General features: G+C 35.7%; 1 protein-coding gene and 1 long non-coding RNA gene across 4 annotated transcripts; one reads left to right on the top strand and one right to left on the bottom strand.

Moving 5' to 3' along the window:
* Positions 1-31,861: 31,861 nt before the first annotated feature.
* Positions 31,862-58,339, bottom strand: LOC131875499 (disease resistance protein RUN1-like). 3 transcript variants are annotated; one of them, XM_059220006.1, is made up of 4 exons: positions 58,202-58,339; positions 50,071-51,987; positions 49,669-49,752; positions 31,862-32,250 (listed from the first exon to the last, which is right to left on the bottom strand). In XM_059220006.1, exons 1-2 carry the CDS (start codon positions 58,210-58,212, stop codon positions 50,181-50,183), a joined length of 1,818 nt encoding a protein of 605 aa, XP_059075989.1. In that variant the 5' UTR covers positions 58,213-58,339; the 3' UTR covers positions 31,862-32,250; positions 49,669-49,752; positions 50,071-50,180. The 3 variants fall into 3 exon arrangements, with proteins under 3 accessions (XP_059075989.1, XP_059075988.1, XP_059075987.1); XM_059220005.1 differs by lacking the exon at positions 31,862-32,250 and adding an exon at positions 44,379-44,762; XM_059220004.1 differs by lacking the exon at positions 31,862-32,250 and having other exon boundaries at positions 49,588-49,752.
* A 3,206-nt stretch (positions 58,340-61,545) lies between these two features.
* On the top strand, positions 61,546-62,214 carry LOC131079068 (uncharacterized). Its single transcript, XR_009113909.2, has 3 exons — positions 61,546-61,622; positions 61,714-61,809; positions 62,055-62,214. It is a non-coding gene; the product is annotated as an uncharacterized LOC131079068 (long non-coding RNA).
* Positions 62,215-72,089: the final 9,875 nt, after the last annotated feature.

Below are 72,089 nucleotides of genomic sequence, written 5' to 3'. Positions count from 1 at the left end.
AAATAGAGAAACAAGGCCTAACATTCACAACACTTTCAAGAGTAAAAGCAATTGAATACCTACATATACAACCAGGCTTCACCTACCAAAGGTACTCCCGATTGAAAGGTGCAACATCAATAGTACTACAAAAGGCAGAGGAAGCCCACTTGTTGTAGCTCTCCCACAACACAGAGCAAACATACCTACAGAACAAACACAATCAAGTATGCAAATCACATCTTCATTATGTTTTCATGTTTTGTATATCTTCTATTCAATGCATCACCACAAAACAATATTTCTACTTTTCAGGATCAACAACACAATTAATGTCTATGGAAGTGATGAGGCCTTTTACATGGCCCAGCTCTGCAACAAAAAGGTACACACCTAACACCCACTTCCTATTCAACTATTTTGTACCTTTCAACAAATTTTTCCCCTCCTATTTGCCAAAAATTATTTCTCATACATTCTTATTTATCATAGTTTCCAATACACTTTCAGTTTGCAACGCACCTGTTCACTTTTACACATATAATGGTTTGTGACGTTATTTACTCACCGCGTCACTGTTTACAATTGGTAAGTATTATACTATTTATCATTACCTACCTTTTCTCATTAACATTCCTTTACAATTAATATTCACTAATGATGTACTAATACAAGATTCTTCCTTTAATTGTGTTCTTTAACTGCACCTCTTCCATTTCATAGGTATTATACTTTATGAAGGTTAGCTTTCAAAAAGAATAACATCCAATACACCAAGCTCATTAATTAGAAGGTATGTAACACTCTTCAGATATTATGTGCTCTACTTCCAGGTTTCTTGCTTTGTTTATGTTCTTTAACTATTTGTAGATTTCAGCACTTTCAGTCTGCAACAGATCTCTTCACTTTTACATATTGATTTCTGATGATGTTTCCTCACTGTGCCACTCTTTATAATTAGTAAGTATTATACTATTTATCATTACCTGCCTTTTCAAAATTAACAATCCTTTACACTATCAAGTTCTTTTGATTGAATAATTGAAATTTCACTAAAGAATAACATCATATGAATATAACAATTACAAATTGTAACCACTTGTTCAATGCATTTAATTTTCAATAATGATGTACTAATATAAGGTTCTCACTTTGTTTATGTTCTTTAATAGTTTGTGGACCTCACCACTTTCACTCTGCAATCTCAAGAATTTCAACGAATGTAATAGTCTTCAAATTTTCTGCACTGTACTTCTAGGTTCCTTCCTTTGTTTATGTTCTTTAATTGTTTGTACATTTGACCAATTTCAGTCTGCAAGGTACCTGTTCACTTTTACGCATATAATGATTTCTGATAATATTTGCTCACTGTGTCTCTCTTTACAATTGATAAGTATTGTACTATTTATCATTACCTACCTTTTCCCATTAACATTCCTTTACACCTTCAAGTTATTTTCATTCAATAATTAAGCTTTTAGTAAAGAATAGCATCAAATGCAGCAAGGTCATTGATGTAACAGTATGTAAACCTTACTTGTTCAATATATTGATTTTCCAACGCCTGCTTGTAGGCTTCTTACTTTGTTTAGGTTGTTCAACTATCCATGGACATGTTAACTTTTACACGTATTATGCTTCAATTCAACATTAACTGCCTTCTCTCTTTAACACCCCTTCACGCTTTCAGGTTCTCTTCACTGAACAATTCAGCTTTCCATAAAGAACATCAGGTAAATCTTTTCAAATTACAAAATACTCTTAGGTAGATAACTACTGTAGACGTATAAAAATGACCATATTCCTAAATGAATATTTTATGTTCATTTCTCTATTTAATTAAATCCAATTTAATTAAATTACCCGATTTCCTCTATTTAATTAAGTAAATTGCTCAATTAAATTCACTATACCCATTTAATGAATAAATCATTTTATTCAATTAAATCCCTTCTATCCACTTTTAATTAAATTCAAATAGTTATCCTAAATTAAATAAATCTAATTTATTTAATTTCCCCAAATTGCAACCAAATTGAATTAAATTAACTTTATTTCAATTAAATCCTATTATTCCTCCATCCACTTGCATTTTCCTACATCTCACACTTGCTTCCTAAACCCCTTCCTAATTTCTTCTAGACCCTTCTAATCACTTCTAAATTAGCCTAACCCATCTTCTAAACTTTGTCACATCCCTAAGCAAGGGGAGGTCGCTTCTCAAAACCTTAAAGTCTTTGATAACCATTAAAGGCTTCAAGTCTTACCACATAATTTTCCAAAGTCTCCCAAACCATTAATGGTTAATTCAACCCTCTTACATGGTTAGAGACTTTTTGCCTAACTTAACCTTCATCCAACCCAAGGGTCTCATCAAGCCTTTAATTCTTTGACCATGATTATTTCTTAATCATTTGCACAAGAGTTTATCCTTGGATTAACTCTTAATCCAATGGGTAAGTCTAACTTAAGCTTGACCCTTACCCTCTAGATAACCATAAAGTCTTCTCAGGCATTTAATGTCTCCAACCCCTTTTCTCAACCAGTCTTATGTTGACATTTGTCACCATTTCGTTGGTGCCAATTGCAAACATGGATTCCCAACTTTCAAACTCAACTCTTGATTAAACCTTTCAATCTTGACCATCCATTGCCCTATTTTTGCTATAAATAGAGCTCTCATTCCTCCATTTTAAGAATCCAAGTTTGTAGTATCATACTTATGCTCAAATACATTCAAGCTCTCATACCATTTTATGCTCATCGTTTTAGCCTCTCTTTTAGATAGAAATTAATCTAAATATGTATGTTTAGAGTACTTTCTTTATCATTAGCTTAAATCATTAACTAATATAGTATGCTAGGATAGTTTGTTTACTAACCTTGTCATCTTATAGTTAGTTTATTGCATTTCTAGAATCATGCATAGCTTAGGACGCATCTCATATTAAAACCAACAAAAGCATCCCTTGTTCTTGCATTTGCCATCCCTAAACCATTTTTCTCAGTGATCTGATAGCAAAAGCATTGGTTTGAGGGACCGTGTAAGATAGAGAACCATGGGACCAACCTTGGGAAGCTGAGTGATACTTCATTACTCCATAGTTTGCACCAAGAAGTCCTGTGAGTGTGTGAGCAAAGCTCCATAGAGGTCCATTTTTCACATATTGAGTTCTATTGACCCGCTTTTCCTACATACATTTCTGGTGCCCACCGTGCGGCCCTACCCCATATATCTAATTGGTTTTGAAATATTTTTTTTTTGTAGGCACGCGGGAAAAATGAATTAGCGCGTTGAGTTAACTGTTTAACACATCCAGTTAACAGCCTATCGCATTCAGTTTACTGTTCAGTGTGTGGAGTCCATAATCTAGCACGTAACGTACATCTATCAGCGCATTTGATTACTAATTTTCCTGTAGGTCTTGGTGCGAGAGAAAAATAGAGCAGCGCTTTCGACGCACAGAGTAGCACATCCCGAAAATAGTGTAGCGCATTGAAACCTTCTTTTAGCACATAGTTGTTATATTGTAGCGCATACAGTTTGTTCTATAGCGCATCACAGATAGAAAAGAAAAAAAAAAAAACTAATTTGTAACAGAAACTAAAATTTAGACTTGTGGAAGTCCACGGAATTCGCCTTTTTGCTAACAAATTGACTAGTTTTTTGTAGGTTACTGACAGTTGACTGGAGGTTTTGAATCCATTTTATTTAGGCTAGAGTTAAAGTAGTTTAAATTTTTACTAACTTTTCTAAGTTAGGCAAAAGTTCAAATTTCTTTCTTTTCTTGTCTAAATAAAATTGAACTCACTTTTATTTTGGGCAAGTAAAACGAACAACAAATCAAAATCTTTTCTTGCTTTCCTAGGAGAAAATTTCTCAATTTGGGCTCTAAAAAGAACAACACAAAATTTTCTTTCTCGCAAAAATAAAGCTTAAAAAGAACCTCACCATCCTTTGGTGCATAAAAGGATCCACTTTTATTTTGCAAACGAAAGAACCTCACCTCAAAATTTTTGTTACAATTAAAGAGGGAAGTGATTCCCCTTTTGTTTATTGATTTTTATTTGTTGACCAAAACGAACCTTTTGCTTTGTTGACTCAGTTACTTCTTTAGATTAAATAATCATTCCTTTGAAGAAGTAAAATTAACACCATGCTTTTTCTTGGAGCAACATCTCCCAGTAGAGGTTAGAAAATCACTGAATTGAAGGTTTAAAAAGAATTTGTGATTGCCTTGAATCGAAAGAGAAAGGTATATGCTCTCCCCTTAACTAGGTGATTCAAAAAATCAGACCTCTCTTAAAAAGCTTTCTTTCCTTCAAAGCATTTTACATCCTTTAGTAGGCCTGCCTTCTCGAGGAGTTGAAATCAACTCTTAAAGCCATTTATGGCCGATGTGAAGGGAATGACCTAAGTGGGGAACGAATTTGATGCCAAGTATTCCAACCCACTATAATCAAAAGTGGAAAGTGATGAAAGTCCTTTTCAATGGTTGTGCGCAGCGATTAGCCTTCCCCCAATATCTTTACGATACGTAAAGCCTTTGTTCTAAAGGTTGGAAAGCCTCCTGAGGGAGTTTATCACTGACGGCCAAATAGGAAGCCTGATTACAAACCATAGAAATAGAAGCTTTGAACTGAGTCAGTAACCAAACATTTATAACATCATAGTGTAAGGGTGGGGAAGAATCCGCCCCCAAGACTCACCATATATCTCCCAAGATAACTACTCAACTGTGAAGCAATTCACTTTGACTTAATTTCTGGCAAAAGGCAAAAAAAGGGTGCCCTCTAGGGGGTGACACGGCTGTTTGAGCTGACAGAGTATCAAGACTAGTGGGCTATGATGTTATTTATGACCTTTGAATAAAGAGTCTTTCTGAAGTGTATTATTCGTATCCAAACTTGTTAAAACATTGGGGATTTGAACACATCCTCACAGAACATACACTTTTTGTTAGATTAGGCAAAATGGTTGTACTTTTTGTGCCATGCTTGCATTTACTACTTCAGAAAATCATCCATCAAACCTGAAAATTTCACAACAAAAATCCAAAATTTACAAAAACCAACCAAAGAAAACAAATCAGGGCAGTTTAGCGCATAAGAGCAACTTCTTAGCACATGAGGTACTTTTGTTAGTGCATTCAAACACTAATTTAGCACGTCTGTTCCAGATAGTAGCATTTTATCCCAAAATCAAACCAGTGTTAAAAATTTAGCGCATCAGAGAAACAGTCTAGCACGTGGAAGCATCAACTTAGCGCGTAGCAACAAAATATTAGCGCATCAAATTCACAAGTTAGCGTGTCACAAACCCAAGATAGCACATGACTTTTTAAACAGGTAGAAAACAATTTTTTTGAATAGTCAAATCTTTAGCGCATGTCTGGGGGCAGCCTAATGCATGTGGTCATTCTTTTAGCGCATGGAGTAATTTTGGTATCGCATTTCATCCCTGTTTTAGCGCGTGACCAAAAACATATAGACAAAGGGAAAAACAGTGAAGAATTTTAAAATTTTTGAAAACATTTTCAAAAGCCTCTCATTATCAGCAAAATTTTTCATCAAAGCGAAGTAGCGAAAACAAACCATTAAAACTATTTCTTGAGCTAAATTTATGTCAAAACAAACGTTGTAAAAATCCTAAATTGATCACACGATAAAACATATATATCTTATCATAATCCAGAAACCTCATCATCAGTATCAACAGAATCGTTTACCATCTTACGCATTTCATCTCAAAAACACTTGTTTAAAATTTTCAAGTTGTCAAATCAAGTCTCCATATCGGGAGGCTTTTATCCATATCATTTGACACGCTTTGTCGTGAAGGGGCATCTAAACCTTCACTTTGATAGAGTAAGACTTGAAATTTTCCAAACAAGATCAACTGAATCCAAACAAATCAAAGGAAACCATTGATCACTCATGCATAACAAATTCTCTTATTCTGAGAAGAAAGAACCTTTATCGTAACATCACGTTGAAGAAACAACAACCTAGTTTTTCCAAATTCATCAAGAGAAATAAGTTTTTATACATCAATCGTCAACTCTTCAAATCTCATTGAGTATTCCTTCATCACGTCAAACGTTATATCCAAAACAAATCCAACGAATTTGACAAAGAGCCTTTAAAAATAAGAGCCTACTGTCAAAAGTCTGCTTTTAATCAAATCATAAATCACGAAGGAAAGATCAATCCGGCATTCTTTCCCGATGAGTGTATCACTTATAACACACCTTGACCAGAATCACCCACCCCCGAGCAACATATTAACGAAGATTTTGTCCCCTTCGTCACTGAAAGTTTCTACTAAAATGCCTGTTACTCGCTCTCAAAGAAACCAACAAAGCGAGACACATGTAGAGTCTAGTATGAATCGAAGGTTGTCAAATCCTTTTGAAGTTCCACACTTAGAAGAGACTGAAATTTCTGAAGCACTTCTTCAGAAATGTCAGGAAAACCCTTCATTCCAAAAGCTTGTAGAAAGGCTTATGGAAAATGACAAAGAAAAATATTTGCTCATGCTCACAAGGAAAGGCGTTAAACTTCCCGAAGATTTAGACACAAACATCTTTAGAACCAGATCTCAACAATATGCATATCAAGAACAACAAAGAGAAGAAGGAACTCGTAACCTTGAACAACACATACCTAAGCAACACATTCCAGAACAACATATACTAGAAATGCATATACCCGAGCTAGAAACTCCAGAGCAAAATATACCATTTAACACACCTTTTCAGCTGAGAACTAATACAAGGGAAGAAATTTTCCCTCGACAAGACAATGTACCTTTGGCTACCCTTACTCAACAAATACAAATGTTACAAAGACAAATACATGACATGCAACAAGGAACAATAGTACGGTACTCTTTAAACGAAATCTGTCCTTATCCATTTGATAGAAGATTGAACATGATCCCTTTTCCTCCAAACTCAGACATACCTAAATTTGACAAATATGATGAAAAAGGTGATCCCCATGATCATGTCAGAGAATTCTATACCATGAGTCTTGAGTTTTCTCATGATGACACTTATCTGATGAGATTATTCCCAAGAAGCTTGGGAGGGCAAACAATGGAATGGTTATCCAAAATTATGCCACCTGTCAAATCATTTGATGAATTGGTTAACAAGTTCATAACACAATACTCCTATAATATTCAACATGCTATAACCATGCTAGACGTCTGCAACACCAAACAAAAGAACAATGAAACATTTATGATATTCCTTCAACACTGGTGACGTATGGTATCACGATATCCTTGAGATATTCTCGAAAAGGAAAAAATGGAAATCTTCATCGACAACTTGAATGATGAAATGAGTTACAGACTGAAACTCCAATGCATACCATCTTTCGCTAAATTGATTGAAAATGACATTCAAGTAGAGGAAGCATGTGTCAAAAAGGGAACACTCAAATTCTACAAGCAAGGAACAAACTCATCAAACTATAATAACCAGAACAACACCAACCTATACAAATCTCAATTTTGGACTCAAAACAAAAATGAAGGCAACAATGAATCACATGATCCCAAATCTAATCAACCAGTGCTTGCATTATCTGGAAATCCTCCAAATACGAAAAATCCTAAAAGTGCTAATCCAAATACTAGCACATATGCACCAAACATCAATCAAGGACAACTTAACGCAAATAACACCAACGATACTCAAGGCAAAAGCATGAATCCAGGACCTAACAACAATTCCCGCGACAACACGAACAATTTCCAAAAGCGTGTTTTCACACCACTGGGACAATCACTAGAATCAGCATTCAGAGAACTTTTGGCAAACAAGATTCTTTCTTTGCCTCCAATCAACAACTATGAACCCCAAATCAAACCACCTTGGTGGAATGACTCACACTATTGTGATTACCATTGTAACAAGGGTCATCGGACGAACGATTGCATGAGATTACATGGTGCAAGATATGATTGACCAAGGTGACTTAACGGTAGATGGTCTCAAAACAAATGGTGATCATGGAGCCTTTAAAAATCCTCTTCCAAATTATAACAAAGAAGGAGCTTCAACCTCGAACGATACACGCGGAGCTCGTATCAACCATATCTACAACAATACCATAAATCACATATCAGCTGAAGATCATCAAGTAAATGTCATCACCATCCGAGATCAGCGTGATCATGAATCTATCAATGTAACAACCCAAACTCAGAAATATGTCTTCAAAGGACATATGTCACCTGCAACTACTACACCAAAAATCCAATATGACTTGGTTAGCCAACTACGTAAAACTCCAACTTAGATATTTATACTAGAATTGCTGAAACTATCACCGAAGCACAAAGACATATTAGAACAAGCGCTATTGGAAACCAATGTACCTCAAAATCTGGATACAGACAGATTTCAAGCCATGGTCACCCATATGATAGGACCTCATAACCTCACCTTCTCAGAGCATGACAATGCTTCCTTGAGCCATCCGCATAACACTCCTCTCCATATCGAAGTCATTGTTTGCAAACACCGAATAAAAAGAGTCTTAATAGATGGAGGAGCTGGACTTAATATATGTACTTTAAAACTTATCCATGCATTAGGCTTCTCAGAAGAGTCTATTGATCCCTATAAGAAGATTACCATAAAGGTATATGATGATGAGGAAAGGTCCTCTAAACGAACTGTGATGTTACCCATTCAAGTGGGACTAGTGCAAAAGGATACTATGTGTCAAGTCTTAGACATAGATCTCACCTACAATATTTTGTTAGGGCGACCCTGGATACATGAAATGCAAGCAGTGCCTTCTACATATCACCAGTGTGTCAAATTTCCTTATGATGGACAAGAAATCTCCATATCTGCTGATCACAATCCATTTCAACATTGCAACGCAATGGGGGCAGCCCAAGACAGTTTGGTTCCTCATAATAGATAAAAGCAACGATCTTCAACATCAGATCTACAAACAGTAAAGCCCAACTCATTATCTGGAGATTTCAAACAGAAAATGCAAATCAAAGACCAAGGTATGGGAGAATACTCTTTGGAGCCCCTATGTTTGGCCAAATTACTGACATCACCCAGATCTCATGGATTGCCTACTACATCAATGCATCTGGTAACTCAGCCCATCACCAAATTTGATGGTACCTTCATCCAATTGGGCACTCTAGCACATGAATCAGAAGACAAGGATATTCTTAGCTGGTTATACAAAGATGAGGAAGAAGATAACAGAGCAGCTGCTCTAGACATTGTTCTACCAAGACACCTATATGGAAAAGGATACTTAATCATGTAGCAAATGGGATATGACGGTAAAGGACCTATTGGGAAATGCAAAGAAGGAGTCACTAAACCTATAGATCTTCCTTCATAGCCTAGTAGAGACAAAACAGGATCAGGTTGTGAGCTCACTTTCCTATTAAAAAAGCCGCCCCGTGTAACTACAAAACCTCAATGGAAAGTAAAGAAGAAGTACAAAGAAGAATCTTGGTAGGAAGCACTCTTTGAATCAGCAGAAACAATCCACAAGGCACGGGAATGTCAAGACCAGAAGTTACATTAGGAAAAACTTCTAAGCCACAAAAGGGCCATATCTGTAGCAGTAGCTCATGTTCAGAATCCACTATTTCAAGAACCAATAAAATCATCTTTGGATACCATTATTTCTCCCCAAGGAGGCATAGTCTATGAACAAATACAAAAAGTAGAAGCAAGATCTGACACAGAATCAACAAAAACTATCAAAATGGTATCCATCATCAAAGATTTGTTTTCACCATACAACATACCAGTTTACAACACTGATAGAATCTGGGATGATGCCTCTAAGACTGATTCCAATGAATATGAATGGGGTAGCTACTCAAATGCTACTACAGATATCCCTAATGATACTGATTCCATATCCCTTTCTCAAGAAGAACATAACGCAGAAGATAGACCTCTTGAATTTGGACCACAGAATATCTATGATGCCAAGGAAAGTGAATAGAAACATTATGAACAAGTCTATATGGAAGATAATACCATCTAAGACCACGACAAAATCCTAGACTTCTTTAAAACCAAGAACAATCACGATGAACACTTCGTCTTGACACTTACAGTAGCAAAACTTGATCCACCTAACGATTCTTTACCGATTGTCTTTCCTGATCTCATCGACTGGGATGAACCTGAAATCCATGATATACCAATTTTCCAAGATGATGAATCTATTATCCATTACCTATGTACCATAAATCCCGAAATAGGCTCTACCAGTAAATAAAGTAACAATGTCTACCAATCAGGGAGTGCCAAGTCTCTCAGTTGCAAAAATAAACCAAATAAAAGATCTGATGCTAAAAACCAGTCAATGGCAGCTCTAGATCACAAAAAAGTAAAAATAAAGGACGCATCTGAGGGTGAAAACCTTTTTAAGGCACCTAATGATGGGAGACTTGACACTCTTCCTGAACACTTTCATGAGAAATCACCCATATTGATTGATCCCACTCAATCAATCAACATTGGTACCACAGAAACAGTCAAAAACATACACCTTGCAGAATCTCTGACAGAGGAGGAAAGATCAGCATTCATCATTTTCTTTAAAGAACAGCAAATTAACTTTGCTTGGTCATATGCCGATATGCTCGGAGTTGATCCACACTTGATCATGCATCACTTGTCCATTTCTTTAGGAGTTAAACCAGTCAAGAAAAAGCTACGAAAGATGAATCCACAGGTAGCACTCATGGTCAAAACTGAACTAAAGAAACTATTAGATGTTGGATTCATCCGACCCATTGACTATGCAGAATGGATTTCCAACATCGTTCCAGTATCAAAACTAGATGGTAGTATCAGAATATGCACTGACTTCAGAGATGTCAACAAAGCTTGTCCAAAAGATGACTTTCCTCTACCCAGTATCGACATAATTGTAGACCTCACAGCAGGACATGTAATGCTCTCACTAATGGACAGTTTCTCAGGCTATAATCAAATCAAAATAGCCCCAGAAGATCAAGATAAAATAGCGTTCACCTGTCCTTGGGGAACGTATTGTTGGAATGTTATGCCTTTTGGCTTAAAGAATCCAAAGGCCACTTATCAAAGAGCAATGACAACAATCTTTCATGACATGATGCACACATTTATGGAAGATTACGTGGATGATTTACTAGCTAAATCCTTCACCAAAGTAGAACATCTCAGCATCCTAACAAAGATCTTTGATCGATTGGAGAAATTCCAAGTCAGGCTTAACCCTAAGAAGTGTGTCTTCGGGGTTACATCAGGCAAGTTACTAGGCTACATATTCTCAGCTAAAGGTATCGAAGTAGATCCAGCAAAGGTACAAGCCATTATGGAAATGCCACCACCAAAGAATATCAGTCAACTCAGATCTCTACAAGGACGACTTCAATCAATCAGGCAATTCATCGCTTAGCTAGCAGATAAAAGTCTACCATTTAACCATTTACTACACAAAAATGTACCATTCAGATGGGAAACCAAGTGTGTAGAATCTTTTTACCAAATCAAACAGTACCTAATGAATCCACCAGTTCTAGTACCCCCAGTCGTAGGAAAGCCACTTATCCTATATATCTCAACAACAGATATATCACTGGGAGCACTATTGGCACAAGAAGATCAACAAGGGAAAGAACGAGCCATATACTATATCAGTAGGAGATTGAATGGCTATGAACTCAACTATACATTCATTCAAAAGGCTTGCCTAATAGTGGTCTTTGCATCTCAGAAGTTCTAACATTATATGCTAGCACACACAATTAAGCTAGTGGCAAAAATTGATCCTCTCAAATATCTACTCAGCAAGGCAGCTCTTATAGGCAGATTGGATAAATGGGTCATGATTCTCAGTGAATTAAACATCCAATACGCAAAAAGATGAGCCATCAAAGGACAAGCAATTGCAGATCAACTGGCTGAAGCACCACTACTAGGCAAACAAACTATGGAGATTGAATTTCCAGACAGGGACGTTCTTGCTCTTTCTACCAAACAATAGACTCTATACTTTGACGGATCCTATACACAACATGGTTCAGGTGCTGGCATTCTATTCATCACTCCTGAAGGACACACTATACCAAGATCATATAGGCTTATGCTCCCATGCACAAATAATGTGGCTGAATATGAGGCATTGGTTATAGGCATCAAAATGGCCGTAGAGTGGAAAATCACAGAGTTAAAGGTCTATGGAGACTCACAACTAGTCGTCAATCAAATCAACAATGAATATCAGACAAAGGATGACAAGCTACTACCCTACAAGCGAATGGTGGATGACTTCAAATAGTATTTTGTGCACATCACCTTTGAGCAAATACCAAGGTTGAACAACAAAGCAGCCGATGCAATGGCTACTGTCGCTTCACTACTACAAATTCCAGAGCAACAGAGTCGTTATGAGTTTCTGGTAGAGCAACTGTTCTCCCCCACCTATGACCACTCTGAATCTCATGTTATCTATGCCTTGACTGGTTCAGATTCTCCATTATATGGACCAATATACGAATACCTCAAGAACAATATCTTACCAATTGACCAATCCTGTAACCAAAAATGTAACTTTATCTGGCAAGCTACCCGTTATACCCTTACCACTGATACTTTGCATCGTTGAGGTCTAGATGGTACTCTTCTTCGTTGCCTTGATTGTAATGATTCTGATTCCACTTTACACGAGCTTCACGAAGGTATTTGTGGCACACATTCAAGTGGTACTACTCTTGCTGAAAAGCTTCTAAGGATGGGATACTACTGGCCTACAATGGAGAAATACTCATATCACTTCGCCAAGAAATGTCCTAAATGCCAGATCCATGGTAATCTGATACATGCACTAGCATAGGAACTGCAGCCATTTACAACATCCTGGCCCTTTTGTCAGTTGGGACTAGACTTGGTCGGCAAAATTCATCCTTCATCTTCAAATGGATACAAGTTCATTATAGCTGCAATAGAATACTTTACCAAGTGGATAGAAGTAATCCCCATGACCACAATAACTGGGAAACAAATTGCCTCTTTTATCCTAAATTATCTAATTTGTAGATATGGTATCCCAAGTTCAATCATCACAGATAATAGACAGCCTTTCAAAAACCAAGATGTACAAGAACTATGTGAAAAATTCAAAATCCAACATCGGTTCTCTACACCATACTACCCACAGGGAAATGGTCAAGCAGAAGCATCTAACAAGACAATACTGAAAATCTTGAAGAAAATAGTGAATGATGCCGGCAAAGATTGGCATGTACAACTTAATCCAGCACTTTGGGCATACAGAACCAGCATCTGCATGCCTACAGGAGCAACACCATACTCATTGGTATATGGATCAGAGGCCATTTTACCCCTGGAAGTAGAAATCCCATCTCTCCAAGTCTCTTTGAAAGGTTTAATCCCAAATGAAGAGTATCGAGTCAACCGACTGCAAGAACTCAAACTATTAGATGAAAGACGTCAACATGCTTACACTCATCTCAAAGCATATCAACAATGCATGTGCGAGAGCTATAATCATAAGGTCATCCCTCACCACTTCAAATTTGGTGACCTAGTCCTCAAAGAAAATCCAAGAAATCAGCAAGATTGAGAAAACAAAGGAAAATTTGAACCTAACTGGTTGGGTCCCTATGTCATCATATCAGTCTATGGATCAGGTGCCTATCAGCTAACAACTTCAGAAGGAGATATGCTCGATGAACCAACTAATAGCATCCATCTAAAGAAGTACCACACTTAAGTAGCCTAGTGCACGGAAAAAGCCAAAACAAGCAAAAAAAAATAAATCAAAAAATCTAGAAAAAGCAAAAAAAAAACAAAGTACAATAAAAGCAATGGGTGAAAACCTAGCAATAGGCACTATTGTGAGAGGACGGCTCCTCTATCTATCAATACCATTTTATCCATATCCATCACACACTATCGGCCATCACCCGACACTTAGCACATATCCATTCAGGACATACTTAGCATAGTCACTATCCTGGTTTATCCATATATATCCTCTTACCACATTCCACTATGGATTGGAAATCATTATACGTATTCACATCAAGAGGCACACTCAACTAGGGGCAATAAATTGTCAAAAACTTGCAAACATTCAAGACATCAAAACTATTTGCAAAACTCAGCAACATTACATCCAACAAACAAAACTACACTTCATCGCTAAAACAAAACGATGAATCATAGAAATACCAAGGATGGATGATTTTCTGAAGTACTAAATGCTACATTATCACATAAAAAATCTTGACTATTTTTGCATTTTGAACTTTTTAAAATTATTGGATTCTCTTCCTTTTCTCACTAAATGCTTCAAAGCTAGAGATCATGGGGAACTTCCAATATTTTCTTAGTCTTTTGTCTAGGAGGCGATCACTTGTACTATGTGAATACTTGCCTCAAGACGTGATACATCGAATATCACTGAAGGCCTGATTCCACTTCACGCATACAAATGATTTAATCTTGTTTGTTTACGCAATCCGCACTCAGGTCGTCCTGTTTCAATTATACCTTGATGCTTGTGCTATCTTGCAAAATCAAACATCATGTAAATTTTTCTCAGGTCATTATGGTTCAATTATACCATTGTGCTTGTATACATTTTCAACATATCCTAAACAAATCAATGCTTAATGATGATACCTACAAAGAAAGTGAACAATATATGGTTATATCGGATGGCAAATACAGAATGAGGATGCTACCAAAAACATAGTTGCATATCATTTTACAATTAGTTGCATATCATTTTAACATAGTTGCATATCATTTTACAATTAGTTGCATATCATTTCACAATTAGTTGCATATCATTATCATACATCTCATTTTTTTAATACATCTCACAAACATATCAAAAGCATACATCCTGCATCATACATTATATATTTAAGCATTGCATCATCATAACATAAAGAAAAGAACACATAAGCACATACGTCCATATAACACACCACATGATCAAAGATAATGATGTCGTATATATATATATATCTCCAAAAATGATCAAAATGTACAAAATCTATCATCTCTGTGTCCAGTACAAAGAATACAATGATAAAAAATACAACAGAGACCACGTCTCTCAAGTATGGCTATCCCCTGATGCAGATGGTCTGGCTCTAGATGTCCCCACCCCTGGATCTCTAGGGGGATCTTGTCTCGATGGCCCTGTCACAACTCGGCTCTTAGACCATGACCCAATATCTCGAGATCAACTAGATCTCAACTGTGTGAAGCTCTGTACTCGACGATCCCTAGGTACCGCAGCCTCATAATGCCGACGGTAGTACTCCACCTCCTGGGCTCTCAAAGATAGCTCTCTTAGGGTGTCTCTCATTGGACCACCCATTGCTACTCTCTGCACGCTCACTGCAAGCTCCTTCGCTCGCCCCCTCCGCTCTATCTTTGTATCCCGCTTTATGGTCAACTGCGCAATCTATCGCTGATATGTCAAAACCTATGCCTGTAGCTGCTATACAGTCACCTGCAGGGTCCGAATCTATGCATCCTCAACATGAGTGGGGATCTGAACCCGTAGCGGTACCTGCGTAGGGACATCCCCTCTCACTTTGCTTGTCCTCGGTGCTCGAGGTGGGAGCACATCCGTCCTCCTCCTCTAGGTTGGCCGTATCACCTCGTCCATCCCCCCCACTGCAGCTAGAACCTCCCTCACCCTCCCCTCTCCACCTACTCCAATAGCCAATCCACCTCTCCCCCTATCCATCACAGCCCGTCTGACTGCTCTCTCCAAACCTCTATCTCCTCTCCTCCCTCAATCTCCCCTCCTCCCCCAATCTCCTCTCCCTTGTCGACCTCCTCCACCATCTCCATCATCCTCATTATCTCCACCTCCCTCCTCATCATCATCATCAAATGCCGGTCGTATCTCCTCGAGATCTAATATCCTAGCCACTGCCTGCACGACAAACAATCTCGCGAACTCATCTGTCATGCCTGCATCCAAAATCTCTAGGGCATAATCCCATATCTAGCCCGCTAAACTAACAAACTCCTCCACAGCCACCGTGCTATCAATGGTCGGGCCCCAATCTGATACGTCCTGCCTCCGTCATGCATATAAGCAAGCCCCTTGAGGTATACCCTGCTGTCGACCAAACTGTCTCAAAACTCTGGTCACCATGAATCTCTCAATAACAAATGGGGTCCTCCCAATCAAATATCTCATCATAAATACGTAGGGCATCTCCAGCCCATCCTTCGCCCACACCTCACACCCTGTATACGGTCGCCATGTGATTGTATCGATGTCATCCAAAACTCTCCTCCAATGCTCTAGTTTGCCCAGCTTCCGTTGGACAACTAGACCCCTATACCCATATGCATATGCACATCCAACGGGCCTATCTTTATCTGCTATTGGCCTAGCGGCTGGAATGTGCTCCTAGCACCATACCTGTAAGAACGTCATGACAGCTGACAAACTACCGTAACCTAGGTATACCACCTCGTGCAAGTCCCTGTACAGATGAGCTAGCATAGCTGATCCCCACGCGAACCTGCAACCCTGTGTAACCATGTCCTCTAAAACCAGCCCCCATCCCACAAAGAATCCTTTTGACCTGCGATCAGGACAAAGGAATCCACCGATAAACCCTGCCAGTACTGATGGAAGTAGTGCATAATCCAGGTCTAGGAACTCTTGCCATGGGATCTCATATCCACATACTGTCTCATCATGAAAAATACGGCGAAATGCCTCTATGCCACCCTCCTCCGACTGCTCATATGGTAGTAGTGCACCTACTACTGGTATGCGTAGAATCCTATAACAATCCTCTGGTGTGACTGTCATCTCACCTGTGGCAAAGTGGAAGGTGTTCATGTCGCTATGCCACCTCTCTACGAGCGCTGTAAGTAGCCCCTGGTTCACAGTGAATTGAGGCATATCCAACAGAGACATCAACCCACATCTCTCAATGATATCCAGGTCGGCCTGTGTCAACCGCAGTATCAATGTCCAAGGCCTCAGAAATCGCTCCCGTGACTTAACCACGCCCAATCGCTCCTGTCAACTAGCAAAACAAGTCCAATATCAGTTTTCCACATCAAAACAACGGTATCCAAATCAAAATTACATCAACAACATGAAACAAATTGCTCATCTACATCAAGTTCAAAATCCTATCATTTCATATCAGCTTGTAAAACAACTCAAGTTATCAAAAACCATATCAAAACTTGTAACACAACTCAAGTCTCCAAATCACATAAACTTGTAAAACAACTCAAGTTTCCCACCTATATCAGCTTGAAAAACAACTCAAGTTTCCAACCCATATCAGCTTGTAACACAAATCAGGCTTCACACATTGAACTTGAAACAAAGTGCAAAAATAAATCATACTTTGATAAAACCAACACATTAATATCTATGCATAACTTGAAATATCGAAATCAAACCAAGTTATATCCACACTCATATTGGACAAATCAATAAAAACCATGACAACAAGACACAACAATTTCACAATTCCCCCCATCGCACAATTTTTTTCCTGATGTGCTAAAACAGATTGCCTACACGCTAAAATACGCCCATGCGCTATGACCAAGTTATATCCACACTCATATTGGACAAATCAATAAAAACCATAACAACAAGACACAACAATTTCACAATTCCCCCCATCGCACAAATTTTTTCCTGATGTGCTAATCTGTTTACCCTATGCGCTAGAATACTTCTACGCGCTATCCTTTTTCCCCAATGCGCCACCAAACCTACCCCATGCGCTAAACCCTATTTATGCGCTAACCTATATCTTGCTGATGCTACCTATTTGACCCTATGTGCTAGATCTACCCTACGCGCTAAAACCTCGTACCCATGCCTGTGACCCCTATGTGCTAGGTCTTACTCATGCGCTATCGAGTTAACCCGATGCACTACCCTACATTCGGCATGCGCTATTTTCCCTCCCTGCGCTAGCCTAGACCTTCTATGCGCTACACTATTTTGTTTCGGACGCAGCCCTAAAATTCAAGCTTCATGCGCTACCTAAATCTTTGTATGCGCTAAATTGCAACTTTGACATGCTAAAACACTAAAACTGAATTTCAAAAATAAAAAAATGACCAAAAATGACCAAATCAAAAATCAAAAAAGGGTCAAAAGTGTTGACTTACTAGTGGTCTATATGCGGTAGGTCTCCGGTACCTCCGAACGTGCTCAAAACGATGCTTGGAATACGGAATAGGCATTTTGACTTCTCTCCAAATTCTCCTTCTCCAAAGTCAACAATGCACAAATGAATCAAATCAAAGCACTTTTCCCTTTTTATAGGAGGAAAATGAAATTAGGGTTAGGGAACCGGGTATGTAATTTGCTCGCAGTCTCCCTTATACCCTAAAATCTATAAATTATCGGGAGATGAATCAATTTAAACATTTCACATAGACAAAATCATACACACCAAACAAAAATCACCAAATCAAAATCAAAATTTTCAAAATATTGATTCATCTCCCGAGGGGGCATCACGCATCAAATCAAATCTGGGACACGACTTGCAAATCATAAGAGCAATACAAATATTTCATTTGATCATAAATCACGATAACGTATCATTTTCTTTGAAATAACATGTGCACACATGTCACTTCAAAGAGGGGCAAAATGTAGACGTATAAAAATGACCATATTCCTAAATGAATATTTTATGTTCATTTCTCTATTTAATTAAATCCAATTTAATTAAATTACCCGCGTTCCTCTATTTAATTAAGTAAATTACTCAATTAAATTCACTATACCCATTTAATGAATAAATCATTTTATTCAATTAAATCCCTTCTATCCACTTTTAATTAAATTCAAATAGTTATCCTAAATTAAATAAATCTAATTTATTTAATTTCCCCAAATTGCAACCAAATTGAATTAAATTAACTTTCTTTCAATTAAATCCTATTATTCCTCCATCCACTTGCATTTTCCTACATCTCACACTTGCTTCCTAAACCCCTTCCTAATTTATTCTAGACCCTTCCAATCACTTCTAAATTAGCCTAACCCATCTTCTAAACTTTGTCACATCCCTAAGCAAGGGGAGGTCACTTCTCAAAACCTTAAAGTCTTTGATAACCATTAAAGGCTTCAAGTCTTCAACCACTTAATTTTCCAAAGTCTCCCAAACCATTAATGGTTAATTCCACCCTCTTACATGGTTAGAGACTTTTTGCCTAACTTAACCTTCATCCAACCCAAGGGTCTCATCAAGCCTTTAATGCTTTGACCATGATTATTTCTTAATCATTTGCACAAGAGTTTATCCTTGGATTAACTCTTAATCCAATGGGTAAGTCTAACTTAAGCTTGACCCTTACCCTCTAGATAACCATAAGGTCTTCTTAGGCATTTAATGTCTCCAACCCCTTTTCTCAACCAATCTTATGTTGACATTTTCCACCATTTCATTGGTGCCAATTGCAAACATGGATTCCCAACTTTCAAACTCAACCCTTGATTAAACCTTTCAATCTTGACCATCAATTGCCCTATTTTTGCTATAAATAGAGCTCTCATTCCTCCATTTTAAGAATCCAAGTTTGTAGTATCATACTTATGCTCAAATACATTCAAGCTTTCATACCATTTTATGCTCATCATTTTAGCCTCTCTTTTAGATAGAAATTAATCTAAATATGTATGTTTAGAGTACTTTCTTTATCATTAGCTTAAATCATTAACTAATATAGTATGCTAGGATAGTTTGTTTACTAACCTTGTCATCTTATAGTTAGTTTATTACATTTTTAGAATCATGCATAGCTTAGGATGCATCTCATATTAAAACCAACAAAAGCATCCCTCATTCTTGCATTTGCCATCCCTAAACCATTTTGCTCAGTGATCTGACAGCAAAAACATTGGTTTAAGGGACCGTGTAAGATAGAGAACCATGGGACCAACCTTGGGAAGCTGAGTGATACTTCATTACTCCATAGCTTGCACCAAGAAGTCCTGTGAGTGTGTGAGAAAAGCTCCATAGAGCTCCATTTTTCACATATTGAGTTCTATCGACCCGCTTTTCCCGCATACAACTACAATTCAGCTTTCCATAAAAATTAACTTCCTTTCACTTCTTAAACCAAATTTAATTATTATTTTTATAAAGTTCTATGCAGAAAAGCTCTCTCACAACAAACAAATACTCACATGAATCACATAGGAGATTCCAATTCTGCAATTACACATCCATCAGGTATTATATTACTAAAAAGTACTAACTTTCAAATTTTCAAGATTTTCAAAGTATTTAACTTCACCAAATTTACATGTTATCCAAATCTAACTTATATAAATGAAACAATGATGCAGGTCTTTCATCATATACATCACATGGAATTCAACAAAAGGCTATATAACATGCTGCTCTTACCAGCATGGGGGATAGAGGGTGGATAACAACAATACTCTGGGTCCAACAAAAAAAATTGGTTGGGAATAATATAGCCTACAAAAAAAAAAGGAAAAAAATATTCATGACATTTTCTTCAAGTACATCATGCTGCATACACCAGCATGGGGGATGGTGGGTGGAAAATTTTCAAGTTTGGGAACAACCATTGGTTGGGTTATGTACATGAAAATTGTCTTACTATACAATTAACTCTTTGACTTTAATAAAATTTTATTATTCAGTTATACAATATGATATACTTCTCAATATCAAAATTGTAATACATCTACTAACATATTGCCTTAACAATCAAACCTATCGGCCTCCTATTGCAGGCACTCCCCTACAACTGCTAGTTTAACAAGTTTAGTTAGTTTTGTATTCTTATCAATAAAATCAATATGCACTTGTTTTGGCTCTGCTTCTCAGATTTGACTAGAACGTCTTTTCGTCCTCCCCCGAAACCACCTAACGGTCACATCAAACAAGAACGTTTGGTCGGCGTACAAGCAAAGTTAAATAAAATAGGAGGAAGCTTCGTTATAGGTATATGTTATGATAGGATTCCACATAAGGGGGACTTCCCTCAAATGTTTATGTTTGACAATCATGCGTTTGGGAAAAAATTGAAAGGTGGCTCCATCGATGGTAAGGGAGTTGCATATAAAAGTCGGTTTGAAAGTTAATTGAAAATTACTTGTCTAACATGTCTGTGACAGTGCTAAATTTTCTGACATAGGAGTTTGATCTTCATCAAAAGAAACGTCAGCATAGCTTCACGAGTTTGAAAATTTTGTTTTTGTTTTCTTATAAATATTAGCACTTGCATTTCAATAAGGTGCAAGGTTATCTATATACTCTGGTATTAGGTTATAAATATATATATATATATATATATTTTTTGAAGATGCAATCATGTGTTATAATATGTCATGTATCTTCAAGATTTATAGAAGAAAAGCAATAAGATGGTTAGATGTGTAGAATAGGTGTCACATTTTGAAAGAAAATTTGTAGCTTGAGCAAATAGCTAAAATGCATAATTATTTAAAAGGGAAATTAGATAGATTTTTAAGAACTAATTTTATTTTTTTAAAGTTTGATTAGTGTAACGATTTGTGAGTGTTTAGAGGAGTGTTTTGGAGAAGAGAAATTTACAACAATGAAACTAATGATATGTGGGAAATTGGAAGAGATTTGAGGTAAAGGATTGAGTGTTGCATACCTTTGATTCTTATATCTATAGAGTTGTTGCAATTGAGCTTCCTCTTTTATCCTTATAATTGTCTATGGATTGTTTTGCATTTTGGAGTATCTCTTGAACAAGAACATTGGATAAATGTGAGGATCATTTAATGACTTAACTCTGGATATGGTCATAAATGTTAGTCCCTTCCTTTCTACTTTTCCAATGTCAATCGTTGCTTTTTGTAATGTTAGGCCTTGGGATTTGTGTATGGTAATAGCCCAAGCCATTGTGAGTAGTATCTACCTTTGGTTGCCTAGTGATACAAGTATTATTGGTACACTTGTGGGGTCACGTTTGTTCCGCGGTGGCCCATTGTAGTTATCGGTCCTTGTTATAACATACATTGGAACATCTAGCGATTTGGATACAGGGGCATAAACGATTTCAACAACTTCACCAAGAGCTCCATTTACCAATCCTGCTTGTGTCCATATATTGCTTGTGAGCATGATGTGTTGCCCTTTACAAAGCATGGGGGCTTCACTGGTTAGGCAATATTATATCATGTGCATTCATATTGGGGGGTTTAATATCCTAAAAATGATTGTACAATATATGGTCTATCAGTGAAAATAGAGGGTTTTTTAATTCGGTCTATCGAAAAATGCAATATTTGGCGAAAATAGGGGGATTTTAACTCAGCGTATGTATTGGGAGGGGGTGACAAAAAAGGAGTTTAGGGCAATATTTTTTGAAAATAGGGTGATTCTTTAGTATGCCATGAACACACGTGCTATAATCTAGGTTCACTAAGTGAAGCCCCCGTGTTACAAAGAAAAACCTATATTTCAAGTTGTTCATCATTAGCTACATTATTTGCCCCGGTCCTAGTGCTTATCACAATACTAATTTTAATCAAATGGTTCATTTTTTTTAACATTCTTCTCTTGTGCAACCTAACTAAATCTCTAATAGAAAATAGGTGCATTGAATTGTCAAATTGTTCTTTTTCACTTGATGTAAGATGCTTCTTTTTCCATGTCATTAAAAATTGCCAATATTCTCATGTCGCTTCTACATCTTGTATGTTTTGCAACATTTGACAACATTGTCTTTGTTCTAGAGTCTCACCTTGTTGTCAAAATTTTGTTTGTAAGGAGACAACGATTATAAATTTGTCCCACAATATTTTTGCATTTGACTATGATGTATAAATAGGCCTATCCCTCATAGGTGGGAGTTGTGTGAGGTCACCAATTAGTAATTGCAGACACTCCACAAAAGAAGAGATGTTGTCCATGTGGGAAGGCCTCATCTAGTCTTGTGTCTATTTTTAGTAGTAACTTTGGCCCTATGAAGCTCATCTCATCAATCAGTGTCTATCTTATGTGTTTCATCTCTTCTTGAAATGTTGTTAATGCTTGTCCCTATAGTGGGCGCATTTCTTTGATAGAAATACAAAGTGTTGAATGTATGGTTGATGCATGTATGTTAAGTGCAACAACTCCTTTAAGAGCTATTGTTAGTAGCTGACCTTTTTGTTGTAGGCTCTTACTTGCAAGTGCTCTTTTTATGTTAGCAATAAACTAGGATTTCCCTATACTTTCTATTCCTTAAATGATCATGTGCAATGGTTTATCTAAGGGATGTTTGTTGTGGTCAGTAATAATTGTGACTACTAGTCTTCGCTTTGGTGCTAGTGTATAGTCTAGGACATCAAAGTTGCCTACAATGGTCTCTTCTTGGATGCATGCCTTCTTCATTTGTATGAATTGTGTGACGATTTTATGAAGTTCTTGGTGTATCGTAAGTTGATCACATTTGTTGTTGTTATCAAACTCTCACCTTCCAAGCATGTTGTGTTCATTTAGGCTAACATTGCTTGATGTCCACCCATTTGTGAAAATAATTTCCATTCGTTTAGTTTTGTTGTGTCCCTTGTGTTCATCTTAGTGTCGCTATCATCTTCTTCTTTAATTAAATTGCTTCCATTTCTATGGTAAGACTAACATGCTAGACATCATATTTGGTTGCACACATTTGCTTCCAATTTGCAGTTAGCGTACCCTTAGCAAGTCTTATGTCAATTTATTTGCTTGAAAAATGTTTGTACAATAGTAAGTTCTTACTCTAGTATAATGTTTCAAAGTGATCTAAGTCCTCCTTTGAGATGTTGTATAACTTTGGGAAAACATTGACAATTGCTTTTATCTCTCTCTCTTTCCATTTTCATCCTTTGCAATTTGCAAAATAAGAGTATGATATTGCAGATTCGAGCAATTGTATTGTTTCAAATTCTAGAGGTTGATTGATTTAGGAATGTAGGTAGCTAGATTGGAGTTGGCTTTCACTTGTTCTTCTTTTTATTCAATGGAACACATTTCGCCCAGCATTCAAAGATGTGAAAGGTTGATTACAAACAATGAGTGGCAATTTTTTAAGCATATGACATATTTCTTATTCTCCTATATCACACTCTACAACAACCTTTGTTATGAATTTATAATATGCTATGAGTGTCATATCATCTATTTTTTGAGTTATAGATATTCTTGTTTAAATATTAGTACAAGACTCATATGCTCTATTTGCTTTCGATGGATACTTGGCAATATATTTTAGTACAAGTTCTCATGAAACAATTGGCTGGCAATCTATGTTAGCTCTCCATATCAAAATCATTTATGGATTGTGTATCTTTAGCCTATCATCATTCCTTGTAGGTTCATATTGTTTCTTCCCATGATTGTCACATGATAAGGTAGATATAGTCTATTCTTTCCATGGAGCTTTCTATTTGCACTCTATTTTTTTCCCTTTTTGCATAAACATGCTCTCTCTCTACATTTTGTGTGCCTCTAGACATTGTTGATTAGCTCTTCGTATTCATGAGAGAAGTATGTAGTGAATATATCAGCTATAGCTCTAGCAAAGATCGATATATTGTGTTGCCTCTACAGGATGTAATGCAGGGGTTCCAAGCATTGGCGTACCTATCGAAGAATTTTCTTTCCTATTCAACCTCAATGTTATTCTACCAATCAAGCTTATCTGCATCTAATGCATTTTGGAGCTAGAGGAATCCATGTACATGTGGAGTTCCTTGATGTTGCCATTCATATCTATACCAATAATATTTTGCACTGAGAACTTTCTCAATGAATTCTTCATGAAATATTGTGAAGCATTGATGTAGGTATAATGATTTGGTGTGGGGTTGATTTATTACAATATCTAACTATTGTTTCTTTTTTTGCATTTCCACTCCCACGTCATTTGAGAGCAATCATTGTAGATCTGGCCACTTTGTGTTTGCTACACTTAATTTGTGAAAAAAAGAATGGGAGATCCTATTTGGTTGATCGGGTGATCGTGCGGATCTGTGTCGCACTTTAGGCTAACAATGCCTATTCCGGCCAAAAGGGTTCCAATCGGACCGATTTGGCTCGATTTGGCAGCCATGTTGCACTCACATGACAAGGGCTTTCTGGCTGGAAACGTTTCAGCTGGAACCATTATGGCTGGAACGGTTCCAGTCGGAAAGCCCTTGCCCTATATAAGAGCCAAAATCCGCCCAAGTCCCTCATTTTGCATTGAGCGGCTTGGAGTTGAGCAGGAGGGCACAAAAAATCATAGAGATCCAACTAGAAGCATTTTGGTGGTAAGTACCTTTTTTTTTTTTAATGTATTTATTTTAACATATTAATTTATATTGTTTTTTTTTAAATAGTTTTTCATACAAAATTAAATTTTTGATAGAAAATTAGTTTTATTTAATTTTTTAATTTATTTTTTTAATACATTCTATCATATTAGTTTAGAATATTAGAAAATAAATACACACATACATACAAATACCTACACAAACATACATATACATATATACAAGCCTACATACATAGGTACATATACATACACATACATACAAACATACACAAACATACAAACCTACCTACATACATACAAACATACACAAACATACAAACCTACCTACCTACATACATACATACATACATACATACATACATACATACATACATACATACAAAATAATTATATGTACACCTAGGACATACACATACATAAAAATACATACACATACATACCTAGGTCTACATACATACATACACACATACATGTACATACACATACATAAATACATATGTGCATACATACATAAATACACATAAAATAATTATATACGCCTTAGGACATACATACACCTCAGGACGTGCTAGTCGTGTGTGGTCCTTGGGGGTCACACACGTGTGTGACCCCTCAGGACCACACACGACCCCTGATAGCATGTCCTGAGGTGTATGTATGTATGTATGTATGTGTATGTATACATCTTAAGGAGTATAATTATTTTATATGACCCCTTAGGACAACTTAAGGCCCCGTACAACACATGTGTACCCCTTAGGACCTATTAGGACCACAAAAGACCAAATGGTGTCACAAGGGGTCTTAGGTGTTCCTAGGGGGTCACACATGTGTTAGAACACATGCATGACCCCTTAGGACCACTTAAGGCCCTTGCGACACATATGTACCCCTTAGGTCCTATTAGGACTACAAAAGACCAAATGGTGTCACAACGGGTCTTGTGTGGTCCTAAGGGGTCACGCATGTGTTACAACACATGCGTGACCCCTTAGGACCACTTAAGGCCCCTTGTTATACATGTGCACCCCTTCGAACCTATTAGGACCACAAAAGACCAAATGGTGTCGCAAGGGATCTTATGTGGTCCTAAGTTAGAACACAAGCGTGACCCCTTAGGACCTATTAGGACCACAAAAGACCAAATGGTGTCTCAAGAGGTCTTATGTGGTCCTAAGGGGTCATGCATGTGTTAGAACACACGTGTGACCCTTTACGACCACTTAAGGCCCCTTTCAACACGTGCAACCCTTAGGACCTATTAGGACCACAGAAGACCAAATGGTGTTGCAAGGGGTCTTATGTGGTCCTAAGGGGTCACACATGTGTTAGAACACATGCGTGACACCGTAGGACCACTTTAGGCCACTTGCGACACATGTACACCCCTTAGGACCTATTAGGACCGCAAAAGACCAAATGGTGTCGCAAGGGGTCATATGTGGTCCTAAGGGGTCACACATGTGTTAGAACACATGTGTGACCCCTTAGGACCACTTAAGGCCCCTTGCGACTCATGTGCACCCCTTAGGACCTATTAGGACCACAAAAGACCAAATGGTGTTGCAAGGGGTCATATGTGGTCCTAAGGGGTCACGCATGTGTTAGAACACATGTGTGACCGCTTAGGACCACTTAAGGCCCCTTGTGACATATGTGCACCCTTTAGGACCTATTAGGACCACAAAAGACCAAATGGTGTCGCAAGGGGTCATATGTGGTCCTAAGGGGTCACACATGTGTTAGAACACATACGTGACCCCTTATGACCACTTAAGGCCCCTTGCAACACATGTGCACCCCTTAGGACCTATTAGGACCACATAAGACCAAATGGTGTCGCAAGGGGTCATATGTGGTCCTAAGGGGACCCTTTAGGACCACTTAAGGCCCCTTGCGACACTGTGCACCCCTTAGGACCTGTTAGGACCACAAAAGACCAAATGTTGTTGCAAGGAGTCTTATATGGTCCTAAGGGCCCTTAGGACCACTTAAGGCCCCTGGCAACACATGTGCACCCCTTAGGACCTATTAGGACCACAAAAGACCAAATGTTGTCGCAAGGGGTCTTATGTGGTCCTAAGAGGTCACACATGTGTTAGAACACATGTGTGACCCCTTAGGACCACTTAAGGCCCCTTGCAACACATGTGCACCTGTTAGGACCTATTAGGATCACAAAAGACCAAATGTTGTCACAAGGTGTCTTATGTGGTCCTAAGGGGCCATGCAGGTGTTAGAACACATGCGTGACCCCTTAGGACCACTTAAGGCCCTTTGCGACACATGTGCACCCCTTAGGACCTATTAGGACCACAAAAGATCAAATGGTGTCACATGGGGTCATATGTGGTCCGAAGGGGTCATGCATGTGTTCTATGGTCTGAAGGGGTCATGCATGTGTTAGAACACATGCATGACCCCTTAGGACCACTTAGGTCCCCTTGCGACACATGTGCATGCCTTAGGACCTATTAGCACCACATAAGACCAAATGGTGTCGCAAGGGGTCTTATGTGGTCCTAAGGGGTCACGCATGTGTTCTACACATGCGTGACCCCATAGGACCACTTAAGGCCCCTTGCTACACATGTGCACCCCTTAGGACCTATTAGGACCACAAAAGACCAAATGGTGTCGCAAGGGGTCTTATGTGGTCCTAAGGGGTCATGCCTTAGGACCACTTAAGGCCCCTTGTGACACATATGAATTATAATTTATATCTATGCAGAAGGAGAAGATACAAGATGAAGAGTCATATGCAAGTTAATTTTGTACAAGAAAGCAAGCAGGCATTATCTTGAATGACATGGAAACAAACTCATCAACTACCCAGAAGAGAGCAATTGGAGAAAAGCAGAGGAAAGTGTTTAAGGGTGATAAATACATAGAGAGTATCCAATAAAAACAAACAATGTCTGGAGTGTGTGATGTGGTCTCTAATTTATGTCTGGACAGACTAACTGGTTTTGGAGTTCCGAGGAATCTTATTGAGCCACACTTGGAGGAAATCAATGTGTTCATGCAAGAGCCAACTTTTTTCTTTTATGAGAATGATGCTTTTGTACCAAAGGATATTTGGAAGACATTATCTGAAAATTTATATGGTGTGGAACCAAAGTTGGTGGACTCAAAGTACACTTTTCAACGTCTTAGAAGACCAAGAGGCTATATACGCAATCTCCCAATAGAAGGGAGATTTTGAAAGCACCATTCTCTAGTCTTCTGGAAGTTGAAAAGTACTTCAAGTCCACTAACTCTGGTTCCACACCATAGAAATATTTGGATATTGTCTTCCAAATATCCTTCAGTGCAAAAGCATCATTCTCATAATAGAAAAAAGGTGGCCCTTGCATGAATGATAGGTTCCACACGGTGAATGATAGGGTTTCCACAGTTGATGTGAAAACCGTGTTTCCTCATTATCAGGCCTTTGGTAGGGTGAAAGGCTATATGCCTACCAGGTGCATGGATGCACTAGTAGCACCATTTATCTATCCTAGATGGTTAGCCACTCATCATAGGTGGCCACAAAAGGATGAGTTGCCCCTTTATTTCTGCAAAAAATTGTTTGCAGAGTTTCATTTTTTGGATGATGTTGATTACACCAATTTTCTGAAACATGATGGACAAGGGAAGGGTAGATTTTTAGATAAGTTTAGACGACCAGGTGCACCCACACCCATTAATAAATGGGCATTGATTGGTCCAAACCTTGTGGTTCTTCCCAAGAGTGCGGACCTAGCACATGCTGCAGATAGTGTACTAGATGACACTCGACAGTCCATATTTTCCAGTATTGCTACTATAGCCACATAGGTGGATGAGATGACATCAGATTGGGTGGGTAGATATTTGTTGCACTCTCATACTAGCATTCATGATGCATCAGCAAGTGATGTTCGATATGCTTGAGTAGATATACCATCGCTGATGGATTTTGCACGCATGCATGACATAGATCCTTTATGAAAGATGAGTGCATGCTTATCTAGTGATCTCTTGGATGCATATCAGGTCATTGCTATGGAGCATGGGATCCCACTACAGGATGCCCCATCATTTGTTAGGTGTGCACTTGGTAGATTGGGTGCATCTAGCTGTGGTTGTGAGCATACAGATTCTCAGCCTACTACTATTGTACATCCTACTACCTCATCCCAGCATACAACAGTTGGTCAGGATACACCTCCTCCTCCTGTTTATACATCAGTTGATCGAGCCACAGTACCTGGTATTGGATTTTTGCAGATGTTCACTACCATGCTTATGGACCCAGATAGTGAGGGGGATCATGTTGTAGTGGGCTCCTTGCATGATTCTAACATCAATAGGATCGAACGAGCCTTACATGCTATAGGAGAGGTATGAATTATATAATATATAATTTACTACTTTTAATTTTAATATTTTATATAGCTACTTGATTGCACACATGAACTGCATAGATTAAATTAATTATATATATTGGATTGTATTTTTTGAACTATATAGGGTATCATGTTAGGGTCGATGTATGGAGATTTGGATGCTGCCACTGACCCAGTTGTTCATCAGGAGACATGAGTATATATAAAGTTTAAATTATTATTTTTTTGTTTTTAAGTTCTATTTAAATGGATATCTAGGTGTTTATTAAATAATTTCAAGCTATTTAAATTATATATATATCGAACAAAATGTGTGCATTATCTAGGATGAGTGAGCATTATGCAGGATGAGCCATTCATCCTGCAAATGTTCTAGAGTCCAGCATGCACGCGATGGAGGTGTTAGAGACCCTGAGGTATGTTTATCTACAACCACGTTTACGTGTACATGTTCAAGTAGATTAGATTTAAATAATAATGAATTTTTAAATAATGTACATGTTCAAGTTCATGTGTAATTTATATTGCAGATGCAGGGGGCGATGTTTGAGGATTTGCACATTGCCACCAACCCTATTCATCATGAGACACAGGTACATACATTATAACTTTAAATTAATTGAATCTTAAATAATTAAGTTCTATTTTTAAAGGGTTAGTTTGCAAGTTATAAATATATGTGTACACATGTATATCTAACAAAATTTCAACATTGCAGGATGCACTACTATCACGCAGGTTGAGCTCCTCATCACATAGATGTCCTAGAATCCTGCATGCACATGGTGGTGATGTTAGAGACTCTTCAAACCTGTATGTGTGTGTATGTGTTAGATAGATCTACACTTCATAGACATATATGTGTATGTGTTACATAGATCTACATTTCATACTACTTTGCACATTTATATATAGATAGATTACGTTTTTGAAAGTTAAGTGTTTAAATGATAGAATCTCTAAGTCATTTGAATTTAGTTAAGTGTTCTAGTTAATTGTACATGTGTATGTGAAAGTTAAGTGTTTATGTCTATTTTAGGTGTTTAGTGTTAAACAAATTTAGTCATTAAAATTTAATTTAGCTGTTCATTTTAGTTAAGTGTTTATGTACATGTTTAATGAACTTATATCCATGATGCAAATATCCCCTTAAATCCCCTTAAGACCACTTAAAACACCTTAGGAAAACATAATTAGATGAATCCAAACAACATAATTAAATGAAACAATATATGTGTAAATATAAATGAAATGAATGTACATAGATGATTAAAACGAATCCATGCATGTGTAAAAATATAAAAGAATCAATGACGCAAATATCCCCTTAAATCCCCTTAAGACCACTTAAGATGAATCCAAACAACATAATTAAATGAAATAATATATGTGTAAATATAAATGAAATGAATGTACATAGATGAATAAAACGAATCCATGCATGTGTAAAAATATAAAAGAATCAATGATGCAAATATCCCCTTAAATCCCCTTAAGACCACTTAAAACACCTTAGGACAACATAATTAGATGAATATAAACAACATTATTAAATGAAATAATATATGTGTAAATATAAATGAAATGAATGTACATAGATGAATAAAATGAATCCATGCATGTGTAAAAATATAAAAGAATCAATGACGCAAATATCCCCTTAAATCCCCTTAAGACCACTTAAAACACCTTAGGATAACATAATTAGATGAATACAAACAACATAATTAAAATGAAACAATATATGTGTAAATATAAATGAAATGAATGTACATAGATGAATAAAACGAATCCATGCATGTGTAAAAATATAAAAGAATCAATAATGCAAATATCCCCTTAAATGCCCTTAAGACCACTTAAAACACCTTAAGACAACATAATTAGTTGCTCATTTTAGTGAAACTATATATACATGCGTAAATATATATACAACACAATTAAATAAAACTATACATGTGTAAATCAAAATTAAATGAATACATAGATGAATAAAACATGTAAAATCAACGTATAAAACGTAAAATAAATGCATCAACAAAACTAAATTTACACAAGTTATCCAAATTTCTACACATGTCTAGAAATATCTAAATATATATATATAAGTTTATCAAAATAAGACCTATCTAATATAATTTACTTGTTCAAACATGACAAGTGAACTTAAAGCTCGTGGTACATATAATCTAGATCCTCCCTATCTTTTATAATTTCTAAAAAGATTTCATGATCTTCAATAGGAAACCTCCACTTTTGGTTGCCACATCCCCTTTTTGGCAATGTCTCCAACTGCAATCTTGTTGCTATTACTAAGTGAATGTAGTGTAGAATTTTTTGGCCAGGCATATAATCAATGAATGTTACACCATTTGTATCTATCTTTATTTGTTGATAATAGGTGCCTTCAACAACAACAAAACCAGTGGGATATTGTTTCCCATCATCATCACTGACTGATTCCAATAACTCGCATTTTGGCTGTGTGCATCTCAGTAGATAATAATCTACACTTTCAATATTGTCAGGATCAACAATCACTGCAAAAATATCACCTGTGAAAATAGACCGTGCATGCATATATATATAACAAGCAATATTAGTTCATTACACATTTTTAAATTAATTTTGAACAATATTAAATTAATGAAGAGTTTTAAAATTTGTACATGTGCATATATGTAATTTACAAAATATGCATGCACGCACCTGTAACAACTAAATCAGAAACACGTTCATAATCAGTTGAATATAGAGGATCACAAATATCAATAATGTCACTATCTTTGTAAGGAGGCATTGTGTAAAATTCTTTCATATCCCATTGCAAAACATATCCATTAGCAATATTTTGACAATGAGTATCTCTGTTGTTCGCAATGCAATCAACACAAAAGCATGATTTTCCTCTTGCAAAAATAACATGAGGCTTGCTAAATCCCATAGTCATGACTTGATGAAAACTTCTAATACCATTAATTGATTGACAATTATAAGGATTTGATTGATCAATATTTGATAATACAAAAATTATTTAGTCAATTTTTAATTTTAGTCAATTTTAGTTCATTTCACACACACACACACACAGACACACACATATACACACAAATTTTTAAAATAATTCAAGAACACCAAGAATGTTTAACAAAATATATATATACCTTTAACTTCCCAAAAATAATGCTTGTTGTAAGTTGTATCACGACCAACAAAATGAAATCTATGAAGATAATTTACCTGCAATTTCAAGTTGGTGAAGTGCATGCTTCACACATGCTCCTACTCCATCATGCTCTCCTTTTCCATGTCCACTCTCAAAGAAGTTCCACAAAAAATTTATGCTACGTTGAGCATGTTGTAGGGATAACCAGTTAAAAGCTTTTGTAGATTTAAATTGCCCTGACATGAATAACATATATATTATATATATATATATATATATATATATATATATATATATATATATATATATTTAAGCTTTTGACTTGTTATATACAATCAAATCATATATATAATTAAAAAAAACAAACTTAAATAATCAATTTCAAATATAATGTACTTACCGACACATCCATCTGACTAAATCCAATGTTGTGTACATTCTATCCCATGATCTTTAATATCTTCAAAAAACATTCCAAAACAATGTGCTACATAGCTCCTATCATGACACGTATCATCACTGATATAGAAATGGACCTCCTTGATGATAATGCGTTCATTTTCAATACTCTTTATACCATCCACATGAAATTGTGCATGTTTATAGCAATCTTGTACAAATATTGCAACTTGATTAGAATGATAATATTGACTTTGAATTTATGTGTGAGGACTAAAATGTATAGTTCTCGGAGAAATCTACAATTGAAAGAATACAACCTGGTGGAAAACAATTCTTTGAATCATGAAACTATTTAGCTTGCCATCTTGCACCATGACAATGCTGGATATGTGGATATATCATATTACGAAATCTATCTATAAACTGAAAGTAGGGCAATTCACTCTCTTTCAACATAATTTTTTTGGATTCAGTTCCTGACTTACTTTGGTATGTCTCATATTCAAATATCTTCCATATAACTAGTGCATGAACATCAATATTCTCAGTTTGCAACACAAAATTACTCAAAAATCCACAATCATTGCATTCACATTTTATACATTGTATTTTGAACTCATCTGAATCTTCTAATTTATCACATCAAATAGTCTTCACAAACTGTGGTGTACTTGTAGGAAAGATTAGATTTGGATTAATTGTTGCCATGAACTTCTTATATGATTGCAAGTGTAGATGAAATTCAACATGATTTCGACAACAAGAAGTTTCACATACCTTATTTATGCATACAAAGCAAGGGTGAAATCTCTCAAACATCCTTTGGAAAATCTTTACATCTGAAATTCTTGCTTGAATGCTTCAAACAATTCACTTTGTGTTGTATCTAAGAAATATTTTGGATGTGTAATCTTTTTAACATCTTCATCTATCATTTGTATAGTATCCCTTCCATTGGAAGAAACACGAGATTGGTTGGTCCAATAATCAATGACCTGTCTTTTTACATCTTCAGAAATTTTGTCTTTTCTAGGAACCTTATAGATATTTACCCAATTCTTTTTTATTTTTTCATCCAACATATTTCTCTTCCTAATGTACCTTTGAACAGTTCTTCTAGATACATGCATTAATTGAGAAATTGCAATAACTTTTTTTCTACGAGTCAATTCCTTACTAGTAATCATAGTCATCAATGCTCTACGTGCAACACTTAAATCAGCACCTCGACTTGTGTTCTCAATACAATTCAATGCTTCTTGTAAATTTTCAATTATAGTTTCTTTTACTAATGTATCAGGAGAACTTTTCTTATTACCAACACCCAACAACTCCAAAACAGGTTTCATTTCCCTTTTCCTAAATAGCTTAGTAAATAATTGTGCTCTTTCAAATAAGGGTATGTGCAGGATCATGGTGTGCCAAAACAGGCCCTTAAGTGGCAATGAAATTTCAAAAAATCAGAGTTATGCAACTTGACATGAAAAATTGAATAAGTTATGAACATTATTTTTAAAATATGTAAGAAGAGAATCTATAGAAAATTGAATTTAGTTTCTAAGCTACTAGTTTTTTTTTGAAAAAAAAAATCCTATTTGATGAAAATTTCAAATTTCAATGCAGTGGTACAAACATTTTAGGAAAAAGATAAAAAGTAGGTGTATGTCTGACCACCCTAATCACAATCAAATCATAATATTTTTTTATAGGATTTATAATATAAGTATTAGACTCATGTCTAGATGTGACACATATTTTTTTATAATTTTTTATAAAGTAAATAATTATTTATGAATTTTTAATTATAGCTTTTCAGAAATTCAAAAACTCCTACGTCTGACCACCTTAACTTGGTCAAAACCTTATGAAATTCAATTTTTTTTAATTTTTCCCTATAGTAGACGAAGCATAGGATGTGACGCATGTCTTAGATTCAAAAAATGTTATGCGGTTTGAAAGTTATGAGTATTTTTCAATCAGTCTATCAATCAGGACTTTTGTCAAAATTCAATTAGAAAATAAATAATTATTATTTATTAAAGTCAAAAAAAGACAAGCCTTATATTGTTTGAAAGTTGAGAACGTCCTTAAAAAACCTTTTTCATTTTATCAATTTTGGCTATAAAAAAAGTCGTCAGCCACTAGTGTAAAGTCTGGAAAATCAAGGAATACTGAAAAACACATTTTTTCAGTTGACTTTCCAGGCTTGTCACTTCCAAGCCAAATCCCAAAGCAAACCCAAACCAAATATGGAGAGAAAATTTTATGTTTTTAAATCGGATATCTAATTTTTGAGAAAATAAAAAAAAATATTTTAGTAAATTGGGCATAACTTTTGCGTTTTATATCAAAATTTTAATTTTTTGTAGGCGTTGGAAAGGTAATTAAGAGCTCTATGATATGGAATAGGTATATTTTCAATTATTTGTTTTAAAAAATAATTATAATTCATTTAAATTCATCCTTCATTTTTAAAACATAAAAAACTCATGACTTTTTCATATGATTTCCCTATTGCATGAATTCTTGTAACAATCATCTCAAAATAAACTAAATAAGTAATTAATTAATAATAGAAAATTTATGAATTTTATTGAGTTCAATAAATTTTGATTAACCATGTTATCTATGTTTGTTCCTCTCTCCACCTCTCTCTCCTAAACCTATCACTCCACCTATTTGTTTCTTCATCCCTCTCTTTTGTCCATATTTATACATCTCTCTCTAGACCTATATCTCTAACTATCAATGAATACCTCATTAAATCTCTCAATCTCTACAAGGTGCTTATATTTCTACCTCTTCATAATTTCCTCCTCTATGTCACTCTCTCTTCCCTAAGATCTAGACTAGTCTCTCTGCATTTCCTTCTCATCTCTAGCAACAAAATTTAGAGGGGACAAGGAGAGGCGTAGGGAAGTATCAAAAAAATGAGAGGGGGAGAGAGGTGAGAAGGAGAGATTAATTGGGGGGAAGAGAGAGTGTGAGAGAGAGAGCTATAGGTAATTAGGTGGAAGGCGAAGAGAGAGAGGGAGGGGGTGATTGGGGTGAAGAGAGAATGAGAGGGAGAGTTTGATATTATTAGGGGGTAGGAGGAGAGGGGGAGAGGGGAAAGTATCAACAAAGAGAGAAGAGAGATGGGGACAGAGATGAAGAGAGACATAGAGAGTAATTAAGGGGTGGGTAGAGGGGGAGAGGGAAGTATCTATAAACCCATAGGAGGAGAGAGGTGATCGAGGGTAATTGAGGAAAAGAAATAATGTGAGAGAGAATATGATGTCCTAAAGGGTCATATGGTGTCTCATGAACCGTTAGGACACCATATGATGTTGTTATAAGTCTTATGGTGTCCTAAGGGGTCATATGGTGTTCTATGAGACTTTAGGACACCATATGGTGTCATTAGGGGTTGTATGGTGTGTTAAGGGGTCATATGGTATCCTATGACCCCTTAGGACACCACATGACCCCTTAGGTATTGTTAGGAGTCATATTATGTCCGAACAGGTCATATGGTGTCGTTGGGGGTTGTATGGTGTGCTAAGGGGTCATATTGTGTCCTAAGGGATCACAAGACATTGTATGACCCCTTAGACACCATATGATCCATTAGGCTTTGTTAGGGCTCATACTATGTCCTAAGAGGTCATATGGTGTCCCATGACCCTTTAGGAAACCATATGACCCCTTAGGACATCATATGGTGTCATTATGGGTCTTATGGTGTCCTAAGGGGTCATATGGTGTTCTATAACCCCTTAGGACACCATTTGACCCCTTAGGACATTATATGACCCCTTAGGATACCATACGATACCTTGGGACACCATATGGTGTCGCAAGTAGTCGTATGGTGTCCTAAGGGGTCATATGGTGTCCTATGAACCCTTAGGACACTATATGACCCATTAGATGTCATCAGGGGTCTTATTGTGTCCTAATGAGTCATATGGTGTCGTATGACCCATTAGGACACCATATTCTTGGAGACTATATGGTGCTATGGATCGTATGGTGTCCTATGACACCTTAGGACACAATATGACCCCTTAGGATACCATTTGGTGTTGTTATGTGTCATATGGTGTCCTATGACCCCTTAGGTGTCATTAGGGTTTATTTTATGTCCTAAGGGGTTGTATTGTATCCTAAGGGGTCATACGGTGTCCTATGACCCCTTAGGACACTATATGACGTCGTTAGGGGTCATATTGTGTCCTAAGGGGTCATATTGTGTCTTATGAGCCCTTAGGACACCACATGGTGTCGTTATGGGTCGTATGGTGTTCTAAGGGGTCATATGGTATTATATGACCCCTTAGGATACCATTTTTTGTTGTTATGGGCCGTATGGTCTCCTAAGGGGTCATATGGTGTCTTATGACCCCTTAGGACACCATATGGTTTTATTATGCGTCATATGGTTTCCTAAGGGGTCATATGGTGTTCTATGACCACTTAGGACACCATATGGTGTCATTAAGGGTCGTATGGTGTGCTAAGGGGTCATATGGTGTCCTATGACCCTTTATAACACCATATGACCCCTTAGGTATCGTTAGGCATCATTTTGTGTCGTTAGGGGTCATATGATATCCTATGACCCCTTAGGACACAATATGACCCCTTAAGTGTTGTTAGGGGTCATATTGTGTCCTAACAGGTCATACAGTGTCCTATGACCCCTTAGGACTCCATTTGGTGTCATTTGGGATTGTATGGTGTGCTAAGGGGTCACATTGTGTCCTAAAGATTCCTAGGACATAATATAACCTCTCAGGACACCATATGACCCCTTAGATATCGTTAGGGGTCATATTGTGTCATAAGGGGTCATATGGTGTCTCATGACACCATATGACCCCGTAGGACACCATATCGTGTCGTTATGGGTCTTCTTGTGTTCTAAGGGGTCATATGGTGTTCTAAGGGGTCATATGGTTTTATATGACCCCTTAATATACCATATGACGCTTTAGGACACCATATGGTGTCGTAAAGGGTCATATGGTGTTCTATGGGGTCATATGGTTTTGTATGACCCCTTAGGACACTATATAATGTCATTAGGGGTCACATTATGTCCTAAGGGGTCATATTGTGTCTTATGACCCCTTAGGACACCACATGGTGTCATTATGGGTCATATGGTGTTCTAAGGGGTCTAAGACATCATATTATGTTGTTATGGGTCGTATGGTCTCCTAAGGAGTCATATAGTGTCCTATGACCCCTTAGGACACCATATGGTGTCATTATGCATCGTATGGTGTCCTAAGGGGTCATATGGTGTTATATGACCCCTTAGGACATAATATGATCCCTTACGACACCATATGGTGTCGTTAGGGGTCGTATGGAGTGCTAAGGGGTCATATGGTGTTCTATGACCCCTTAGCACACAATATGACCCCTTAGTACACCATACAATGTCCTTAGGGGTCATACGGTGCCCTATGACCCCTTAGAACACTATATGACATTGCTAGGGGTCATATTATATCCTAAGGGGTCATATTGTGTCTTATGACCCCTTAGGACACCACATGGTGTCGTTATGGGTCGTATGGTGTTCTAAGGGGTCATATGGTATTCTATGACCCCTTAAGACACCATTTTTATGTTGTTATGGGTCGTATGGTCTCCTAAGGGGTCATATGGTGTCCTATGACCCCTTAGGACACCATATGGTTTCATTATGCATTGTATGGTTTCCTAAGGGGTCATATGGTGTTCTATGACCCCTTAGAACACCATATGGTGTCATTAAGGGTCGTATGGTGTGCTAAAGGGTCATATGGTATTCTATGACCCTTTATAACACCATATGACCCCTTAGGTATCGTTAGGCGTCATTTTGTGTTGTTAGGGGTCATATGATGTCTTATGACCCCTTAGGACACAATATGACCCCTTAGGTGTTGTTAGGGGTCATATTGTGTCCTAAAGATTCCTAGGACATAATATAACCTCTCAGGACACCATATGACCCCTTAGATATCGTTAGGGGTCATATTGTGTCCTAAGGGGTCATATGGTGTCTCATGACACCATATGTCCCCTTAGGACACCATATTGTGTCGTTATGGGTTTTATTGTGTTCTAAGGGGTCATATGGTTTTATATGACCCATTAGGATACCATATGAAGCTTTAGGACACCATATGGTGTCGTAAAGGGTTGTATGGTGTTCTAAGGGGTCATATGGTGTTCTATGGGGTCATATGGTTTTGTAAGACCCCTTAGGACACTATATAACGTCGTTAGGGGTCATATTATGTCCTAAGGGGTCATATTGTGTGTTATGACCCCTTAGGACACCACATGGTGTCGTTATGGGTTGTATGGTGTTCTAAGGGGTCATATGGTGTTCTATGACCCTCTAGGACATCATATTGTGTTGTTATGGGTCGTATGGTCTCCTAAGGAGTCATATAGTGTCTTATGACCCCTTAGGACACCATATGACCCCTTAGGACACCATATGGTGTCATTATGCATCATATGGTGTCCTAAGGGATCATATGGTGTTATATGAGCCCTTAGGACACCATATGGTGTCATTAGGGGTAGTATGGAGTACTAAGGGGTCATATGGTGTCCTATGACCCCTTAGCACACAACATGACCCCTTAGTACACCATGCAGTGTCCTTAGGGGTCATATGGTGTCCTATGACCCCTTAGGACATAATATGACCCCTTAGGTGTTGTTAGGGGTCATATTATGTCCTAACGAGTTATATGGTGTCATACAACCCCTTAGGATACCATATGGTGTCATTAGGGGTTGTATGGTGTACTAAGGGGTCATATTTTGTTCTAAAGGTTCCTAGGACATCATATAACCCCTTAGGACACCATATGACCCCTTAGGTATCGTTAGGGGTCATATTGTGTCCTAAGGAGTCATATGGTGTCTCATGACACCATATGACCCCTTAGGACACCATATCATGTGGTTATGGGTCTTCTTGTATTCTAAGGGGTCATATGGTGTTACCTGACCCATTAGGGTACCATATGACCCCTTAGGAAACCATATGGTGTTGTAAAGGGTGGCATGGTGTCGCAAGGGGTTGTATCGTGTCCTAAGGGGTCATATGGTGTCCTATGAACCCTTAGGACACTATATGATGTTGTTAGGGGTCATATTATGTCCTAAGGGGTAATATTATGTTGTATGACCCCTTAAGACACCACATTGTGTCATTATGGGTTGTATGGTGTTCTAAGGGGTCATATGGTGTTCTATTATGCTCTAAGACACCATATTATGTTGTTATGGGTTGTATAGTCCTCTAAGAGGCCATATGGTGTCCTATGACACCTGAGGACACCATATAGTGTCATTATGCATCGTATGGTGTCCTAAGGGGTCATATGGTGTTCTATGACCCCTTAGGACACCATATCACTCCTTAGGACACCATATGGTGTCATTAGGGGTCATATGGTGTGTTAAGGGGTGAAATGGTGTCCTATGACCCCTTAGGTATTGTTAGGTGCCATTTTGTGTCGTTAGGGGTCATATGGTGTCCTATGACCCCTTAGGACACAATATGACCCCTTAAGGCACCATATAGTGTTGTTAGGGGTCATATAGTGTCATATGACCCCTTACGACACAATATGACCCCTTAGGTGTTGTTAGGGGTCATATTGTGTCCTAATGGGTCATATGGTGTCCTATGACCCCTTAGGACACCATATTGTGTCATTAGGGGTTGTATAGTGTGCTAAGGGGTCATATTGTGTCCTAAAGGTTCCTAGGACATCATATAACCCCTTAGGACACTATATGACCCCTTCAGTATCGTTAGGGGTCATATTATGTCCTAAGGGGTCATATGGTGTCTCCTGACACCATATGACCCCTTAGGAGACCATATCATGTTGTTATGGGTCTTCTTGTGCTATAAGGGGTCATATGGTGTTATATGAGCCCTTAGGATACGATATGACCCCTTAGGTGTTGTTAGGGGTCATATTGTGTCCTAACGGGTTATATGGTGCCCAATGACCCCTTAAGACACCATATGGTGTCATTAGGGGTTGTATGGTGTGCTAAGGGGTCATATTGTGTCCTAAAGGTTCCTAGGACATCATATAACCCCTTAGGACACCATATGACCCCTTAGGTATCATTAGGGGTCATATGGTGTCTCATGACACCATATGACCCCTTAGGACACCATATCGTGTCATTATGGGTCTTCTAGTGTTCTAAGGGGTCATATGGTGTTATATGACCCCTTAGGACACCATATGGTGTCGTAAAGGGTGGTATGATGTCATATGGTATCATACGGGGTCATATGGTGTCCTATGACCCATTGGGACACTATATGATATAGTTAGGGGTCACATTATGTCATAAGGGGTAATATTGTGTCTTATGACTCCTTAAGACACTAGATGGCATCGTTATGGGTCGTATGGTGTTCTAAGGGGTCATATGGTGTTCTATGACCCTATAGGACACCATATTATGTTGTTATGGGGCATATGGTCTCCTAAGGGGTCATATGGTGTGCTATGACCCCTTAGGACACCATATAGTATCAGTACGCATTGTATGGTCTCCTAAGGGGTCATATGGTGTTCTATGACCCCTTAGGACACCATATGGTGTCATTAGGGGTTGTATGGTGTGCTAAGGGGTCATATGGTGTCCTATGACCCCTTAGAACACCATATGACCCTTTAGGTATCGTTAGGTGTCATTTTGTGTTGTTACATGTCATATGGTCTCCTATGAACCCTTAGAACACAATATGACCCCTTAAGACACCATATAGTGTCGCTAGGGGTCATATGGTGTCCTATGACCCCTTAGGTGTTGTTAGGGGTCATATTGTGTCCTAACGGGTCATATGGTGTCCTACTACCCCTTAGGACACCATATGGTGTCATTAGGGGTTGTATGGTGTGCTAAGGGGTCATGTTATGTCCTAAAGGTTCCTAGGACATCATATAACCCCTTAGGACACCATATGACCCATAAGGACACCATATCATGTCGTTATGGGTCTTCTTGTGTTATAAGGGGTCATATGGTGTTATATGACCCCTTAGGACACCATATGATGTCGTAAGGGATCATATGGTGTTATAAGGGGTCATATCGTGTCCTATGACCCCTTATGACACTATATGACCCCTTAGGTGTCGTCATGGGTCGTATTGTGTCCTAGTTGGTCATATGACATTCTTTGACCCCTGAAGACACCATATGACCCCTTGGGACACTATATGGTGCTATGGGTTGTATGGTGTCCTAAGGGGTCATATGGTGTCCTATGACCCCTTAGGACACCATATGACCCTTTAGGATGCCACATTGTGTCATTAGAGGTTGTATGGTGTCCTAAGGGGTCATTTGGTGTCTTATGACTCCTTAGGACACCATATGGTGTCATTAGGGGTCTTATTGTGTCTTAAGGGGTCATATGGTGTTTTATGACCCCTTATGACACCATATGACCCCTTAGAAGACCCTATGGTGTCGTTAGGGGTCATGTTGTGTCCTAAGGGGTCATATGATGTTCTATGACCCCTTAGGACACGATATAACCCCTTAGGAGACCATATATACTAATTTTCAAATAAGGAGAGATATAAGGGTGAAGAGAGATGAAGAACTAAAGAGAGGGAAAAGAACTAAAGGACAAGGACATAAATAGAGATATAGATATTAAGGAGTATGAAGTGAGGGGGAGAAAAACTAAAGGACAAGGATGGGAGAAAGAGGTAGACATATCTATATATTGAAAAGGAGAGAGGAAGATAGAGATAAAAAATGAAGATAAAGGGAGAGGGAGGTGAATAGATATAGAGAAAGAGAGAGGTAAAGACAAAGATAAATATATGACGAGACGAAGAAAAATGGATAGATAGGGGTAAAGAGAGAGATAAAAAAAAGGAAGAGATAGAGAGATATAAAGGAAGAGAAATATTGATAGATAGAGATATATAGATAGTGCAAGAGAGTGAGAAAGAGAGATAGAGATTATAGATAGGGATAGATAGAGAGGGAGAGAGAAAAAGAGGAAGATATAGAGATATATAAAGGCACTATAGAGAAGGATGTGGGGAGAGAGAAAAAGATATATAAAGATGGAGTAAATAAAGAGATAAAAGTAGAGAAAGGGAAAGATACTTCAAGAGGGCGATAGAGGAAGAGACAGAGAAGTAGATTAATCATGTATAGAGGAATATATATAAAGATAGAGGAACATATAAAAAGAGAGATTCATAGGGAAAGAGATGGAGATGTGAAGATGGAGATAGAGATAGATATGGATAGAATGTGATAGAGAGAGTAAGACAAATGGAGGGAGAGATGGAGTGAATAAGTGAGATTTAGAGATAATAAGATATAAATATACATGAAGATAGATCTATAGGGATATAGAGAGAGGGGGGACAAGATAGGGAGAGAAAGGAGGTGATAGAGACAAGTAATATATAAGTATAGGTAGGATAAGGTAAAGGAGGGAGATAAATAGAGAGAAGAGAGATTATTAGAGAGAAATATAGAAATAAGGAGTGACAATGATAGAGTGGGAGAGGGCGAGATATGAGTAGAAAGATGGAGATATATGCAGAGATGCATGTAACTTGGGAATTTATTTATCTACATGGAATGAGAAAATAAGTGACATAAGTAGAGAAGAAAGAGATATATAAAATATATTATATAAGTATAAAAGGACAAGTGATAGATAAAGGAGGTGATAGGAAAAAAAATGAGACTTTGTATGCAAAATTTGTGAGTATTTAAAGTTTTAAAATTAAAGGACTAACTTAAAATGATTACAATTAATTTTTGGTCTATAATATCATCAAACTACCTCATCCACTTGATAGGTCTATGAATTACCTTTCCAACGCTTGTAAAAAATCAAAATTTCGATAAGAAATGCAAAAGTTATGCCCATTTTACTAAACTATATTTTTTATGTTGATAAAATCAGATATCCGATTTGAAAAATATGATATCACAATAGTGACATCATAAATTGGATATCTGATTTAGTTTGATATTACCAAACCAAATTCAAATTTTGCCCGACCTAAACAAAAAGTCAAAGCGGATTTTGGCGTGTTTGGAAAGGTTGAAAACACATTTTTTTCTCCATTGCCACTTTTTGGCCCCCCTTGATCTTGCACATACCCATAATCATCCCACAAATTCTTACAATGCAATTTTAATGTGCTTTCAGGTATCATATCTTTAGATGTAATTTCATTGAAAAGACTATCTTCATCCATTTCCATCAAATTTTCCATACCAAAAAAAAAAATTCATCTCGTACCTGAGTAGATGTTTCTTGAACATCATCAGGTTGATCTTGAACAACAATGGATTGTTGTTAACTACATTTTGTATGGCCTTTCATCTTATTGTCCCTTTTATGAGCATACAACCTTGATCTAGCTCTCTTATTCCCCATTGCAAAAAATATTTAGATCTTCAAAATTTTGTGCTTTGAACCTAAAAACAACACATGCAAATATACAAATCTTCAAAATTTAGTGCTTTGAACTAAAAAGGTTATATATCTAATAAATTTTCCTTTGTTCTTAACAAAAAAAATGTAATTAGTGAAATGTATAAATAATTTTGCATTCTTAAACTTAACATGTCTAAATTTCATCCATTTAGATCATTTGACTTGAAGCCCAATTTTTATAATTTAGAAAATGAAAAAAAAAGGCTCAAGAAATTTAGGAGCATTGATAAAAATTAAGAAATTAAGTATACTTCAATTAGATACATTTGACTATATGCAATGCACATATGAACGTGATTTAATAACATTAATTTCTTGAAATCACTTAGCTAATATATAGAGAATTTGAGTCAAGTATTAGGAAATAAAATATAATATAATTCAATACTAAATAGTGTTGGATATATGGCCAAGTAATGGTTATCATCATATCGCAGTGACTAAAGAATATGGTTAATCCAAAAAATATTTAATTTCCAAAAAAACATCTAATATTGTAAATTAAGCATGATTGAAAAAATAATTTAAAATAACATACTTGGAAAGGGTAGACGCATTCCGAAAAAAAATTCAAAATCATCGCCCCTTTACAAAATCAGAAATATTCACCCCTTTATAATCTTCCTACTTGCTCCAAAATGCTACTTTATTTGAAAAAAAAAAGGATTTTTTGTAAAAAGTAACTCTTATTATTTTTGCACTTGATTGATTTGGTTCTTTTAATGGGAAAAATAATTCTTTTTTATATGTGGTTAAAGCGACTAGTCGCTTGTACGACTGGTCGCGTCCGCCCTCACAGTTTCGGTCGAAACCCTTTTAGTCAGAACTCTTCTGGCGGGAACGTTTATGGCTGGAATGACTTATGTGGACTGCCAAGTGGCAACCACATCAACAAAAATGATGATTTTCTCAAACTTGTCACTTCTGCAACAAAATTCAATAGGTAAATTAAACTTATTAAAAAAATTTAAAATACCCTTTTTTAGAGATCGAGGTCACGATTCCACTCTTATTATTTTTTTAATGTTTTGATTACATTTAATATATTAAAAATTAAAAATACTACAACTAGGTATTCTTTTGTTCAATATGAGGTTGGTTTGAAAAACAAAAAAAATATTGAATCACTTCAAAAAAAATTGAAAACAATATGGTTCACTAGAAGAGAGAGTCTTCTCCAAAAGGGTATTTTTATTTTTTGGATTATCATAAATTGAATAGACAAATTGTGGTGGGGGACAAAAACTATCAAATTCTAGTGTATTCGACTTCCAAATGCTATTACAAAGAAAATATACATAAAAAAAAAATTATTTATTTTTCATGCGCTATATAAATATGTGATCTATAACTGATATCAAAATGAGAACATAAAAAAGTTGATTTGCATTTACTTTTGAGGTGGGAACCAAACCCCCAGTTTTTCAGCATTTTTCAGCAATTAAAAAATGGACTTTAAAGCTAAAAAAAACATATAAATTATTGAAATTTTTTTTTCAAAAAATAGTAGACTTAAACTTCAACAAATTTTACGCATTTCATCAATTTACATTATCTTCAAATTCAAAATGCAAATTACACTTTTATGGTGACAAAATTGAATAGTTATTGTTGTGTTAGCCTTTTCCTTTGTAAAAGTGTGACACAAGTTTGTACTTTTACCCAATCATATTAGTTATTTCACACTAACACTTGTTCCAATATGGTCTTGAACCCTACATCATAGATCCAAAATGCATGATCTCTTTAGCTAACTATGTGTTAAGGAGATTTTTCAACTCTACATAAAGGTTTTCAATAGTGGTCTTCTCAGTTAAAATATTAAAGAGAATGATGTTGGATAATGAATAGAAGATCATGGCTCTTTCTTTCTTGTATAATTTCTTCCACTCCTCATCAGTCATGGAATTCAACTTATTAGCTTTCCCCTTCAAAATGATTGAGACATCTTGTTTAGTGAGCAATCAATCCATTTGCACCTTCCAAAATCTAAAGTTTTGCCTTGAGAATTTCTCTATTCTCCATTTTTATAATTCGTCCATTTTTTTGGAATTTATTCACCAATTTTCAAGTGGCTTCAACACTAAGATTTGATACCAACCATTAACTATGAATTGATAACTAATTGAAATGCAAAATAAAAAATAAACATAAGACATACCATCAAAGACAAACACCAAATTTATAGCAGTTCACCATAAAAGCTACATTCATTTATGAAGTAGGGAAAATCTCTTTACTAATCTCTTATTTTTACAATAAAGTCAACAATAGTTTTCTCCATATATAAATAGACATAATTGCATTATCCAAAATATGAATGGGCAAGAGACAATTGGAGGGAAAGACAAAATGACCATTGGACTTCATATATCCAACATGAATTGTGTTGTTGGAATATTTCGTAGTTTATTAAGACTTTAGAGAATTGAGTTGCATCACTTTTCTTGGCCTATCCATTTTTCATGGAAACTAATGAAAGAGTTTGTTAATGTTATGCATCTTTAATGATATTATTACTGACCACTATAGCTAAGGGGCATATATTTATTAATTAGTATCTTTCATATTCTCTTACCATCTTATGAGAGTGTCATTAAATAATTCTACTCATTTGGGGAACTCAAATTTCATTTGTTTTCATAGTTACATATTATCCATGTGTTCCTACATGCTTATCCTTTAACTTGAGTATTTAAATACAATCATCACATGATAGTTACTAAACTAAAGAGGGTCGTGTTACCTTATCATTGGGTAGCTATACATCATTTTTTTTTTATCTTATTCATTATTAGAATATACTCTCTACACGTCATTGCAATATTTCTCTCATGTGGGTGCAATCACTTTGATGTACACTCTCATGGTCATATTTTACACTATTAAACTTGCATGACCTAATCATATTGTAAGAGGAACCTCACAACATTGGGGGACAATATGTTTTTCTTCCTTACTATGTGCTCAAATGAACTAACCATGTTATAATATAGTTACACTCAAGACAACAGCTTCCTCACATTATTGGTTATATGACAATGTCTAATCTACCACTAATTGAGATCTCTAGTACTACTTTAGACTTATTGCTTTGAAGCAATTTTCTCTCATGGTCTTGAATGCCACAATCGGGGCATATAATTAGCCTCGTGTCCTATGTACTTACATGAATTTTATTCTATTTTTATCTTCCATAACCTGTATTTAGAGCTATTAAATTTCACAATCTTAGAACAAGATTCCAAGATCATAAAGCTATAAAAAACCACTATGTCAAGAGATTCCACTATAATTAAATAATGATAAAACTTCCAAAAGAGGTCACCCCCAATCAAAATTAAAGTTTTGATACAAATGTTAAGAAATAACAAAAAATATTATAGTGAAATCTTAAGAAATGGTGAACAAAATTGAAATACTTATTAAAGTAGCAGACATTAACCATGAAACTATATTATGAGAAACATTTACTAGTAAATCAAAATTAACAAACTCTTACGAAATAGATAAAATTAATACTATTTTAATTATAGAGATAAGTACTATTTTCCACCATATTGACTTTTTATAATTTCAATTTATTTCATACATACATATATCTTTATTAATTATTCTAAATAAATTATTAGTTAAATATTTATATTATTAAATTAATCTAAATTAATTTTTATTAAATATTTTTTCCATGTTTAAAGTGAAATAGAAAAATATAGACTCCACTAATAATTTTTTGAGAGAACCATTCCAAAATAGTAAGGAGTTTTCCTCACTTAAATGTTTTTCAAATCAAACATTTTTTTTTGGAACACCCCCCTGAAACACTAAGATCTGAAGGCAACCCTTATTGTAATGAATAAAAACAAATAGCTCACAATATACTTTAAAATATAACAACTCTGCAAAAAGAAACTAAAAATATTTATTAGTTAGTTGAAAATTTGCAGACATACTCTATTTTTTCTTACCTTTATTATAGAGGTAGCAGCATTAAAATAATTCGCAAACAATGCTTTAAAACAGCAAAACTGTTTATATTTATAGTTTTAGTAATAAAGTAGAAAAACATGCCTAAGTGAATTATATAATTGCTTCAAAACTTTATAAATATACATCACAAATAATTACTTCTTTTCATTTTCAATAGAAAGTTTATTAAAGATAAAATTGTAACAGCACTAATTTCTTTCGGGCGATCGATATTTTTGTTGCCTTGGTTGGTTTGCCCGGCAACTTTAGTCTGAGCCTTCATTTATTTCAACAAACATGGGTTGCTCCTCCCGTTTACACCAACTCTCCACAAAACAAGAAGATTTTACTCAGGTTACTGTTCATATTACTGTTCATATTCATGGTAGTACTCTTTAGAAGAATTTGGGGTACAAATTGTTGAAAAAATTGGAGTACTCGTTGTTGAAAAATTTGGGGCACTCTTTGAAGAACTTGGGGTACTTGTCTTTGCTGAAAAATTAGATGAATTTATTGCTGAAAAATTAGATGAATTTTTTGCTGAAAAATTAGATGAATTTTTTACTGAAAAATTTGTGGTAATCCTCGTATCCTTGGGCTCGGTTTTTGCTGAAAAGAAGGGGTAACTACTCATATTCCATGGATAACTACTCAATGGAATAAAAAAGGTCAGGTTACTTTGTGATAGTTACTATTTTGTAAAACAACTTTGAAGTGAAAGAAATGCTTAAAATTGCATTAAATTATTTTTCTACGTAAATATATACTTCTAGTTCTAATTAATCTTCTATTGCATTTTCAAATGAATTTTTATTGATGAGATTGTAACAGCGCTGATTTCAATCCAATAAAATATAAGGAAAAAGATAACAAGGAAGTATTCAATTCCATTGAAGGTGATCGATATATGTTTGTTACCTTTTGTTGCTTTGCCTGGCAACTTGAGTTCGGGTCTTCGTTTAGGTTGATTTGTGATTTTTGTGAGCTTGGACTCCAAATTTTCTGGATTGAAGGTATAAAAAAACCATGTTAACTTGTGATAATTACCATATGTAAAAACATATTATTGAAGAGTAAGTTTTGCTTAAGATTACATACAATTGGCCTAAGGATTCAATGCAAGATCTATTATGAATACATGTATGATTAGGAGGTTGAGGCATATAGTTTTCATCTACTCTTCGTGTGAAGCTTAAACAATATAAATTTTTGCAGGCAGTGCATTGTTTTACAATTTCATGCAAATTGAGAAAAGCAAAAATTTCAATCCATCAAATTATAAGATAGGCTATAAAGAACTGACTGTTAGCATTTACTTACGGCATTCCGGAGCTAAGGTTGCCCTAAATTCTGTCATGGATTCTCTAAACTTTGGAGTAGTCCACTCCTCTGTTTGATCTTGATTCTCTGTTAGACTTCGTTCCCTTTGTTCACCCCTTCGCCACTCCATCACCCGGGGAGGTAATCCTAAGAGGCATAGTTTTGGCTGGATCAAAATGGAATAAGGAATTGACTTCCATGCAGTATGACACCTCAGCATGTCTAACCTTTCCCAGCTTTGACAAGTTGCTAATGCTTTCTGGAAGGCTCTCCAATTTTTCGCACCAGCTCAGACTTAATTGCTTCAGCTGTGATAGCTTGCCAATGCTGTCAGGAAGTTCAATTAAGATTCTACAACAAGTTAAGTTCAAGTACTGTAGCTGTGACAAGTTTCCAATGCTGTCAGGAAGGTATACTAATCTTTCACAGTAACTCAAATTCAAGTATAGCAGTTGTGAGAGGTTGGAAATGGTGTTAGGAAGACAATCCAACTTCAGACATCCAGACAAATTCAAGGACTGCAAATGTGACAAATGACCAATATTGTCAGGGAGGTTTTGTAAGGATCTGCAGTCAGTCAAGTCCATGATCCTCAATTGCGGTATGCTGTCCACAACAGAGGCAAATTTCTTCTTCATTGTTAAAATTAAGTCCTTGAACAAAATCGAGCTGTACATTGTCTTCGGAAAGGAACAAGAATCCACCTTTAGCCATCTCAAACTTGGAGGAAGATTGTCTAAGCTATCTTCTATGTGCATTTGCTCCAAGTGAAGATAGCGAAGACGAGGTGTGCCCAACATTTTAAGACTCCGTAAATCACCTTTATAGAGACGAAGGCCAGAGATATTGCTTACATTTTTGGATGAACTGCTTGACTGCGCAGTCCGCCATTGCCGGGTTTGCTCTTCTTCAGCAACCATTCGCCCCATTTCTCGCACAAGATCATGCATATCAAATACATCTTTCTCGTCTATCTTTATTAGCAGCTTCATTGAAAGATTGGTGATAGCAATGTGCACATTCTTGTACATGGATTTCCAGAAAAGAATGGGATTAGTTGTGCGTTCCCCAATAAAAAAGCAAGCAATGTCCAAAAATATATCTCTTTCCTCAGCACTAAGATCTTTATAACTGATTTTGAGTGTTTTAAATATGTCTTTGTTCACTGTAAAGTTGTCAAGAATTTCATTCCAGCAGTCAATATCTGTGTCGTTCTGCTTATCATACAAGAAAGCTCCAATTATTTCCAGAGAAAGAGGGTGCCCCTTGCAAGCCTGCACTATTCTTTTCGAGAGCACTTCATAACCGGTAATTGGGGACGGTCTGAGGAAGGCGTGCCAGCTAAACAATTGGAGACCTTCACTTTCTTCCAATCCGCTCATCTCGTGAATGCATGCTGATGAGATGTGAGCAGCATTGAGAATGTGTCGATCTCGAGAAGTTATGATTAAGCAGCTGCCAGGAGACAACCAATGCCCAGCTAAGGCTTCCAATTGCACTCGGTCATCCACATCATCCAAAATGACAAGGGCACGGATTCCTCGCAAACGATCTGTCAACAAATATTTGCCCTTTTCCACACTGTACAGTTCTTCTTCATAGTTGACCAAATCTTTGAGAATTTGCCCCTGCAATTTTGTAAGGCTAGTGGAGCGGACATTAAATACAAACGAAGCGGCATCGAAATCATTACAAGCTTCATTGTACACGGCCTTTGCAACTGTGGTCTTACCAATACCGCCTATACCCCATATTCCAAATCTAACCACTGTTTGGGCTGAACCGAGATGCAATTTCTGAATGATATCTTTTTTCACCGTTTCTAATCCCACTGGGTATTTGGCAACTTGTAACGGCACCCTGTCAAGTGTCTTTATTATGTCGTTCACGACCTTCTTCACTAGCTGAGCTTCGAAGCTGCATATGGCTAAGTTAGTGACAGCTATAAAACAAAGAAAGGAATGAATGTATTTTCTATCGTTTACAAATGTCAGTGCAATTACAAAGTATATCTATTTTGTACTTATTCTAACTGTCTAGATAAAATATAATCTTCAAAATATTAGAAGGGAACTAAATAACCATGGGGAATATTTGACATGAACGCATCTAGTTATGGTGATGAACAACCCAAGGAAAATGCACCATCAAATTTGAAGGATCTTTCAAATGGTGAAGGAGAACATTACTTTATTAGAAAGCTATATCTACAATGCAATCTACTCAATAATCAAAGTAATTGTTACCGATGAATTTTAAAGACCTGCTAATCTATGAGAGCAAACTTTCAGTAGGATGAAGATCTTTAAGGGAACCATTAACAATGAACTTGTGGGGGAGAATATTTTTCACTAGGAAGTAGGAAGTGCATATCTACAACATTATGTTTGGACTATTGACAATTTGAAACCAATTGATAGTATTTAGAGCAATGACAACAGTCACAGTATAAACCCTTGAAATCTAAAGATTGAACCCCCAAAAAATCTACCACCTAAAGAATTTTTTCCAAAGGAAATGCCTTTGAGAGATCAAGATCCAACAGGCAAGGCTACAAACAGCTAAAATTCAGAGATCACTAAACTAATCTTCTCCTAAGAGGAGGGTACACACTAGAGTTAATGACAAATAAAAAAAATTCAAGTCACACAAAATTCTTTGAACTTGGTGATATATTTGTAGAAACATTCATGCCAAAAGGTCTATAGGCCTCATCAAAAGTCACATTTAGCACCAATCTCTAGATACGAGGAAACTATTGTATATTCTTTATCGCTATTGTTATTCACCCGTTTGAGTTGAGTTGTTCCTTTTAATTAATTAACTAAGCTTAGTCATGTCAAGGCCCTGAAATCTGATCTCAATATATGTTTCTTGCACTCCCTTGTTTAGTAGATTTAGTAAACTCTGTTTCCAGGGTGACTATATATATACATTCTTTTACCTCGATTGTTTTTCTCTATGATAAGAACCAGGTCGCATGCAAAACAGTTTATCTATACTAAATTTTCATGCACTCAATCCACAACTCTTGCGCACCTCTCTGACAAACGGTTGATTATTTACTTGCTTGCTTGCATAGTCTTGTAACGTCCATTATTGTCTGGTTATAATTTGTGTTGATGCCTTCCTTCTAATTTCTTAATTTGACCTTTCCTACCCATGGGCCTCTTTTAGCCTATGTTACCAAAAACGAGAAACAAAAATCGAAACAGAATCTGCAAGTAACGTAATGAAAAACAAAATATTTAAAGGACTAAGATAGTTGAAGCAAAAGGAGAAGCCACCTAAAGCTGCAGATCGTTGTTTCACAGATGTTGATGATGCCAACTTAGCTGCATTCTTGAAAATAGAAATTTCAAATGATTAGAGAATAAGGAAAGAGCCATCATTTGTTGTAAAAATTATTGCTCCTTTCATGAAAGATATGAAAGCTATTAAAGCTATTAAATTTGGGTGAAAATATTTGAAAGAGTCATAGTATTTAGAGTTTGCTGCTGTTAAAAGCCAGATCATGTCATGTTTAATCATGTTATGTTTAAAAAACCAGGATGAGTCCATTTCTAAGAGATTGCATGCATTTGTTAAAAAGTTGTTGAAGGTGTGTTTGAGCTACTTAAAGAAAAACATGGAAGAGTGAGTGAAGGTAAGTGGTACTACCCAAATTATAGAAACCGATCTATTAAGGTAAGTTAAAATCTTTTGTCAATAGGAAAGATAAGAAAGAAGGTGAAGAAAAAAAATGAAAATTTAATTAGCGAGATAGATCTTTTAAAAAATGAAATAATGGAAATGAAGAAATTTAAATTAAAGATGATTGCAATCATAAAAGAGGGACAAGCTGAAAAATGTAAATTTTTGGATGAGAATTGTGATCTTGAAAAAAAATGGGACAAAGTAAAAGAGAAAATGAAGATCAAGAGAAAAATGAAGAGCTAAAGGAAATGTTAAAGCTATTTGATAAGATTAAGAAAAGGAAGGACGACTTAGAGCAAAGAGAAAAGGTGTTTGATGACTTAGAAGAGAAACTAAAGAGAATAGAAGGGGAGAATAGTTTATGCAAGAAGGAAATATCAAAATTGAATGCAGAGAATGAAAGTTTAAAGTCAAAAGCATTGGTCCATGATGATTCATGTAGTATAGAAGATTTGTGTTCATCACTTGATAAGTGTAATTTTATTGAAGTCATTTGTGATAAAGATAAGCATGTTAATGAGTCTAAAAGTCTTGTTAGATGTGATGAGATTAAGAAAAGTTGTTTTTAAAATGTTGGTTTGAATATCATGAAAAAAATGGGTTATAAAGGTAAAGGATTCGGAAAACATGAACAAGGAATTAGAGAGCCTATTGAGGCAATAGTGAGGCCAAAATATGAGGGCCTTGGATATGTCACAAGAAAAGAAAATGATGCTACCAGTTCAAACAAAAAAACCTAAGAAAGGCATTGTATTAGGTGTTCTCATTGCAACAGAGAAACGCATTAAAGACATGTGTTGGGATTTGCATCCTTGTAAAATTTGTGGTTTAAGAAATCATTGTGAAAAAATGTTTTGGAAGAAAGAATCTACAACAGATTGTATAAAAATGGACTGTAGATGGACCTATGGATCTTGTTGGCAAAAACTTACAAGTATGTTCAAAAGGTTGTACAAATTTTTATGTGTGAAAAATGTTAACAATCATAAGAAGTTTGAATGTTTAAAAGTAATGAAAAATGTTTTGAGCCAAAAGAAATCATCGTCTAGCAAGACAACTACAGATTATGAAGTTGCAAGATGTTCCAAGTTGATATTTTGAATACATGAAAACAACGAGTTTGAGAGACTGCCGCAACAGTTGAGGGAAGCCAAACGAATGTCCTTTTATTGAGAAAAGAGATGCAGATCTTAAAGATGGTTTGAAGTTATTATGCAAAGAAATAATTTAAATCAGCAGACTTTGTTGTAACTGTCAGTTAGAGACAAAAGAAAAGAACTTGTAAAAGAGAATGTATCAAAGACATTGTGAATACTGAAAAGTGCAGCAGTTGTAGCAATAGCCAGTTAGTTTGACTGCCATAGCAGTTGAAGAAAGGTGCAAAGAACAAAAAGGTAAATGGTATGCTAGCAGTTGAGATTAAGGGGGAATGTTGGATATTATAATCTCAACTACCTCTCCTATTTAGTCAACTTTGCATCCTCTGTATGTAAGGAAAAGTCTAGTAAGAAAATCTTTCTAGGATTTGAATGGATCTTATCCACCCTATCCTTTACCCGCAAGATATTTTCCATGTATGTGATCAATAAGTAGAATTCTGGATGGTTCTTCCAGCCACCTCCATTACATTTCTACATATGATGTATTCCAGAAGCACTTGTAATCAATCTATGATGAATGAATATACGTTTTCTTTTGTATTTGTGTACCCTGTTTCCTCCCCTGTTTCTAACAATATTCTGATGTAGCGCATCTTTGAAACAGATTAGACTGCAAAAAGAAAACAATAACCAAGAAATGGAGAAGACAAAAGCAAACTCAGCTACAGCAGTTCTTAAATATAAAAAAACATATATCACTCTTATTTCGTTCTTCAACGTGTACAGAAAATACATTCACAGAGAAGAAGAAAACGACCAGCAACATCTGAATCTCTTTTTAATATATCTCTAGGTTTTCCCCCTTCTTCTAAGCTCAGGCCCAAATTTAAACGAAAAAATTCCCCCAAAATAAATGATCTTCTGCTCCATGGTCAGGACATAGGAAGAGACGATTAAGGAGATGCTCTGCATCATCTTCGCATTGCATTAATGCTAGAAAAGAGTTTGAAAACATGCACACGTTTGGCAAATCTTCTATCCAAGTTCTTTAGTGAATTCAAATTTTTAACCTCATTTCATTGCATTTGACAGGATATTAGTAAGTACCTGGAATGTTTGGAGGAAGGCTTCCCCAGATAATTATGTTTGGGACGGCTTGTCAATCAAAGCATTTTTTTGGCCAGTTATTCAAGATTATTCACTTTCTGATGTTACAGTTCAGGAAGTTTGGAGTTCAAGTAAAAGAATTCATAGGCATAAAAGATTATAATAATATTTTTGCAATTGGGATGGATTAATTTCTGGACATAGTTAATGGTGATTCTGTTAAAAAAATAGACGTGTGTCAGAATTCCAGAGTTCAAGAATATTTATTAGACCTTACTGAATCAGAAATCCTGTTACATTATGTTTTTAATGGAAGTACGTTGCAGCGCAGCTCTGGTTAGTTTTAAAAGAAAATGAACTTTATCCAAACATTTAACATACATAATGGAGTAGGTAATGATATATTCAATTACCAATAATAAATAGCTAAATACACACAATACAATTTCTCTTTATGTTCACAAACTATCATTATCTTTTAAAAAACAAATCTTTTATCTCCACTGATAATATGCAGATTTTTTTTTGTACCTTCTATACCTCAGCAGACTACTATAAAACTGTATTTTTCTTTATATCTTCTTAATCTAAATAATTGTCAGGACCTGCACTAGTGGATAATACACGGAGTTTTTTATAAAATTCAGGGTGTTTTGTTAAGAGTTTTCAGGATATTTTAAAAGGGTGGTTTCTTAAATTTTGTAGTGCAATTTAAGTTTAAAAAATTAAACTGTGAAAAATTTGAGGAAGCTGGTGGTCTCATGAATTTTATTATAGAACACGTTCAATTCAATATGGTAAATATGCGGTGGCTGATTGTCTTCCCAAATGGACATCTGACTTTATGGAGGGATGGTCTATTGAGAATAGGGATCAACTATCTCCAGCATTTTCTCACATGTTGGATCAACTTGTGAATCATGATAAGTCTCCATAGTCCTCTCTTGGCTGGGCAGTTCCCCTTCCTTTGATGTACTTTTCTTTCTGTGTTGAATAAATTTTTACCCCTCTTTATTGTCAATTGATAAAAATTTGAAAAACTTCAAATAATTGACCTGTGGCAAAACGGACAATGTCTAAAACTTCACTTTTTCCACCCACTCAAATTTACAGTCATAAAAAATAAAAGCTGTTATTCGTCAGCCAAAAATTCCAATCGATTCTGTAACAATTTTTATTTTTATTCAGAAGACTTCCTGACACTTGAAAAAAGATCTGACGCCCCATGAAACCCAGTCTTACCGATCCTTTTTCCAGAAATCTAACGAAAGGTTGAGCTCTGGAAGATATGATTTTGCACAAGTTTGTTGGAATGGCCAGCCACAACCACCACAGTTATGCTATCTCACCAGACAAGGCGCTGCTGCTTCATTTAGTACCTGAAGACTTCTGTTATGAATTGTCTTATCCTCATCTGCCTCTGCCCTGCTTTTTCAAACTCTTTTATTATCACATTTATTATTTGTCAGCAGCCCGTACACAGCCCATGCTCAATAATGCTCTACAGTTTTAAATCCTTTATTTCTAAAAGCATTTATGATTTTTATATATGTTGCTCTTATTGTCTGTGATAACATGTATAGCAGATAAAGGAGCTACTCTGTTTGTTTTTTTTATGTTAGAGCAGAAGCTCTGTTTCAAGTAAAGTTATATATTCTCTCTTTCACTGTAAGAGCAGCAGCTCTATTTTACTTGGATCTAATTTTATTAACTCTACTTTCTATTTGTATTGTACTGTGTATTTTTAAGTGCAATAGCTGAAACTCTATGTTGATCAGCTGAATCTATGTTGTTTTTGTATTCTCTATGTCTTCTTATTCTGTGAAGTTTCGGAGATTAGATATATTTATAAAAATTTAGCATTAGAAAACATTTATTGACAAGGAAGAAATTACTGCTGATCTGAAAATTCAGCAGACAAACTCAGAGGGTGTCAAGGGATTTGACAAATTACAATTATTTTGACAAATGGTAGCATAATAGGCATTAGGCTTAATCAGTGCATCCAACACAGTGGATGGATACAACTGAGTGCTTATTTTAAATCTGAAGGATTACCAGACATAGTCTAGAAATTTTAACTGGCTTGTGAAACTGAAAGATGGCTCCTTCGACATAGACAAGCTCAATAGTTATATTTAGGAAATGGTTTGGGCTGAGTGGATATGATTTTGAGCTATTAATTAAAATTGAAACAAAACAAGGAGAAAATGAGGTAAATTACTAACCTTCCGGTCATATCCAGGGACCAGCCTGAGCGACAACAGATCTGCTCAAGGGCATGCTTCCACCCATCAATCTCTTATCTTGAATATCGATCTGGATGGCTATAGTGTTTTTTAAATGATTCATCATAAGGGCTAGAGCTTCCTTGAGGATATCTAACATGGGTCGGTTCCATTTCATAAAAAAGAGGAATGATCAACCCAGGGGAAGCCAACATTAAGGCAGCCTCCTTGAGACACCATGCCGAGCTTGCATATACTTTAGAAAATATAGGAATGCGTATTGAACTGCACTTAATTGCATTTTCCAGGCCTAAATCAATGATTTCTCCCTTCTTTAATTTGTGGCTGTCAAGAAACACATCCAATCCAGCTGCGGAAAGAGCTTGAAAGAGATGATCAACGAGAGTCTTTCTCACATCTTTTCCCCTGAAACTCAGGAACACGTGATATCTCTTATCATTTAAAGAAATTTTTGTAGCGCCAGGTATGTAAGGCTTGAATCCGTCCATCTTTGAGTTCCAACTGAAAGGAAGGAGAATGTAAAGATACAGAGGCGCGAAGTAGAAAACCCAACCGTGCGCAACTTCAACTTCGTACATGAGTATTATAGGAGTGATCAGATCCCACAGAATTCAATAATTCATGAATTTGGTCAAATTGGTTTTGGATTAGATTGGGTGAATTTTTTCAACAATAAGTCAGTGTGGCGGCAATGGCTACGCAGCGGACAAAATGGCCCGCTGCCATGCCTTCTCCATCTGATGCCCCCATGCCATTCCATGCCATCACGTCAGTCAATGGCCGTCCAATCAAAGGCAAACGGTCTCATTCACCCGTACATCACACGGAGCTCCCTGCCATTAATCCTGAACGCCCGGTTTTATATAACTCATACTGCTAATTCGTCAAATATGAAATAAGCTATTGAAAATGGAGATTCAGAATTGACAAGTTCTTGGCTTCATAGATTTTTCATTATTGTTAAATATATATCTTATATAATAATTTTTGTATTTTTATTATTTGACTTTTGTTTATACTTATTTTTTTAATGATTAATTATTGTTTAAACTTATGTTAATGAATTTGAAATTACTAATCAATTATATTTTTAAATATTTGTAGGCAACTAAAAGCTATTTCCAAATCAGACGTCATGAAGCAAGGCCATCTCTACATATTGCACACCAAAAATCAGATAAGTTTGTCCATAGTAGCTTTCTTCTTCAATCTTTAAAATGCATTATCTTTCATGTAATAACCCCATTTTCTATGAATTTAAAAAATAAAATGTTAATTTTTTTATAAGGAGTTCAATGGTTTGGTTAATTTTTTAGTTTGATGTCTTATAAATTGTATGTTTTTAATTTGTCATTTAATCCAACTTACTCTTGTCTTCAAAGTGTCATATCATAACTTGATCACATTATTGTAGACATTTATATTATAGGTTTGATCACCATCCATGTTGTTGCCATCCTTTTGTCCTATCAAAAGGGCATCACGTATTCATTGGCCTCCATATCTGAGATATAGACATCATAACATGTTATGTCTGCATCCTTATACACTTCCATTATTATTCTTTTTGCAAAATAGGTTGAAACCTCCATAAACATTTATCTCCTAGGTCAAACCATCACATATATATCACCACATTTAATCAAAACCATTTACATGTAGACATGATCAAACATTATCCTTCATCTTGGATAGTCAAATTTTATCCAAAAATAACTAAGAAAAATGAAAAAATGAAAAACCTAAAATAAAATAAGAAAAGTGGAGTCCATAGGCACATGCCATTCATTACTAAACCACACAAAAGGAAAAACATGAAACAAAATATCTTACATCCACTTGTAACCAAATATCAAACAAACCTTTGAACCTTTGAACCACAATATATGAAATTCTATATTATCGAGGATTTAATCATATTTCTATAATTTCAATATTAGTAAATTATGTAGAATTTCATATATTGTGGTTCAAAGGTTCAAAGTTTTGTTTGATATTTTGTTACAAGTGGATGTAAGATATTCAACATTAATAATGATTTTTAATTTTTCATTTAATCCAACTTACTCTTGTTTTTGAAATGTCATATCATAACTTGTTCACATCATTGTAGACATCCATATCGTAGGTTTGATCACCATTCATATTGTTGCCATCCGTTTGTCCAATCAAAAGGGCATCATGTATTCATTGGCATCCATATCATAGGATATAGACATCATAACATCTTATGTTTGCATCCTTATACACTTCAATTATTATTCTTTGTGCAAATTAGGTTGAAATCTCCATAAACATTTATCTCCTAGGTTTAGACCCATCATAGTATGCATCGCTTATATATATATATATATATATATATATATATATATATATATATATATATATATATATATCATAACTTCTTATCATATCATATACATCCAACATCCCCCATTACACACATAGACTACTAACATTACATTTACATCCACACCATAACCTCATATCCTACCATCATTATATCCCACAAAATAATATATACATAATATCAACACATTTGATCAAAACCATTTACATGTAGACATTAAACATCACCCTTCATCTTTGATAGTCAAATTTTATTCAAATTTAAAAAATAAAAAAAAAGTAAAACCTAAAAGAAAATAAGAAAAGTAGGGTCCATACGTACATGTCACTCATTACTAAACCACACAAAAAGAAAACTATGAAACAAAATATCTTACATCCACTTGTAACAAAATATCAAACATACCTTTGAACCAAAATATATATGAAATTTTATATTATCGAGGATTTAATGATATTTCTATAATTTCAATATTAGTAAATTATTTTTTATGGTTTCTATTTCTATGATTTTTGCAACATGTCATTGAATTTCATTCTAATATTATTTTGAAACTCAAAAGAAAGTGTGAACACTAAGGCAAAGAGAATTGTGTTATGGAGATTAGAAAAATTAATGTAATTGTTCCAACATATTTGAATAAGATAGAGGGTCACTAACTATCTTAATATTATTCAGAATGGGTAAAAACAAAAACAACAAATGGAAATCACTTATCGAACTAGGTGTCCAAGATATTCCAAACCAAGGAAATCATTTCTCAAGTGATGACCTTGAATGGACACCTATTGGAGTTGGTGGTCAAATGGACTTATGTGCTGCAATCCCTCTTGAAAGGCTCCCTCACTTTGTCAAAGGAGAAGGTTTGTTGGATAGCACAAAGACAAACTTTGTACGCAAGAAGCATAGAGAGTCAAATTCAATGTATTTCTTCATAGATATCTTTTATTTATTGATATAGTTTATTCATGTGCAGTATGAGTTATATACATTGCTTGTATTCAATGGCCAATGTTATCCCCACTCAGACATTTCGACAAGCCAATCCAGGTATTAAATAATATAATATTCTTCATAGTAATTACATAATGTGGCTTTACGGTTGAACATTTTATCTAAGTTGATGTGCATGTTTTTGCAGTTTTAAATGATCAACAAATACATGAAGAACATATGTTGCCCTTTCCTATGGATCTTAACCAAACAACAACAATGGATGCAATGCAAACTAGAGATGGTAAGAAAATTGAAAATTAAATTTCAATCAAATTTTGGATCTTTAACTTCTAAATTAATTTTATTTAAGTTGACATGTTAAATATGCATGTTATTGCAGCTTTAAATGATCGGGAAAAAAATGATGAATTGAACTTCAATCAATAATGAGTCTTTTACTTGTAAAAACATTATGAATTGAACTTCAATCAATAATGATTCTTTTACTTGTAAATTAATTTTATAACTAGCTCATTATATGTGCAGGTATTGATGATACTATAATGGAGGATCGTGGTCAATATTTTCCTGGATAACCATTATGGTGTATGATACTTTATTGTAATGGATTATTTATTGAGTGTGTAAACTCTATTTAGAAATTGGATCTTGGATGGAGTGGCTTGTTTTTTCAAGATATAGACATTATTTGCATACTATATTTTTGAGTTGACTACTATTGTGTATGTGAGAAATTGGCTAAATCCATTGTGAATTTTATTCATTTTATGCCATTAGCATGCAATTTTCTTTGGGTCATGTTATTTTTACATGATACTTCAAATATGTTTTGACATCTAACATGTCATGTGTTGTGTAAATTTTTAATGATTTTGAGGTGTAGACCAAAGAAATTGTCACTTGATTAAGAATGCAAAACTATAAACATTCACCAAAACTAATAGAGACATGAACTAACTTGTCTAGAACCCTTGATAGTAAACAAGTCATTAAAACACTATATAGGTGTCTAGTAGGATTTTGATTTATTTGACTAGTACTTTTCCATACATATCTTATCCAAATAGAATCTTGTCCCAATTTAAAACTCATTCAAACTAATAATTGATTTAACTATGAACTGGGTTCTATTTACATCTTCAAGGAAAACACAGAACTTCATATTGAAATATTCAAAGCATCTCCATTTTAGAAAATAAAAGGCATCATTAAAATGAGAATATTGTTTATTTTATTCTATCGAATTAACAAGCATGAGTATTTGGTTCTATTCTTTATAAGTAGGGCAAGATGTATAATTCACTTATTTTTCTATTTATCTTATATCATAGTCCAAAAACAAGTTGTCTAGAGCTTGATCTGGTATAACTAAGTTATCAATGATAAACATAGGTACAACAATAAATGAGAGAAAAAAAGGTTAACTTATTCATGTATGAAACATTAATTTAATTTTATGAATAATACCACTTTTATTGTATAAAAAAATTCTATTTAATTTTGTATAAATCATTAATTTTATTTAAAATTATTAGTACATTAAAAATATAGTCGTTGAATAATTTAAAATTATTAGTGCAATCGATTGATAGAGAAAATATGTTAGAAAAATTAAAATATAAACATGGAAAAAATAATGATATATAATGGTTAAAATAATAATTAACAACCCGTTTAAATAAATTCACTAAAATGAAAATATATTTTTACGTACAATGACAATCATTATACATTTATTTGGATTAAAAAAGAAACATGTTGAATTAATATATTTATTTTGATAATATTTATTTTTTTAAATCAACATACATTTTTTCCAAATTTATTAAAAAATAATTCAATTGAATAAAATAATCGAAAAACATGGAAACAAAATTTTTGAAAAAAATATTTTAAAAAAATTATAAACATTTTATTTTTATTAATATTTTTTAAAGCAGGTAAACTACACGTTGAGGATTGATGGGAGGAAGAGCACGTAAAACCGGGCATTCAGGATTAATGGCAGGGAGCTCCGTGTGATGTACGGGTGAATGGGACCATTTGCCTTTGATTGGACAGCCATTGACTAGCGTGATGGCATGGGATGGCATGGGGGCATCCGATGGAGAAGGCATGGCAGCGGGCCATTTTGTCTGCTGCGTAGCCATTGCCCAGTGTGGCTCACTAATAATGAAAAACTATCACACAAATTAATCCACAAACAGTTTGACCAATTAGTTCATTATTTGAGAAAGTCAGAGGGTGAGGTAGAAGACGCCAATGGTTAACAGTATTCTAAAACCATTATGTCTTTCATGGTCTAATGGCTCATGGCTCTGATGGCTTATGGCTTGAGAAGCTATTCTGGTTTCAAAATGTTATATTGTGTTATATGACATTCGTGAAAATCACAGTCGTTAATTGCGTTATCCACAGTCAATAATACGTGAATGTCATATAACACGACGTACGAATATAACATTTTGGAGCCAAAATAGCTATAGCCCTATGAGAGTAGTTGTTGATTTAATACCTACGCTTGTTGATTTTTTATGCACACTCATTGATTTAATGTCCAATTATTTTTGACAATATTGTACCAATAGTTGTGAAAAGCAACCAATCGTGTGATACCCCTTTTTGCACGACCATTGGTCTCACCTTTTTGGGTTGTTTTGAACACCTTGGCAAAAAGCATGCTGATGTGGCATCATATTTGATGATGTGGCCTTGAAACCTTAGTTATAAGCAAGGGACTTGCCAAGTTAGCTGCCGTAAAAAAATAGGAGTGATTTGAAATTTCCACTAAGATTTTGAGATGCATGAAGTTGGGGTGCTCAACTACTAGGTCTTCTCCCCTAAGACACGTTGGAACTCAACTTAACTTGTACTATGGTAATATAGTTTCAAATGTTTAATACTATGGTGGGTAGCTCTCTAGACGTATATTGGTATAAAAGATCACTGTTATGTGAATTTTCTTGGTAATTTTAAATTTTGATAATCTTTGGATTTTTTTTAAAATTATTATTTAATATTCTTTCTTCTATAAAAATAAAAAATGGGTAAAAATTTATTCAATCACAAAAAGAGATACAAAGCAAGAAGGGCTAACCGTCCCACAAACAAAGGGTGGTACACAACCTTGTCTTTCTCCACTAGATCCAACACATGAGACAATTCCAGACATAATTGCCCCCCATCCACAATATTCCAACTCTACATTTGATCAAAGCCCATTTGGCCAAACAATCCAAATAAAGTTTCAATTATTTTATTGTTTTATTTTATTAAATAAAATATATTTAATTTTAGATGTGTATAATATTTTATTAAAAAATATTTTTTATTATTGTTTGTCAGTTGAACTATTATTAAACAATGTAATGATTATTGTAAATTAATGAAAGAATGTGTAAACTATTAAAGAAAATTCTATTTTATGACAACAAAATATTTCTCATGTGTATTCTATCATTTTTTTTTAAAGTTGGAGTAGTTTAAAGTTTATAAGAAATATATATATTGTTTTGTTGTTGTTGCTAATAAACCTAAAACATATTTTTGGTTATAAATTACTTCACTATTCATGTTTGAGAAAAAAATTATAGATGAAAAATTAAATGTTCAATTTTAGAATTTGACATAATGGAATTTTGCACACTAGTTTACATTTTGGTAGACCAAATAGATGATAGGAGACTCACAAGGATTTGCAAAGAATGTAGTGGTAAAATGAGTTTTATTGTATCAACACATGTTAAATTTTTATTTCAATATTTTCAAGTAACATAAATTTTAAAATAATAGTAATTTCACGGTAGCAATTATTTAGTAAGTATTGTTGATTTTCATTATTATTTTGACCTAAATGTTTCTATTTTTACATCAATTAAGCTATAGAATTTATGTTCCTTAATGAGAAATTGTATGGATATCATATTTATATGTCATTATGATCTAAGTCTAGTAATAGGCTTGGTATACCTAATTTGTCTCAGTAGTTTTAGTTTAGGCCTAAATGTGTAAATGGATAAACACTTGCGCATAGGAAATCTTCTTTTTGGCTGCTCAGAATTGAAAGAATAGGTTGTCAGTGTTTTCAAGGTATGCATTAAGATTTTACTATTAGCATGGCTTGGGTTAAATCATATTTTATTAGGTGTGATATCTAAGTTATATGATTGATCAACTTCTATAAATTAGTGTTATATCTTGCTAGACTATCTAGCATCTAACTTATGTTATTTAAGCTCGCACAATATTTATTAATGTTGGGAGACATTCTATAGTTGTATAAGGGTGTGAATGACCTATATACATAAAAACTCCAAAATAATAAACAAAATAATTAAGTTTATATTTGTTTAGTTGAGAAGAATAAGAAAGAAAAGTGATAGGAATAAAACTAGTAATCACACCTTGGTGTGCAATGGGTACATTGAAGAGGTGTGGAATGCCAATTAGGGAAAGCTTTGATCTATTTTTCAATAGTGAGAGGGGGAAAGATAGGGATATAAAGAGAGAGTGATAGGGGGGAAGGTGTGAGAGAGAGAAATAGGGGTAAGGAGCTAGTGAAAGAGATGGATGTGAAGATGGAGATGGATAAGGAGAGGGAGAGAGGGTTCCCTCTTTAATTCTCAATATATCTACCTCTACTCATACCTCTATCTCCCTCTCTTTATTTAACATTATCTCTATCTATGTCTCTCTCTTCTTCTCTCTTTCTATTTTCCTTTGTCTATTTTCTCTATCTCTCTCACTATCTCTTGTTACAAGTGTGGTTGTCATTGCACCAAAAGATCGACCTGTTAATGCCCGATACAACCATTAGACTTATAGAATCCACGGGAGGTGGTTAAGCCATGTCACAAACTCGAGAATTGCGCTGCACAACACAATGAGACCAAGGACGCACACCTTACAACAATTCCCCCAAGCACAAGCGAGGGGTTTTAAATGTGTAACCAATTTCTAATACCACTTTTTACAAGTGTGGTTATCGTTGCACCAAAACATCGACATGTTAATGCCCGATACAACCACTAGACTTATAAAATTTATAGGAGGCAATTAAGCCATGTCACAAACTTGAGCACTGTGCTACACAGTGAAAGGAGACCAAGGGCACACACCTTGCAACATCTCTATATTTTTATCTCCATATTTAACCATCTAAATCTCTACTTGTCTCTCCCTATATCTCTCTCTATCTCTATATGCCTCTCTTTACCTCTCTCTATCTCTATCTCTATCTTTATTTCTCTCTCTTCTCTCTATCTGTATCTCCATATCCCTCTCCCTATCTATGTTCCTCTTTCTCTATCCATCTTCATCTCTTTCTCCACCTTTGTCTCATTGTTCTCCCTCTCTTGTGCTCTCCCTTTCTCTCTCTCTTTTATTTCTTCACCTCTTTATATCGTATATGTATCTCTCTTTTCTCTTCATCTTTGTTTTTTCTCTTACTCTCTCAATATAATTGTCTTCTTAAGTGTGCAATGGGTACATTAAAAAGATCTTAAAGTTGAATTATCATATCCTTAATCAAATGACATGATACCTTGAGCCTAAATCCCCAAGGACACATGTCATCTTTAGATTGTTGCCATGAAACAACTAATCAAAAGTCAGTCTCTCTCTCTCTCTCTCTCTCTCTCTCTCTCTCTCTCTCTCTCTCTCTCTCTCTCTCTCTCTCTCTCTCTCTCTCTCGCTCTCGCTATATATATATATATATATATATAGTGTCAAAAATTGCACTCGATGTTAATTTCACACTTATGTATTACACCTGTGGCATCCATGACAAACCTATGCTTGGAATTTCATGATTCCAACTCATATGGTGGAATTTATGATTCCATCCTATGTTATTTCCACGTTTTTGGTTTTTATGTCTGTTGCAGGTGCAGGTTTCCAAAAATCATGTCTATGACTCATCATATCGTGTCTCTGCCAAGAAACAATGTCTGAGTTGCCTGTTATCACGTCTGTGTTTAGATTTTGTTTTGCAAGTTTCAAATCTTAAAATTGTGTCTATGTCTGATATTTGCATGTCTATGTTCTAAAAGTGCCTCTACATTTAATATAACTATGATTTTGTTTTCAATTTTCATTATCTTTTCCATTTTAGGGTTTTTTGACTTAGTTTTGGCCTAACCCCCTTATTTGGACTAACAAAGCACTGCAACTATCTTGAAAAAGAGAAAACATTGTATTGTCGAAGGCCCCCTTTCACATTTGGACTTGGATTTCTAAAATTAACCTAATGAGTGTTCTTGCAGGTGGGGGTAATTTATCAAAACTACTAGTCATTTGTTGCAGGAGTAATCTAGGTGTGTATCTTTGCATTTCTAGTTTAATTAGAGTCACACCTTTTTTATTTTGGGTTAAAGAACTTGTTTGAAGTGTTTGGTGCATTCTACACATTTTATTTTAATAATCCTAGAGGTGATAACAAAAGTATCATCTCCCCTCACCTTCCATTAGACCTTGAGTGTAATAGAAATTATTATCATCTTCTATATAGGTAGGAGGGCTTGTCTCCAGGGCACCACATAAGGCCAAAGTGAGAGAGCACGAACCAAGCTATACTTCTTTTTCCCTCTATATAAATTAATATATTACACGAAAGCCACGATGACTTGGTGACGTGTATCTACACCGATGGTTCTCCCTAGTATCCACACTTGTATTGGATGTGTTGTCACCAAGATTGCACTTGTGATGCTTAAGTTGAAATCTCAAGAATCTTGTGAAACATGGAAAGACCTTCGAGCCTGTGGGTTTCTCAAATTGAAGGTGAATCTCCAGAGTGAGTTGGTTCTCCTTGATGTAACATCTAAAACTATTTCGTGTATGGTAAAAGAGATAGGAAGAAAACTTGAATTGAAACCTATCCTAAGAGGCGATGCACCAAATATTTAAGAAACCTAATCAGTTGCACTAACTCATAACACATCTTAACAAAAGAAACCTTGTTTGTCACAAATCAACAAAGCATGTAATACATAAATATTTCATAGAAAAGGGCTAGTTTCAGAGATTTCTTGAAGGAAAACAATGAGTTTTCACAACTACAAACTATTAAGACTAGCTGAACACAATCTATAACCTGTAATTACCATACATTTTCTTGCATTAATGTTGTTTGAAAGAGACAAAATAAGAGAATTCTAACAATGAATCACAAGAACTTCATCAAATATTTCATTCAGCACAACACATGAACTATTAAGGAGGAAAACATGCTGCTATTTTATTGAAAAAATAAAAGAGTTGTTGTTACAAATCTGAAAAATTCTTCCATTAAGCTACAATGTCTCGTGCCTTAATGTTGAGTGCAAAAAAGGCAAAGAGAAAAAGGAACTAACTTAGAAAAAGAGAGGAGAAGAAGTCTTATAGAAAAAGACCCTTGAAGGAGCTGAAGATGAACTGAGAAGAACTAACCTTGAACTGAATGAAGAATTGAATGCTTCTTCCTTGAAAACATCACCAACTTTGCATGATATGGCCTTGAGGTCAAATTTGATCTTGAAGCACACATTTAAGAAGGATCAAAATTGTTCTAAACTAAGAGCTAACTACTACAAAAAAAGGTCTTAAGTGGTGATTAACCCATGAGGGAATATAAAATGAGGTGGAATTGTTGCAAACTGCCTCTAACCTCCTCCTTTTCAGGCCCCTTCTGCATGAATTTTGGAACTCCATCTTTTGCCAAGTTACCTATCCCTTGAACTATTTGTATCATTTCTAATTGATGCATGACATGAGTTTACTTAAGCCTGAAGTTCAGTAAACCCTTATAGGAATAGAAGGCTTGTACAAGGACTTTAATTTACCTTGAATTTACTCATATCATTCATTATTTGAATTTTGAGAACTATTACAAGGGTATGTGCAGGATCATGGTGTGCCAAAACAGGCTCTTAAGTGGCAATGAAATTTCAGAAAATCAGAGTTATGCAACTTGACATGAAAATTTGAATAAGTTGTGAACATTATTTTTAAAATATGTAAGAAGAGAATATATATAGAAAATTGAATGTAGTTTCTAAGCTACTAGTTGTTTTTTGGAAAAAAAAAACCCTATTTGATGAAAATTTCAAATTTCAATGCAGTGGTACTACAATTTTAGGAAAAAAATAAGAAGTAGACGTATGTCTGACCACCCTAATCACAATCAAATCTTAATATTTTTTTATAATATTTATAATATAAGTATTAGACTCATGTTCGAATGTGACATATATTTGTTTTTAATTTTTTATAAATTAAATAATTATTTATGAATTTTTTACTACAACTTTTTCAGAAATTCAGAAAACCCTACGTCTGACCACCTTAACTTGGTCAAAACCTTATGAAATTTAATTTTTTTAAATTTTTCCCTATAGTAGACGAAGCATAGGATGCGACGCATGTTTCGGTTTCAAAAAATGTTATACTGTTTGAATGTTATGAGTGTTTTTCAATCAGTATATCAATCAGGACTATTGTCAGAATTCAATTAGAAAATAAATAATAATTATTTATTAATGTCAAAATAAGACAAGCCCTATATTGTTGGAAAGTTGGGAACATCCTTAAAAAACCCTTTTCATTTTATCAATTTTGGTTACAAAAAAAGTCATCAGCCACCAGTGTAAAGTCTGGAAAATCAAGGAATACTGAAAAACACGTTTTTTCAATTGACTTTCCAGGCTTGTCACTTCCAAGCCAAATACCAAAGCATTCCCAAGCTGAAATTTAAATTTAAAAATTTGACTACAAAAATTGGATATCCGATAAAATCCGATATCTGATTTTAGTACAAAAATTTGTGGTCCCCAAAAAGTTTCCTGTTGCTGCCATTTATTTAGTAAACTGCCACATGGCAGAAATCCTTATTAGTCATATTTTAGAGAGAGAGAGAGAGAAGGAGAGGGAGAGAGGGAGAAAGAGAGAGAGAGAGAGAGAGAGAGAGAGAGAGAGAGGGAGAGAGGGAGAGAGAGAGGGAGAGGGAAATGGAAAGGGAGAGAGAGAGAGAGGGAGAAAGAGAGAGAGAGAGAGAGAGAGAGAGAGATAATATGACCCCTAACGACACAATTTGGTGTCCTAAGGGGTCCTACGGTGTCGTTAGGGGTCCTATGGTGTCTTGGGACACCATAGGACCCCTTAAAACACCAAATCATGTTGTTAGGGGTCATATGGTATCCCATGAACCCTTATGACCTCTTAGGACACCATATGACCCCTAATGACACCATATTGGTTTGCTTTGGGACATATTATGTCCTAAGGGGTCATATTGTGGCCTATGACCCCTTAGGACACCACATGACCCCTAATGACATGATTTGGTGTCTTAAGGGGTCCTATGGTGTCGTTAGGGGTCATATGGTGTCCATAACGGTGTCATAATGGGTCATATGGTGTCCCAAGACACCATAACACCCCTTAAGACAACAAATCATGTTGTTAGGGGTCATATGGTGTCCCAATATTGTGTCCTACAACCCCGTAAGACACAATATGACCCCTGACGATATGATTTGGTGTCTTAAGGGGTCCTATGGTGTCGTTAGGGGTCATATGGCGTCCATAGGGGTCATATGGTGTCTTGGGACACCATAGGGGTCATATGGTGTCTTGGGACACCATAGGACCCCTTAAGACACCAAATCATGTCGTTAGGTGTCATATTGTGCCCTACGACCCTGTAAGACACAATATGACCCCTAACAACATGATTTGTTGTCTTAAGGGGTCCCATGGTGTCGTTAGGGGTCATATGGTGTCCATAGGGGTCATATGGTGTCTTGTGACACCGTAGGACCCCTTAAGACACCAAATTGTGTCGTTAGGGGTCATATTGTGTCCTAAGGGGTCGTAAGACATAATATGTCCCCTAATGACATGATTTGGTGTCTTAAGGGGTCCTATGGTGTCTTTAAGGGTCATATGGTGTCCATAGGGGTCATATGGTGTCTTGTGGCACCATAGGACCCCTTAAGACACCAAATTGTGTCATTAGGGGTCATATTATGTCATAAGGGGTCATAAGACACAATATGACCCCTAACGACACCATAGGACCCCTTAAGACACCAAATCATGTCGTTAGGGGTCATATTGTGTCTTACGGGGTATGACCCCTAATGACACCATAGGATCCCTTAAGACACCAAATCATGTCGTTAGGGGTCATATTGTGTCTTACGGGGTTGTAAGACACTATATGACCCCTAACGACATGATTTGGTGTCTTAAGGGGTCCTATGGTGTCGTTAGGGGTCATATGGTGTCCATAGGGGTCGTATGGTGTCTTGGGACACCATAGGACCCCTTCAGACACTATATGACCCCTTAGGACACAATATGACCCAAAGCGACCCAATATGGTGTCATTAGGGGTCATATGGTGTCCTAATAGGTCATAAGGGTTCATGGGACACCATATGACCCCTAACGACACCATAGGACCCCTTAAGACACCAAATCATGTCGTTAGGGGTCATATTGTGTCTTACGGGGTCGTAGGACACAATATGACCCCTTAGGACATGATTTGGTGTCTTAAGGGGTCCTATGGTGGTTAGG

This window comes from Cryptomeria japonica, chromosome 4 (assembly GCF_030272615.1).
Source record: "Cryptomeria japonica chromosome 4, Sugi_1.0, whole genome shotgun sequence".
NCBI lineage: Eukaryota > Viridiplantae > Streptophyta > Pinopsida > Cupressales > Cupressaceae > Cryptomeria > Cryptomeria japonica.
Note: the sequence above shows the minus strand (reverse complement) of the source record. Positions and strands in the feature narration are given on the sequence as shown.